Source organism: Poeciliopsis prolifica, unplaced genomic scaffold (assembly GCF_027474105.1).
Source record: "Poeciliopsis prolifica strain line A6 unplaced genomic scaffold, Auburn_PproV2 SCAFFOLD071, whole genome shotgun sequence".
Classification (NCBI taxonomy): domain Eukaryota; kingdom Metazoa; phylum Chordata; class Actinopteri; order Cyprinodontiformes; family Poeciliidae; genus Poeciliopsis; species Poeciliopsis prolifica.
The window spans coordinates 1,647,052-1,719,140 of record NW_026562446.1 but is presented as its reverse complement, the minus strand read 5'-3'; the positions used below and the strand labels follow the sequence as shown (position 1 = coordinate 1,719,140).

At 40.7% G+C, this 72,089-nt stretch overlaps 1 long non-coding RNA gene and 1 pseudogene across 1 annotated transcript; both read left to right on the top strand.

Annotated features, from left to right (window-relative positions):
- Window positions 1-255: 255 nt before the first annotated feature.
- Window positions 256-9,782, top strand: LOC129352038 (uncharacterized). The gene is made up of 5 exons (XR_008604837.1): window positions 256-340; window positions 787-960; window positions 1,100-1,272; window positions 9,432-9,478; window positions 9,620-9,782. It is a non-coding gene; the product is annotated as an uncharacterized LOC129352038 (long non-coding RNA).
- A 17,811-nt stretch (window positions 9,783-27,593) lies between these two features.
- LOC129352007 (very low-density lipoprotein receptor-like) lies at window positions 27,594-68,662 on the top strand (annotated as a pseudogene).
- The last annotated feature ends 3,427 nt before the right edge of the window (window positions 68,663-72,089 follow it).

Genomic DNA, 72,089 nt, shown 5'->3' with positions numbered 1-72,089 from the left:
GTCTGCTGACACAGACAGGAAGTAGCTCACAGACCAATCATGAAACAGTTCAGTACATCAAGGAGAAGATCAATGAGAATGTGTCTGCAGAGAAAAGCATCAATCTGTTCCCTGTCTGAATGAACTGAATGATCGTTCTCTAGTGGAGGAGATCCAACAGTCTCTGAGTTCAGGAAGTCTCTCCACAGATAAACTGTCTCTGCTCAGTGGTCAGCTCTGGGTTTCATCTTAGTGTCATCAGGAAAAGATCTGATGATGTGTTTGACCTGAAGAAATACTCTGCTTCAGAGGAGGTTCTTCTGAGGCTGCTGCCAGTGGTTAAAGCCTCCAACAAAGCTCTGTAAGGACACATTGTCACTGTTTTATTTTTAATAAAAATATGCTCATTATGAGGTAAATATTCATGTTTTAATTTATGTTTTGGTGCATCGTTTCTTCAAAGTGTACCATTGGGGGTTGTGCAAAAAAGAAACTGACTTCCTGCAGCAGCTCAACATAGTGTTACATATTAAAGCATCAAAGCTCTTACACTGCTAAAGTTGAAATTGGATTAATATTGTTAATTGTGAAATTTTATGATGCTCTTTCCAGCCTCTTTGTTACCTGTAGTTCAGTCCTTTAAGGCTGGAGGTTGAAAAACTATAGAATGAAGAAGTTCACAACAAATGCAAAGGTTGTGTAAAATAAGACAGTTTCCTTCTCTGTCCAATAAAAACATTGATGATCTGAAAGAACATAAATTTTCAGGAATTATTTAGTAACATATTTTCCTCCCTGTCTCCTCAGACTGAGTGTCTGTAACCTCTCAGAGAGAAGCTGTGAAGCTCTGTCCTCAGTTCTCAGCTCCCAGTCCTCCAGTCTCAGAGAACTGGACCTGAGTAACAACAACCTGCAGGATTCAGGAGTGAAGCTTCTCTCTGCTGGACTGAAGAGTCCAAACTGCAACCTGGAAACTCTCAGGTAACTCTGGGCTCTTGACGAATTGTTGCATCTTAGGGGCAAAAAGAAACATAATTACAGATCCATCCATCCATCAGTTCAGTCCTTGGTTTCTACCTCATATTCTCATTTTCTCATGTGATGAATTGTGTGTCTGCAGCTTATCAGGCTGTTTGGTCTCAGAGGAAGGCTGTGCTTCTCTGGCCTCAGCTCTGACCTCCAACCCCCCCATCTGAAAGAGTTGGACCTGAGCTACAATCATCCAGGAGACTCAGGAGTGAAGCTGCTGTCGGCTGGACTGAAGGATCCACACTGGAGACTGGAAGCTCTCAGGTATGGAGGAACCTGCTGCAGGAGCAGAGAAGGTCTGATAGAGGAGGAAGAGGGACAAATGTCTTTAGTCAGTCTGCTGGGAAACATTTAGTTTGAAGCTGAATGTTTAATTTGATGATTAAATATTTAGACGCCTCATCTGGAGGCAGAGATCATCACCCAATTTTCTGGAATATTCTCCAGACTAAGAACGGATCACAAGGAAAATTAAAGAGTGGATGGTTTAAATAGTTTAATAGGGACTCTGACTAAATTAATAAAAAGTTCAGTTAGATTTCCATGATGATCCACTGATGGCAGAAGACTTTAAACAATATTTGATGGAGCTTCAGACCAATCAGCCCCAAGAAGCAAAGATGAGAAGAAAAGTAACTCCATGTTGGTCAGATGGATGTTTAAAGTTCTGGGAGAGAAAAATAAAAAACTTTAGATTTTAAACAAAACTCACAACTTTCAGAATTTAATAAAATATAAATTACATAAAAAGTGAAGAAACAATTCATGAGGCAAAGAAAGAAAGTGAGAAATTTTAACAGTTTCATCCATTTAGTAGTTTGATCTCCACCAGGGGGCGACATCTGGAAAATGATCAAAGAATGAAAGGAATCAGGAGAGAATGGAAATCCCTTGTTTTCTAGAGGAAATGAAGAATTGCAGTGAATGATGGTGAAAAAGTAGAATTGTGCTCTGTTGACTGGTAGAAATTAAAAACAATAATAAAACCTTTTAGACAGATCCAAGAAAAGACTAATGTGTTCAGGTTTCCAGTCGTTGGAAAAACTTTTGGGAATGTTCAATAAAGTTTGGGAAAAATTCCCAACGTGTTGGAAAACCAGGAAATATCCATCCGACCAATCAGATTCCAGATCCACAGCTCTGACGTCACATTTAGGATCAATAATGGAATGGTAATAAGAGAAAGAATCAGATTTTATTGATAAAGTAGAGGGATGATATCAGCCCATCAGATGGTTTAGAAGAGGGAGAGGAAGCATCATGGGACTGCAGAGGTCCTTCACCTGATCCTGTTGTTGGACAAGAACTTTGTTCCTGAACTTAAGGACAGTTTTCATGTTTCTGTACGTAAGTAGATTTAATCCTGGGAACTTTTACTCCACTACATTTTACTACATTTTACTACTTTACTTCACTACATTTCTATAAATTGTTGTGTTACAAGTTACATCCAAGTCGCTTTGAGCTTTTTGATTTGTTGGTTAGTTTGAAAGTAATCAATGATTCTGGTGCCTTTGCCTCCCTGATATCATGAACTGATAACTTTCAAAAATTCACATCAAATCTGAAAAACATGTGGAGGCAAGTTAAGCTGCTAAACTCTGAGTTCTGGATGTGATTTTCGGGTAAGATGTGCCTTCACACGTCTCATTCATGTTTTGCTACACTAGTAAACGTATGAACTTTTATCAGTCTATTCCAGGGGTTGGCAATTCCAGGCCTCGAGGGCCTCAAGGTCTCCTGAAACCTTTAGATGTGTTTCTACTTCAACACACCTGAGTGAAATAATGAGGTCATTAGCAGGACTCTGCAGAACTTCTGCATTTAGGAGGTGGTTCAGGTATTTGATGCAGGTGTGTTGGACCAGGGAGAAACCTAAGAGTTGCAGGACACCGTCCCTCGAGGACCGGGAATGCCCACCCCTGGTCTTTACTCTTTCTGAACTTATAGGCCAGGGGTGGGCACTCCTGGTCCTCGAGGGCCGGTGTCCTGCAACTCTTAGTTGTCTCCCTGATCCAACACACCTGAATCCAATAGCTGAATCACCTCCTAAATGCAATCAAGTTCTCCAGAGACCTGCTAATGACCTCATTATTTGACTCAGTGTGTTGAAGTAGAGATACATCTAAAAGTTGAAGGAGACCGGCCCTCGAGGACCTGGAGTGCCCACCCCTGTTATAGGCCCTATTCACATGTGCCACTCAGGCTGCGTTCCAAACTCTGTTATTCTTACATCAATTTGATACATTAGTTCCCCAATGTCGGTCCTCAGGGCCGGCATCCTGCATGTTTTAGTTTTCTCCCTGATTTAACGCGCCTGGATAATTTGATGGCTCGTTAGACGCCTAAGAAGAACATTGACATGCTGAAAAGCTTGATACTACCAGCAGGGAGGGAACTAAAACGTGCAGGATGCCGGCCCTCGAGGACCAACTTTGGGGACGCCTGCATTAGGGGCTTCCGCATTTCCCATACATATGTCCTGGGTCACTTTTTAGCTGTTAAAACGGTTTAATCTGTTGTTTAAGGTCCGTAACCTGGTTTTCTGAGCCGCCTTCAAACGCAACATGAACGCTGAGATGCTCGCGCGGGTCGTTTTACGGGAGTAGGGGGCAGTAAGGTTTATGTGTTTAGGGTCACTCCCGTGTCAGGGAGTGATCTCGCAGAAATGGATGAGGGTTGTGATGGCGGGGAAAATGAAGGAACATGGAATATTCAAAAGCTAAAAACAAACGCAGAAAATCGAGACAATAAACAGAATCGTCTCTTTCTGAGGCAGAAGGAGAAACAGTTGTGATGACAGACTTTAAAATAGTCTAGAAAACGGTCAACGAGGGTGTGTCCTTTGGTACGTGGAATCTAATAAAATTACTATAGAAATTACCTCACTGGTTGGAAAAGTGAAACATGTTAAAGTGATGAGAGATGGATCTTTATTGATCATTTGTAATGATGTTAAACAAAAAGAAAGGGCACTCAATTGGAAACTTCTCATCAAAGAGGTCAAAGGTCACATGTGGGGTACCCCAAGGTTCAGTCCTAGGACCCCTCTTATTCAATATTTATATTTCCCACTAGCTCAGGTTATAACAGGAAATAATATTAGCTACCATAACTATGCGGATGACACACAGCTCTACATTATGATGTCACCAGGTGACCTTTGACCCCATCCAATCACTGAATAAATGCTTATAGCAGATAAATGTGTGGATGTGCCAAAACTTTCTCCAACTGAACAAAAATAAAACTGAAGTCATTATTTTTGGACCTAAAGAGGAACAATCTAGAGCTATAGATCTAGAGTTATAGATCTAGAGCTATAGATCTAGAGTCAATGCACAGCTTCAGTTATTACAACTAAAAACTAGCGATCAGGCCCGAAACCTGGGAGTAGTGATGGACTCGGACTTGAACCTCCAGAGCCACATAAAGACAGTAACAAAATCAGCCTTCTATCACCTGAAGAACATCTCCAGGATTAGAGGACTAATGTCTCAGCCAGATCTAGAGAAACTCATTCATGCGTTTATCTTTAGTCGCATTGATTATTGCAACAGCATCTTCACAGGCCTGTCCAACAAATCAATCAAACAGCTGCAGCTGATCCAGAAGCTGCTGCTCCTGCTCTCACTAGAACCAGGAAGATAGAGACATAACAGCAGTTTTAAAGTCCCTCCACTGGCTCCTGTAGCTCAAAGAATAGATTTTAAAATACTGTTGTTAGTTTATAAATCACTGAACGGTTTAGCACCACAATACATCAAAGATCTGCTGTTGTTGTATCAACCTTCCAGACTCTCAGGTTCTGGTTCTGGTTCTGCTGCTCTGCATCCAGAACCAGAACCAGAGAGGAGAAGCAGCTTTCAGCATCTATGCACCAAAAATCTGGAACAAACTTCCAGAAAATTGTAAAACAGCTGAAACCCTGACTTCCTTTAAATCTTAACTAAAAACAGACCTGTTTAGAGTTTATTTGAAATGTAATATGTATGGATTCGTATTTGTGGATATTTATTTATTTATTTATTTATTTCTTCCTGTTGTGGGCAACGGGGCCCGGCGAATACCCGTGGTTAAACGGACGGCGGAGTCTGGTGGTAACAGGCGCTTAAATTCCGTGACAAAAAGAAGGAAAGGAAAAAAAGAAGAAAAAAAAAACACTTGTATTTTATTCTATGTTGCATGACTTTGTGTTTTGTGTTTATGATGTAAAGCACTTTGAAATGCCTTGTAGCTGAAATGTGCTATACACATAAAATTTAATTGATTGATTGATTGAATATTAAAAAAGTCTTAGGTGAGGATATAAGAGGGAGAATGTTGGATAACAGGAAATGTGCATATGGCGTAATTTCAGGTATGTCTCCTGATCTGCCAGTTGATGACATTAAATCTGTCAGGAGGGAAAGTAGTTGAAGTCAGATGGTTGAAAAGGAACCAGGATGGAGAAAGGAGTGATAGCTTTTCTGTCATGATAAAGTTTGAAGAGAAAACTACCAGACAAAGTATTTGTGGGATATATGAGTTATGATGTTGGACCATTTATTCCTCCGCCTCTACAGTGTTTTAAATGTCAAAATTTGGACATGTTGCAGTGGCATGCAAGGGGAAACAGAAGTGTGGGAGATGTGCTGGGGATCATGAGTATGAGAAATGTGAGGAGGGAGTCCTTTAAAATGTTGTAATTGTGGAGGTGAACATAGTTCAGGTTTCAGGACATCCCCTGTCTACTAGAGCTCCCCCTGTACAAGAGCTGCAGAAGTACAGAAAATTAAAATTACTAATGGGATCCCTTCTGTAGAAGCGGCTGAAAAAGTGCCTGTCCAACCAATGATGCATCCAAAGAAAGTGATGGGGTAGAAGAAGGAAGTTTTAATTGTGGAATGCAATAAGATTAAAGTTGACACTATTCATGAGGAAAGAGGATTTAGTTTTATTCATGGTGGAGGTTATAAATTGCACTGCTCAAACACAAAGGAAAACAGAAAAAATTCAATCATTGTGAAGGCAGCACAAAAGTATCTTAATGTTAAGAATGCTAGCTGGGAGTCAAATAAGGAAAAACTGAATGAGACACAATCTTCTTTATTTTCATCATGCAGTGGTGGCCCTTCTTCTTCATGTTAGTTATATACCATGGAATGCAAGAAGTCTCATTAGTAATGGTCTGGAGTTCAAGAAATACATTTCTGATTTGATCATTAAACCTCATTTGATCTGCATTCAAGAAACTTGGCTTAAGCCCCAATTAGAGTTTGTAATCCCTGGATATTCAACAATTAGACATGATAGAAAGGAAAGACCAGGTGGGGAGTGAAAACTTTTGTGCAAGATGGTAAAAGTTATAAAGTGGAATCAATAGGACAGAAATATGATCATTTTTTTCCAGATCTTAATAACTATCAGATTTCAGTGATTAATTTGTATAATTCTAGCAAGAAGTTGAACATTCAAGATCTTAATGAAGTAAATGATCAGAATAAAGGAACGACTGTATGGTGTGGTGATTTTAATTCACATAATAGTTTATGGGTCTAAATACAGATTCAAATGGGTTAGTTATTGAAGAGTTTCTTGAATCATATTCACTGGTTTGTGTCAATGATGGATGTTCTACTAGATATGATTGTAATAGGAATTTAGAAAGTGTGTTAGATCTAACATTGGTGCAAAGGGAATAGCAGGAATTACATGTTGGGAGTGCTGAGTGATTCTCCTATGGGATCATTTTCCAATTATAATGACGGTTGGTTCTAAAGCAGTTAAAGAACAGGAAGTAATGATCCTAGATGGAGATTAAGTCAGGATAACTGGGATTTATTTCAATATTTTGTTAAAAAACAGTTTGAAAAATTAGATGAAAACTTGTTTTTTGATGTGTAATTATGTAATTCAAAGATTGTCTGTTATTATTAATGCAGCAGAAACTGCCATTTCTAAAACAGGGGGAAGAAGAAATAAAAATCTACTCAATGGTGGAATGAGCAATGTAGTATTGCTATAAAGGGAAGAAATAAAGCTTTTAAATTGATGGCATACTTTTGAAGCTTTAATTCAATATAAGAAAACTCAGGCTATAGTTAGAAAGACAATAAGGTGCTAAGAAGGCTTGTTGGAGGCAATATTGTAATTCTATTGGAAGAGAAACTAAGTTAGCTGAGATATGGAGAGTTATTAAGAAAATGAATGGTGTTAAGAAAAATTTCCTTACCTGAACTAGAATTCAATGGGAAATTGCTGTTAGTAATATAGAAAAGTTAGTTTTAGCAGAAACGTTGATTAAAGTACATAGTTCAGAAAATCTGTCTGAAGATATAAAGAGTTATAAAGAGAAGATTTTAGCTGAAAATCCAGGAGTCACTAATAAGAAAATCATCTCAAATCAAGAGCTGGATTTGCCTTTTACTATGAATGAGCTGAAAAAAGCTAAACAGTCAACACCAGTAAAAGATGGACTTTGTTATATAATGCTTAAACATTTAAATGAAATGTCGCTTACTGTTATTTTAAAATGTTTTAATCTGATTTGGGAGACAGGAATAATTCCTGCTGCATGGAAACAGTCAGTTATAATTCCTGTGTTGAAACCAGGTAAAAATCCTACAGACTCTTCAAACTATAGACCTTTAGCTCTTACATCTCAATCTGGGAAAATAATGGAGAGGATAGTAACAGAAAGGCCATCATATTTTCTGGAAGTAAAAATGTATTCTGTCCATATCAAAGTGGTTTTCGTGCAGGAAGAAATACGATGGATGCGAAACTGTGCCTGGAGTCAGAAGTAAGGAAACAAATAAAGAAATGGTGATAGCTGTGTTCTCTGATATAGAAAAGGCATATGATATGTTATGGAAAGAGGATTATTGATTAAACCAGAAAAACTTGGTTTTAGGGGAAGGTTTATAACTGTTTTAGATTTTCTGTTTGGTAGAGAAATGGAAGTTAGAGTTGCTTTTTCCTCTAGATACACAAACTACCACACAAGGTCGTGTGTGTTGTCCAATTCTCTTTAATATTATGGTAAATGATATTTTTGATGAGATAGATATAAGTATAGGGAAATCTTTATTTGCTGATGATGGGGCTCTCTGGGTGCATCATCTCATATATTTACAGAAAAAGATGCAGGAGGCCATTTTGAAAGTTGGGCCAATAAATGGGGATTTAGGATGTCAGTGTAAAGTCTCAAGTGATGTTTTTATAGAAGAGGGTTAATTTAAAACTCTATAATCAGAAGCTTGATCAAGTGAATAAAGGGAGATTTTTAGGTGTCATCTTTGATGAAAAATTAACCTGGAGACAGTAAATAGAATTAGTTCAAAATAAATGTAAAAAGTGAATAATTTGTTGTGTTTCTGGACAGGAATGTGGAGCTTCAAGAAGTGGCTGTTGGAGTTTATCAGGCTCTCATGAGATCTTCCTTAGATTATGGAGGTGTAGCATATATAGCAGCTGCTGACAGTCAGTGGAGAAAACTTGATAGCGAACAAACACAAGGGTTACGGACATGTTGTGGAGCTTTCAGATCATCTCCTTTAGCTGCTTTGCAAGTTGAAACTGGTGAGCTTCCTTTAAGATGAAGAAGACTGAAGCTGATGAATGTGTATTGGGTAAATCTACAGGGACATAATGACCATCATCCAACTGAGGCTGAGCTGCAGGACTGTTGGGAACATCATGAATCTGATTGTAATAGCTTTGGATGGATTGGGGAATTAAAAGCTCCCAGTTTCAGTCTGAACCAGTTCCAGTTTAGTTTTACGGTTCCACAGTCACCAATTCCACCTCAGTTATTTATCACAGCACAAGTTGATCTGCATGGAGCGCAGCGTCTCCTGCCATGAATGTCCCAGTAACGTTAAACTGGATTAATGTCAATAATCTCATATTTACAGTCATATTCAATAAATTAGAATATGGTTCCCATGAGGCTCGTTTGTCAGGTTTTAAAACAACTTCAGCAGATATTAAACATATTTTTCATTAGACCCACATTTCTGCATTAATAGTTTTTATTGATCTGTAATCTGATCAGAAATGTTTTCATGAGCTGTAAGCAACAAATCATCATCATTAACAAATAAAAGCTTTAAAACAGTTTGTGGGGAATTAATCTGTATGATGTTTAACTTGTGAGCCGAGTTACTGAAATACTTTTCATAAATATTGTAATTTATTGAAAATGACTGAAGTTAAGGATGTTAGAGAGACGCAGGTCATCCTGAAATTCTGATGCATAGAATCACAAATTTAATCTAAACTGTGACAGAGAGAAAACACAATAAAACATGATTTATCTGCAATTTGTTCATTACTGATTGTTCCTGTCTCAGTGGAGGACAATGTGTGTCTGAGAGACATGTAATGTCCATGTTTGCTGCTGAAAGAGACTGATGGTCTGACCCCCCTCCTCCTTTCAGGGTGGAGCCTGCTGGAGGCCGATTCTTGACTCCAGGTCTGAGGAAATGTAAGTGTGTTTTTCATCTGATTCATGACAACAAAGCAGCTCACATTCAACCATCTTCAAACTGTCACATCACTCATTCAGGAGTCAAAGTGTCAATAAATGATCAATAACTGCAGCTGGATTGTGTTTGTTCTCCATCAGATTCCTGTCAACTCACCATCGACACAAACACAGTGAACAGAAAACTCAAACTGTCTGAAGACAACAGGAAGGTGACATTTGTGGAGCAGCTTCAGTCATATCCTGATCATCCAGACAGATTTGATTATCCTCAGCTGCTGTGTAGAACTGGTCTGACTGGTCGCTGTTACTGGGAGGTTGAGTGGAGAGGATGTTGATATATCAGTGAGTTACAGAAGAATCAGGAGGAAAGGAAACAGTAAGACTGTTGGTTTGGATATAATGATCATTCCTGGAGGCTGAGATGCTCTGATGATGATGGTTTCTCTGTCAGACACAATAACATAGAAACTCGTCTCTCTCCTCCTCTGACTCTCACAGAGTAGCAGTGTATGTGGACTGTCCTGCTGGCATTCTGTCCTTCTACAGAGTCTCCTCTGACTCACTGATCCTCCTCCACACCTTCAACACCACATTCACTGAACCTCTGATTCCTGGATTTGGGTTCTGGTTCAGTTCTGGTTCTTCAGTGTTTCTGAGCTGATTTGAGTCTAAAGAGTCTAAAGTTTTTCCTCCTGTCAGAGAAACTCTCTCACTGTTGAACAGATAGTTCAGTCTCTACAATCTATTTCTTGGGAAACTCCAACAAGATTCCTTGGAAATTTTTCTTCTTCCAGTCCTTTAAAGATGGAAGCTGGGATTATTCCAGGATTATTCAGGATTATTCCAGGATCCTCATGTTTTTCTCTTTGTTTCCAGTCAAAGCTTCACACTGAATATCAAGATGTTGTTTCTCTTTTTTTTTCTTTTCATTCATCAGATTTCATTGAAATATTGATCAGTTTTTCTCAATCTGATCAGTTTCTGTTTCTATCGGCTCCTATTTTTCTCAACATGTCAGATTTGAATATTAAATCTTCCTTTTGTAAATTTGCTGCAGTTTTTCTTCGTGTTTTAAATAAAAACATTTTTCTTCTGCATTTGGTTCATTTGCTGCTCATTCTGTTCTTTTCCTGTTTTAATTTAAATATTTGCATTAAAATGATTTTTTCATCAACTCTGCCTTTCAGAAAGTCCTAGTTAAAGTAAAACATTCCCATCCCATGAAGGTCAGAGGTCAATGCTTTGAAGCATAAAGTGGGAAAATCTTAATATTTTCTGTTTCATTCAGAACTTCTACCTGAAACTCAGAACCTGCAGAACATTTTTCTCTTTGGAGAAAAAATCCAAAAGCCAATCAGAACCAGCGTTATAAATAATGTCTCCCTGTCGGATCACTTTGCTGTTATCTTTGAAGGTTCTTTATTCTTTGACCCACTTGGACAAACAGCTGCTGTCACAAAACGTTCTTTCACAGAAAACAGCAGAAACATTTAATCAAATCTACTCTTCCTCCTCACCCTTAAGCTGTAATGATGTAGATCAGTTGTTAGATGATTTTCAGTCTATAGTTTCATATATCATTGATTCTATTGCTCCAATTAAAGTAAAAGTTGTGTCTGGTAGGAAGAAATCTCCATGGAGAAAAGCACAAACAGTTCGGTCTGCAAGACAACAGAGCAGAACAAAAATGGAGCAAAACTCAACTTCACGTTCATAATGACATCTATAAAGAAAGACTACGTAACTATCACTCAACACTAAAACATGCAAGGGAGGCTTTCTTTGCAGATGTCATAAACAAAAACATTAATAATGATCGAACTTTATTTGCAACAGTTGACAGGCTCACAAACCCTCCTGTGACGTTTCCACCTGAACTCCAATCTAATGCTGATGGAACAAGTTTTCCAGCTTCTTTTCAGAGAAAATTAAAAAATCAGAGGATTAATCTGCACATCAACTCTAAAGCCAGAACCATTGCTGGACCCACAAATCAATCAAACAGCTGCAGCTGATCCAGAAGCTGCTGCTCCTGTTCTCACTAGAACCAGAAAGATAGAGACATAACAGCAGTTTTAAAGTCCCTCCACTGGCTCCCTGTAGCTCAAAGAATAGATTTTAAAATCCTGTTGTTAGTTTATAAATCACTGAACGGTTTAGCACCACAATACATCAAAGATCTGCTGTTGTTGTATCAACCTTCCAGACTCTCAGGTTCTGGTTCTGGTTCTGCTCTGCATCCCCAGAACCAGAACCAAGAGAGGAGAAGCAGCTTTCAGCATCTATGCTGAAAGCATAGATGCTGTTTGTTGCATTATTCAACAAACAGCAGAAACCCTGACTTCCTTTAAATCTCAACTAAAAACACACCTGTTTAGAACTTTATTTAAAATGTAATATGTAACAATGTATTGTTTATTATATGTTGCATGACTTTGTGTTCTTGTGTTTATGATGTAAAGCACTTTGAAATGCCTTGCTGCTGAAATGTGCTATACAAATAAAATTTGATTTGATTTGATTAGGCAGCTAGCTAACCAAAACAAGCATTAATCAGCTAGCTAACCAAAACAAGCATTAATCAGCTAGCTAACCAAAACAAGCATTAATCAACTAGCTAACCAAAACAAGCATTAATCAACTAGCTAACCAAAACAAGCATTAACAGCTAGCTAACCAGAACCTGCATTATGCAGCTAGCTAACCAGATCAAGCATTAATCAGCTAGCTAACCAGAACATTTATTACACAGCTGTCTAACAACAACCAGCATTAATCAGCTAGCTAAATGGAACCTGCGTTAATCAGCTAGCAAACCAGAACCAGCGTTAATCAGCTAGCTAACCAGAACGTGCATTATTCAACTAGCTAACCAGAACCTGCATTATGCAGCTAGCTAACCAGAACCAGCATTAATCAGCTAGCTAAAAGGAACCAGCATTAATAATCTAGCTCACCAGCACCAGCATTCATCACCTGGCTAACGAGAATTTGCATTATTCAGCAAGATAACCAGAACCAGCGTTAACCAGCTAGCTAACCAGAAAAAGCTTTAATCATTTAACTAACCAGAACCTGTATTATTCAGCTAGCTAACCAATACCAGCTTTAATCAGCTAGCTAAAGCACCTGCATTCATCACCTAGCTAACCAGAACCAACCATAATCAGCTAGCTAACCAGAACCAGCTTTAATCAGCTAGCTAACAGCACCTGCATTCGTCACCTAGCTAACCAGAACCAACCATAATCAGCTAGTTAACCAGAACCAGCGTTAATCAGCTAGCTAACCAGAACCTGCATTATTCACCTTGCTAACCAGAACCGGCATTATGCAGCTAGCTAACCAGATCAAGCATTCATCATCTAGCTAACCAGAATCGGCGTTAATCAGCTAGCTAACTATAATCTGCATTATTCATCTTGCTAACCATAATCTGCATTATTCAGCTAGCTAACGAGAACCTGCATTAATCAGCTAGCTAAATGGAACCTGCATTAATAAGCTAGCTAACCAGAACCAGCTTTAATCATGTAGCTAACCAATACCTGCATTAATCATCTTGCTAACCATAATCTGCATTATTCAGCTAGCTAACCAGAACCATCGTTAATCACCTAGCTAACCAGAACCAACCATAATCAGCTAGCTAACCAGAACCAGCGTTAATCAGCTAACTAACCAGAACCTGCATTATTCAGCTAGCTAACAGCACCTGCATTCATCACCTAGCTAACCAGAACCTGCATTATGCAGCTAGCTAACCAGATCAAGCATTAATCAGCTAGCTAACCAGAACCAGCGTTCATCACCTAGCTAACCAGAACCCTGCATTCATCACCTAGCTAACCAGAACCTGCATTATTCAACCAGCTAACCAGAACCAGCGTTCATCACCTAGCTAACCAGAACCAGCGTTAATCAGCTAGCTAACAGCACCTGCATTCATCACCTAGCTAACCAGAACCTGCATTATGCAGCTAGCTAACCAGATCAAGCATTAATCAGCTAGCTAACCAGATCAAGCATTCATGATCTAGCTAACCAGAATCGGCGTTAATCAGCTAGCTAACCAGATCAAGCATTCATGATCTAGCTAACCAGAATCGCGTTAATCAGCTAGCTAACCACAACCAGCATTATTCAGCTGGCTAACCAGAACCATCATTAATCAGCTAGCTAACCATAATCGCATTATTCATCTAGCTAACCAGAACCTGCATAAATCAGCTAGCTAACTGGAACCTGCGTTAATAAGCTAGCTAACCAGAATCAGCGTTTATCCGCTAGCTAAACGGAACCAGCATTAATAATGTAGCTCAGCACCTGCATTCATCACCTAGCTAACTAGAATTTGCATTATTCAGCAAGATAACCAGAACCAGCGTTAACCAGCTATCTAACAGAAAAGCTTAATCATTTAACTAACCAGAACCTGTATTATCCAGCTAGCTAACCAGAACCAGCTTTAATCAGCTAGCTAACAGCACCTGCATTCATCACCTAGCTAACCAGAACCAACCATAATCAGCTAGTAACCAGAACCAGCGTTAATCAGCTAGCTAACCAGAACCTGCATTATTCACCTTGCTAACCAGAACCGGCATTATGCAGCTAGCTAACCAGATCAAGCATTCATCATCTAGCTAACCAGAATCGGCGTTAATCAGCTAGCTAACTATAATCTGCATTATTCATCTTGCTAACCATAATCTGCATTATTCAGCTAGCTAACGAGAACCTGCATTAATCAGCTAGCTAAATGGAACCTGCGTTAATAAGCCAGCTAACCAGAACCAGCTTTAATCATGTAGCTAACCAATACCTGCATTAATCATCTTGCTAACCATAATCATTATTCAGCTAGCTAACCAGAACCATCGTTAATCACCTAGCTAACCAGAACCAACCATAATCAGCTAGCTAACCAGAACCAGCGTTAATCAGCTAACTAACCAGAACCTGCATTATTCAGCTAGCTAACAGCACCTGCATTCATCACCTAGCTAACCAGAACCTGCATTATGCAGCTAGCTAACCAGATCAAGCATTAATCAGCTAGCTAACCAGAACCAGCGTTCATCACCTAGCTAACCAGAACCTGCATTCATCACCTAGCTAACCAGAACCTGCATTATTCAACCAGCTAACCAGAACCAGCGTTCATCACCTAGCTAACCAGAACCTGCGTTAATCAGCTAGCTAACAGCACCTGCATTCATCACCTAGCTAACCAGAACCTGCATTATGCAGCTAGCTAACCAGAACCTGCATTCATCACCTAGCTAACCAGAACCTGCATTATTCAACTTGCTAACCAGAACCTGCATTATGCAGCTAGCTAACCAGATCAAGCATTAATCAGCTAGCTAACCAGATCAAGCATTCATGATCTAGCTAACCAGAATCGCGTTAATCAGCTAGCTAACCAGATCAAGCATTCATGATCTAGCTAACCAGAATCGGCGTTAATCAGCTAGCTAACCACAACCAGCATTATTCAGCTGGCTAACCAGAACCATCATTAATCAGCTAGCTAACCATAATCTGCATTATTCATCTAGCTAACCAGAACCTGCATAAATCAGCTAGCTAACTGGAACCTGCGTTAATAAGCTAAACCAGAATCAGCGTTTATCCGCTAGCTAAACGGAACCAGCATAATAATGTAGCTCACCAGCACCTGCATTCATCACCTAGCTAACTAGAATTTGCATTATTCAGCAAGATAACCAGAACCAGCGTTAACCAGCTAGCTAAACAGAAAAAGCTTTAATCATCTAACTAACCAGAACCTGCATTATTCAGCTAGCTAACCAGAACCAGCTTTAATCAGCTAGCTAACAGCACCTGCATTCATCACCTAGCTAACCAGAACCAAGCATAATCAGCTAGCTAAACAGAACCAGCGTTAATCAGCTAACTAACCAGAACCTGCATTATTCAGCTAGCTAACCAGAACCTGCATTATGCAGCTAGCTAACCAGATCAAGCTTTAATCAGCTAGCTAACCAGAACCTGCATTATGCAGCTAGCTAACCAGATCAAGCATTAATCAGTTAGCTAACCAGAACCTGCATTATTCAACTAGCTAACCAGAACCAGCGTTCGTCACCTAGCTACCCAGAACCTGCGTTAATCAGCTAGCTAAAAGCACCTGCATTCATCACCTAGCTAACCAGAACCTGCATTATGCAGCTAGCTAACCAGATCAAGCATTAATCACCTAGCTAAGCAGAACCTGCATTATTCAACTAGCTAACCAGAACCAGGGTTCATCACCTAGCTAACCAGAACCTGCATTCATCACCTAGCTAACCAGAACCTGCATTATGCAGCTAGCTAACCAGATCAAGCATTAATCAGCTAGCTAACCAGAACCTGCATTGTTCAGCTAGCTAACCAGAACCTGCATTATTCAACTAGCTAACCAGAACCAGTGTTCATCACCTAGCTAACCAGAACCTGCATTATCAAGTAGCTAACCAGAACCTGCATTCATCACCTATAACCAGAACCTCATTATTCAACTAGCTAACCAGAACCTGTATTCATCAACTAGCTAACCAGAACCTGCATTATGCAGCTAGCTAACCAGATCAAGCATTAATCAGCTACCTAACCAGAACCTCCAATATGCAGCTAGCTAACCAGATCAAGCATTAATTAGCTAGCTAACCAGAACCAGCGTTAATTAGCTAGCTAACCATAACCAGGAAAAGCATTATGCAGCTACTAACCAGGTCAAGCATTAATCAATTAGCTAACCAGAACCAGTGTTCATCAGCTGCTAACCAGCACCTGCATTATGCAGCTAGCTAACCAGAACAAGGGTTCATCACCTAGCTAACCAGAACCTGCATTCATCACCTAGCTAACCAGAACCTGCATTATGCAGCTAGCTAACCAGATCAAGCATTAATCAGCTAGCTAACCGGAACCTGCATTATGCAGCTAGCTAACCAGATCAAGCATCAATTAGCTAGCTAACCAGAACCTGCATTATTCAACTAGCTAACCAGAACCAGCGTTAATTAGCTAGCTAACCATAACCAGGAAAAGCATTATGCAGCTAGCTAACCAGATCAAGCATTAATCAACTAGCTAACCAGAACCAGTGTTAATCAGCTAGCTAACTAGCACCTGCATTATGCAGCTAGCTAACTAGATCAAGCATTAATCAACTAGCTAACCAGAACCAGTGTTAATCAGCTAGCTAACCAGAACCTGCATTATTCAGCATGCTAACTAGCACCTGCATTCATCATCTGCCTATCCAGAAGATGCATTAATCAGCTAGCTAACTAGAACCTGCTTTACTCAGCTAGCTAACCAGAACAAGCATTAATCAGATAACTAACCAAACCAGCATTATGCAGCTAGCTAATCAGATCAAGCATTAATCAGCTAGCTAACCAGAACCTGCATTATTCAACTAGCTAACCAGAACCAGCGTTAAACATGTAGCTAACCAATACCTGCATTAATCAATTTGCTAACCATAATCTGCATTATTCAGATAGCTAACCAGAACTAGTGTTAATCATCTAGCAAACCAGCACCAGCATTCATCACCTAGCTAACCAGAATTTGCATTATTCAGCAAGATAACCAGAACCATCATTAATCAGCTAGCTTACCAGAAACAGCATTAATTAGCTAGCTAACCAGAACCAGTGTTAATCAGCTAGCTAACCAGAACCTGCATTAATCAGCTAGCTAAATGGAACCTGCGTTAATAAGCTAGCTAACCAGAACCAGCTTTAATCATGTAGCTAACCAATACCTGCATTAATCATCTTGCTAACTATAATCTGCATTATTCAGCTAGCTAACCAGAACCATCGTTAATCAGCTAGCTTACCAGAATCAGCGTTAATCAGCTAGCTAAAAGGAACCAGCATTAATAATCTAGCTCACCAGCACCAGCATTCATCACCTAGCTAACCAGAACCTGCATTATTCAGCTAGCTAACAGCACCTGCATTCATCACCTAGCTAACCAGAACCTGCATTATGCAGCTAGCTAACCAGATCAAGCATTAATCAGCTAGCTAACCAGAACCTGCATTATGCAGCTAGCTAACCAGATCAAGCATTAATCAGCTAGCTAACCAGAACCTGCATTATTTAACTAGCTAACCAGAACCAGCGTTAATTAGCTAGCTAACCAGAACCAGCATTATTCAGCTAGCTAACTAGCACCTGCATTCATCATCTAGCTGTCCATATTCTGCATTATTCTGCTATCTAACCAGTGTTAATCATTAGCTGCTCTCAGGAAGTTTTGATTCATTAACTTTGGATCATTGAATTTTGTTCAACCTGTATTTTTACTTTGAATGAATATTTCCCTGTTTTACTGGACATTATTTGATATAATAATGTTGTGAGATTATTGGCTCATGTATAATTTATGTTACAGAGAACTTTACTGTTCATGTTGCTGAACTGGTTGCAGGTTTTTCTCTTCTTTTGACTCAGTAGCTGCTGTTTTGTGCCTGCAAGTTTGTTGCATGTTTACGTTAATTAGATGAATTTATAAGCAGATCCATTTTAATAGCTCACCAGAACCTGCATTCATCCCCTAGCTAACCAGAACCTGCATTATTCAACTAGCTAACCAGAACCAGGGTTCATCACCTAGCTAACCAGAACCTGCATTCATCACCTAGCTAACCAGAACCTGCATTATGCAGCTAGCTAACCAGATCAAGCATTAATCAGCTAGCTAACCAGAACCTGCATTATGCAGCTAGCTAACCAGATCAAGCATTAATCAGCTAGCTAACCAGAACCTGCATTATTTAACTAGCTAACGAGAACCAGCGTTAATTAGCTAGCTAACTAGAACCAGCATTATTCAGCTAGACAATCAGAACAATAATTAATCAGCTAGCTAACCAGAATCTGCATTATTCAACTAGCTAACCAGAACCTGCATTGTGCAGCTAGCTAACCAGATCAAGCATTAATCAGCTAGCTAACCAGAACCTGCATTATTTAACTAGCTAACGAGAACCAGCGTTAATTAGCTAGCTAACTAGAACCAGCATTATTCAGCTAGACAATCAGAACAATAATTAATCAGCTAGCTAACCAGAATCTGCATTATTCAACTAGCTAACCAGAACCTGCATTATGCAGCTAGCTAACCAGAACCAGCATTAATCAGCTAGCTAACCAGAACCTGCATTCATCGCCTAGCTAACCAGAACCTGCATTATTCAACTAGCTAACCAGAACCAGCATTCATCACCTAGCTAACCAGAACCTGCATTATGCAGCTAGCTAACCAGATCAAGCATTAATCAGCTAGCTAACCAGAACCTGCATTATGCAGCTAGCTAACCAGATCAAGCATTAATCAGCTAGCTAACCAGAACCTGCATTATTTAACTAGCTAACGAGAACCAGCGTTAATTAGCTAGCTAACCAGAACCAGCATTATTCAGCTAGACAATCAGAACAACAATTAATCAGCTAGCTAACCAGAATCTGCATTATTCAACTAGCTAACCAGAACCTGCATTATGCAGCTATCTAACCAGAACAAGCATTAATCAGCTAGCTAACCAGAACCTGCATTCATCGCCTAGCTAACCAGAACCTGCATTATTCAACTAGCTAACCAGAACCTGCATTCATCACCTAGCTAACCAGAACCTGCATTATGCAGCTAGCTAACCAGATCAAGCATTAATCAGCTAGCTAACCAGAACCTGCATTATGCAGCTAGCTAACCAGATCAAGCATTAATCAGCTAGCTAACCAAATCTGCATTATTTAACTAGCTAACCAGAACCAGCGTTAATTAGCTAGCTAACCAGAACCAGCATTATTCAGCTAGATAATCAGAATAATAATTAATCAGCTAGCTAACCAGAATCTGCATTATTCAACTAGCTAACCAGAACCCTTATTACGCAGCTAGCTAACCAGAACCAGCATTAATCAACTAGCTAACCAGAACCAGCATTAATTAGCTAGCTAACCAGATCAAGCATTAATCAACTAACTAACCAGAACCAGCATTACTTAGCTAGTTAACCAGAACCAGCATTAATCAATTAGCTAACCAGAACCAGCATTAATTAGCTAGCTAACCAGATCAAGCATTAATCAACTAGCTAACCAGAACCTGCATTATTCAACTAGCTAACCAGAACCAGCGTTACTTAGCTAGTTAACCAGAACCAGCTTTAATCATCTAGCTAACCAATACCTGCATTTATCATCTAGCTAACCAGAACCAGCATTAATCAGCTAGCTAACCAGAACCTGCATTATGCAGCTAGCTAACCAGATCAAGCATTATTCAACTAGCTAACCAGAATCTGCATTATTTAGCTAGGTAACCAGAACCTTTATTACGCAGCTAGCTAACCAGAACCAGCGTTAATCAGCTAGCTAACCAGAACCAGCATTAATTAGCTAGCTAACCAGATCAAGCATTAATCAACTAGCTAACCAGAACCAACATTACTTAGCTAGTTAACCAGAACCAGCGTTAATCAACTAGCTAACCAGAACCATCATTAATTAGCTAGTTAACCAGAACCAGCTTTAATCATCTAGCTAAACAATACCTGCATTTATCATCTAGCTAACCAGAACCAGCATTAATCAGCTAGCTAACCAGAACCTGCATTATGCAGCTAGCTAACCAGATCAAGCATTAATCAGCTAGCTAACCAGAACCTGCATTATTTAACTAGCTAACCAGAACCAGCGTTAATTAGCTAGCTAACCAGAACCAGCATTATTCAGCTAGATAATCAGAACAATAATTAATCAGCTAGCTAACCAGAATCTGCATAATTTAGCTAGGTAACCAGAACCTTTATTACGCAGCTAGCTAACCAGAACTAGCGTTAATCAGCTAGCTAACCAGATCCAGCATTAATTAGCTAGCTAACCAGATCAAGCATTAATCAGCTAGCTAACCAGAACCAGCATTACTTAGCTAGTTAACCAGAACCAGTGTTAATCAACTAGCTAACCAGAACCAGCGTTAATCAACTAGCTAAGCAGAGCCAGCTTTAATCATCTAGCTAACCAATACCTGCATTCATCATCTAGCTATCCATAATCTGCATTATTCTGCTATCTAACCAGTGTTAATCATTAGCTGCTCTCAGGAAGTTTTGATTCATTAACTTTGGATCATAGATTTTGGTTCAAGCTGCATTTTTACTTTGAATGAATGTTTCCCTGTTTTACTGGACATTATTTGATATAATAATGTTGTGAGATTATTGGCTCATGTATAATTTATGCTACAGAGAACTTTACTGTTCATGTTGTTGAACTGGTTGCAGGTTTTTCTCTTCTTTTGACTCAGTAGCTGCTGTTTTGTGCCTGCAAGTTTGTTGCATGTTTATGTTAATGAGGTGAATTTATAAGCAGATCCATTTTAATTTCGCCACATCACATAGTATCATTTCTAACTAAGATGAAAAATAATCAGCGGATCCAGGCGATCAGCAAAGATGGGCCTCATGGTGATCGGTATCGGAATCGGCAGCAATAAACCGGATCTTTTCCTCCCTACCAAAGACCTTTCTAAAAAGTCCGTATTGACTTTTGGCTGGTATCACAGCCAGTCGGTTCTGCTGCTGTTAATATTGATACGCACCCTGCTCCTTTCTCTGACCGTGAAATAATCCCGTTAAGCCTTTGGCTCTGGACGCCCGGCATTCCTAGAGCCGTCTGTTGGAAGAGGAACAACAGTCTTCTCTCATATGAGGATGTTACTGAAAGCATCAGATCCCTGATTAAATCCCGCTGGGAGGAAAAGCCTGGAGACAAAACTCCTTTAGTCCTTTTTGGGAACTGTTCAAATATGACAGAGGAAAATCCAGCAGATCCTTCAGCAGGAACCTTGCAGAAAAGAGAAGGCAAGAGGAAGAAAGTCTTTGCTCTCAGACAGCTTCTTTATCCAGGATCAGCCATGATGACCTTCATGAGGATGACCTTTCTCTCCTTAGTGAAGGTCAAACTAAACTGGATGAAATATAGAAACAGAAGCTGGAGGCGCGTTTGTCAGGTCTGGAGCCAGATGGTTGGAGGAAGGGGAGCAGTGTTCTTCCTACTGTTTTGGTTCAGAACAATCTAAACTTCATGAGACTTTAGACTCACTTAAAGTTCATGACAAGATTGTATCAGACCATAAAACTCTTGGTTCATTTGGTTCCAGTTCCTACAACAACCTCTACTCCTCTGAAGACTCCCATGAAAAAGCTTCTTTTCTGATTGACTCCATGAAACATTGTGAAGTTGATCTGAGAACAACATGTGTGATGCTAACCTCACGCTACAGGAAGTAGAAGAGGATATTTGAAGCCTTAAAACAACCAATCAGCAGGTAGTGATGGGCTGTCAAGTAGCTTTATGAGAAATGTGTCAAAGATGTGAGTCCCTTTATTCTCAGGCTCTTTCAGAAAGTATTGATGGTGGAGAATTGCCTCCTACTTTAACACAAGGCCTTATTACTCTGATCCCAAAGGCTGGCAAAGACAAGTTACCCATTGACAACTGGAGACCTATTTGCTGACTGAACAATGACTGGAAAGTTTGGATTTGGCCAGAAGAATGAAACAAACCCTCAGTTCTATTATTGATGAATCTCAATCAGGCTTCATGTCCCACAGACACAAACAACCTGAGGCTTGTGCTGGATCTACTGGACCCTTCAGAACCAATCAATGATAACAGCTTGATTTGCTTGTTGGACTTTTATAAGGCTTCTGACTCTCTAGAGGACGGCTTTACGTATGGGAGCTTAGAAACATTTGCTTTCAGGCCATATTTCATATCCAGCCTCTTTACAAGAAGGTAACTGCTGTGTTAAACTGGTTCCTGTCCCAGATTCCCAGTATCCAGAGGAGAGAGACTGGGCCGCCCAGTTTCTCCTATTTATTCCTGATGGCAGCCCAACTTCTTGCAACATTTATTCTGGGAAACAAAATGCGCCGCATCCCAGTTGCTGATGGAGAAATGTGTATCAGTCCAGTTGCTGATGACACGACTCTGTTTCTGAGAGATGCCGACCAAATTCCTGTTATCCGTCTCATCCAAACTTTCTCTGATGCTTCAGGCCTCAAACTCCATTTAAACTCATGTGAATCGCTTCCCATGTCATCCTGTCGCCAATCCATCTTTACAACATTCCTGCTGCTGAAACACAAGTTTCTTATCTCGCTGTAATTATCACAAAAGATGGCAAAGAAAGACGCCAGCTTGACCTTTGACCCTACAGCCCATGAAAGCAACAAGAAATGAAAGCAGTGGCTTCAAAGAGATTCATGTTTAAGAGGAAGAAAACTGTGATCTAAAGCTGCAGGAAGATCCAGACTAACTTGTGCTGCACTAGCATTAAATGTCCATGTCAGTAAAACTATTGATCAAATGCTCCACAGAAGACCCAAAGATGGTGTCCAATCTTTGGACATGCCAAAGACAGTTAGACTCTCTGCTAGATGAGGCTGCATCACATAACAAAAGGTTCAGGCTGTGGCTGCAGCAGGGGATGAATGGAGCCTCTGGACATCTTTGCTGTATTAAAGCTTCAGCAGCCTTGTTTATTGCCCTCATATTAGAGCCATTATGGTAACTTTGCCCTCTACAATCAGCCAAATCCAAGCCCAAACTCTCCAGTACCCCTGTTAGTGTGAGGCCTTTCCCAGTTGTGTCCTTCACAGCAGTGAAACCCACAAAAGACTCTGCAATAGAGACTTTTTTCTTCCCATCTGTATCAATATATGGAATGATGACTGAGGCCTGCTCTTGCTTTGAAATATTCCAGTTCCACTGCAAAGTCCTTGGAGGCTTTGGTCTGGGCAGATATTTAGCCCAAACACTCTGATATTGAATCCAGCAGTTCATTCTGAGCAGCATGTCAGATATCCAGGGGTTTGTTTGGAGTTTGCAGCCTTTCTAACATGTTCTGCCAGTGTGACATCAGATCGTGCTCTGAGCTCCAGGATTCACAGAAAAGCTCCAGTTTTAAGATTTCCTAGCTGACAATTTTCCCCCTTAGTGGCGAGTTTCTCTCTGCAAGGAAGAGGATGCAGTCAATAACTGGAGCCAACACATTTCTCCAGTTGCTTTTCCAGCTGCTGGTTCTCTGCAGTTCACTATCAATAGTCTTACCGAGGCGTAAGCCACATTTCTTTCCACATCAGAGAAGCGTTTATGTGACAACTACTGGTTTCATGGGGCTTCGGTGTTTTTGAAAGACATGGCCAGTTATTATTCCCTCCACAAGCCACGTGGCAGGAACTTTAGCTTCTCCAAAGAGCTTTCATGCAAACAATAGACTTTGTTAGTATTTCTGGAATACAGTAACCAATCTCCTTCAACTTTCTCTCCATTAGACAGTAAACCAAACCAGTAAGCTTTGGGAAAACACCTGTTACTCTCCTCTGGTCTTGGATTTGGGCCATCAGAACCATTTTCAGCCATGATGCCTAAATGTTCCCGTTTTGTGTGGTAAAGGCCATTAGATGGATCTTGTGAATAAAGCCTCGTCTCAACCCTCTCTGCAGCTCTGCTCCTCTCTCTCCATCATCTGCATAGAAACATTTCAAGATCAACATTTTTCTCCTCTTTCCTTTCTAAATGGGTTACATGTATTTGTAAAAATGATTGTTGGAGAAAAATTGATAAAATAAATGCTGCATCCTGTAAGATATTAAAATGTATTTACCTAAACAGATATTATTGTCCTCAGCTTTATTTGAGCACAAAAACATGCACTAGCAGTGACATTGTAGGAACACGACTGATGATGATGATCAGCCCTTATCAATATGTTTTATTATTTTCTTCATACATTCTGCTGCAGGTGAATCTGTGGCTGTTATTTTGAAGATGCTATTGAATTGGTTGCATCTGTGTCTCTGCTGAAGGTGCAGGAACATGATGAGGTGCAGCTTGTGAAGATGTGTGTAATGGGGCTGGGTGTATGTTTGGCATATGTGCAGGAATGGGCTGGCAGATCTAGTGCTAATTTTAAAAAAAACTAATTCTCTGTCCTGTTTGACTGCTGTTCTCATTGTGAAATGAGGATGATGGTAAAGGGACAGGGACATTGTTTGACAAGGACAACATGGTAAACAATGGTACAAGTGGTACCATTGTTTATGGTACTATTGGGGGAACTGTTGGGACTGGACTGCTCCACTGTTGTGTCCCAAAGTAGCATCCACAGACAAGTTATTAATTGGACAAATGTTTTATTTTGTCCCAAGTTTGATACAAGTACAAGTTAATAGTAGCATAGTATAAAGTAGATGATGAGGAAGCTGACTCTTCAACATTTTCCTTGGATATCCCTTTTCTCACCATCAGCATAATAAGCAGAAGATTCCTCAGTTCAACTCACCCACATTGTGCTCAGTTAAATTTGTTGAATTGAGTTTAGTAATCTCTGCAGGATCATGTGAAGCATCTGTTGGAAGAAATAGAGAAATGATTTGTAAATACAAGGGATTCCTCAATAAAGGAGAAGATTAATTCAACGTCTCTGACACACCTGAGTTGCCAACCGTTTTATTTTCCCATTTGTCAGGATTTCTAACCACACAGTATTTTTGCCATGAAATCTAATTTGTGCAAATAAATTCACATTTTTCAAATTCTGCAACTATTTACTACTTTTTATGTAAATAGACAGACAGACAAGGACACAATCAACTAAATCAGTGAACAAACTGCTGAGAAGCTGAGAAAGACTATTGGCTTTGTGAAGAAATTAGAAAACATGTTTCTGTTGCTGGTTTCAGAGTTAGCTGAAATTGTCCACACACAATTAGCTACTGGAAATATCTTTGTGATTTTGCCCCTTAATTTGTTCACACAGTTTGTCCAATCGTATCCCTTCTAAACTTTAATCAGTGCTTTCAATGCTTTTGATGCATTCTTGTCATTCTGTGATATAAAATCAACAAGCTACAGAAACGCATTATTCTGAGGCCTTTAGGAATCTACAATTGTGCATCATATGCATTCAGAAGCTCAGTTCTGTTTTTACTCAGTCAAGTTATGAAAAGTGAAAGAAGCACATCTTTCTCTCTGAACATTTTCATGCATGTTCTGTGTTTGTGGCTGAACTAAAAACAACCCCAACCTGTCGCATAAGCAAGTGCAAATTATTGATGGGCAGATTTGCATTTGCATGAATTTAGTGCCATCTGCTTTCTGCTCTGATTTGGATTATTTTGCTTTACCAAATCACAGATTAGTCGTCATTGACGGCTCAAACATGAATGAAGACAATCTTCCTTAATCTGAACAAACATTTTATGTCGACCACTAAACCTTTTAAATGACCATGGCAACATCACTGACCAGTTAGATTCATATTGTCTCCCACCTGCCAACAACTTTTGAGTATCTTTTGACAAAAGTGAAAAACAGGTTAGCAATGTTTTAAAGACAGACTTTTATCAACTTTGTGACTTCATGTGCTGCTATTTTCAGTTTGACTTTGTAAATTAAAACCAGACACAATCAGTTTATATTTCAAAGACTCCATGCCTGATGGTCGGTACATGTCATGCTCTTTCTTGCATGTTATTCTTGCATGATTTCTTAGTCTTGTGCTGAGTGTGGAATACATGTGGATATGAACAAGAATGTGCCAGAGCTAAAGTCCACTCTATAAAACTTTGGCAGAGTGAGCCATCCCACAAAGGGCTTTTATTTCTGCTTCAGTGGCTCTGAAGGATTTTGTCAAAGAGGGATATTTGAGAGACAAAAAGACACGGCCAGAAATAAAACACCTGCTGCTACGTTTGAAAAAGGTGCAAGGACTGAGATCTGTGGACAACTTCAGGAGCCTTTGAAACAAGAAACTACCTTTCACAAGCACCAAGTAAATCAATTTGTTCATTGGTTCTATCAGCTCACAATTGCCGTCCGAAAAGGCAGTTATCAAAGAGAACATCACATGTCAAGTCTTTTGTGTTTTGAGACCCATGAGAAAGCAGAAAAAAAGAACAGATCAATGTGGGGAATTATTGACTTTGACTGCCGGTCCTATTGGACCTTGGTGTTTTGTTCAGCTAAATTGTCCAGGTGGAGGGCGATGGTGAACCTGACAGCCTTGTGCCACCATGTTTTAAACCAAACTGAAGTAGTGTGCCTTACAAAAGATTACTTATCCTTGAACTGTTTTAATAATTTGTCTCATTACAGCAGCAAATGGATGCTACATTATCTACAACACAAGACAATGTATAATTTCAAAGTGGAAGAAGATAGTTCTATGGTTTTTCATGTTTTCTTAAGAAAAAGATAAATTTAAATATGCTGTAGTTTGATTCCTCCAAATAAAATGATTTTTAGATGTCAGAAAGCAGTCGACTGATGTACTCAGATGTTTGTTAGAAAACAAACCTCAGACAACATCCCTAGACACGCAGTCAAAACTACTCATTTACTTAAACCATGTCCTGATTTAGAATGAGAGACAAAATCCAAACCTCAATTCAACATCTCTTAAAAGATTTGTAAATCGATACTCACAGACAGTCTCCATTCACACTGGATGAGTTTGTTTTTTTCTGTTTTGTCAAGAAGAATGGCAACAATGTTGCCTATCAGATGTGCAAAGGTGGTAAAAACAAAACCTGAAAGACTTGCAGCTTTACCTGATGCAGGAGACACGTTGACTTAAACAAAAGCATCTTACTTTCTTTTGTAAAGTATTTAAAACCATCAATCGCTTTCATTGACTTCACAAAGGTTCTGGACCTTGTGGTGGTCTGTTCCTTAACATCTCAATGAAATACAATGAATCTTGTGGTATTTTATTTGATTCAGTGTTGTATAGTAACAAAGTAAAAATACTTCACTACTTTACTTTAGCATATTTTGGAGTACATCATACTTTCCTCGAGTATGAACATTTTTGATAACTTTCCCTTTTTCTTGCTGTTCTCTATGTTTTCAGTGTGTTTTCTGGTTTGGTCACATGATCTGCAGACTGACAGTGACATGGTTTGATTTAACTTGCGGACCCACATGCAGTAACCACACACTGGATAGAAAGGTAAGTGATTTATTTACAACAGGACAAATAAAATTCAGTCCTCTGGACTTCGATATGCGGCGAGGGTCGCTCGACCAGGTTGGCCTGAAACGAGAGCTGAATTATAATGGGTTCAGAATGTGAGTTCGGAGGAGGAATCAGGAGCTGGCTTACATTGGTGCGGATTTTCCAGAGCTTAGGGGTGAGGCGTCAGGATCCGGCGTGAGGGTGTGCAACGGTGCCGGAGGGAGTGCGAGGAGTTAGCTCGGGTGGTTGGAACAGGATGGAGTCAGTGGAAACGGCGGAGCAGGAGGCAGGCAATCTCAGGAGCTTCTTGAAACGAGAACACAAAAAGTCCTGGAAACGAACAGGATACGGAGAGTAAGTAACTTCGAGTTACACAACAAGGTTCAAGAAACAAGTTTTCAACAGGTGAGGCCAGAGTGACTACCGGTAGCGTTAACCATCTAGGGATGACTGGAGGATTCTGCCGCTCCTTTATTCCAGCACGCTGAGAGGCAAATCAGCGTCACCTGCGCTGGCTCCACAGGCTCCTCACGAAGATCCTCGCTGAAAGAAGATGTTAACACTCCCACTCACACTCTCACGCACACGCTCTCACAACCGGAATCCTGACAGACAGACTTTTAATAAAACTTTCAATGGCGGCTAAAGCAGCAGGTCAATAGTGGTGGAACCAAACCAGCTCTGTCTCAACTGTTTGCTGAAAGAACATGGAAGATGGTGAGGAATGTTTTAATAGAGCCTCCATCCTCATGTTTCATCAGTTTGAACCTCTGGGCTGATTAAGGCCTTATTGATCCTCTGGTCACTAAGACATCGATTAGGCCTCATTTAGTCTGCAGACTTCCTGGCTCATCCATTCGCTCTCACCGTGTTTCGAGGTTCGTTTGGCCTTCAGCTTTCGTTCATTTAGACTTACTGAAGAAATGCTGCTGCTTTTTAATAAAGTTTATTTGTTTAGCACATTTCAGCAAATTCAAAATGTTTCATAAACATAACAGTCAAATACAAAGTTTTAAGCAATAAAATGTTTACAGAATTATTTCTAATTGTACAAAAAGGATTTAGTCAAATAAAAATCTGTAAAAAAAAATATTACCATTGATCAGAATAATTGATTACTGAAATGATCAGTTGCAGCTCTGTATGAAAGTCGGCCATGTTTGGTTCTGTTGGCAGGATCGGGTTTTTCTGGACGGACGGTGAAAACAAAGCCATCTTCGGCGCCAACAAGTTCTGGTTCTGATGTCGTCACGCTCGCCAGCAACCTGAACGACCCTCAGGACGTCATCGTCTACCATGAGCTGATCCAGCTGGCTGGTGAGGGGTCAAAGGTCACCCAGTTTAACCCAGAACTGGTGTGGAACAAGTTCTCCAGCTTGATTTGGGCTTCAGTTACTCAGTGATTCATTTGTTTTGTTTTTCTGCAGGTACCAACTGGTGCACAGAGAAAAGTGAAAATGGCGGCTGCAGCTTCTTGTGTCTTCCTGCTCCACAGATCAACAAACATTCCCCAAGTACAGCTGCGTGTGTCCTGCAGGCCAGGAGCTGGCAGCAGACGGCCAGCGCTGCAGACCCGGTGAGCTCTGCACAGAAATGCAAACACTGATTCTGCAGCTGCAGCTTTTCAACATCGACCTCTTTCCACTGCTGAAGTCTTTTTTGTTTTCAATATAAAGAACCACTCGCCTGTTTTTAAGGCTTCTAGAGGAGAAAAGGAAGCGGCGTCTTGAAATTTAAGTTGTGGGTAAATGTCTGCAGTGGTCCATTTGAAGCGGGCTCCAGGATTGTTTGCAACAATTAGCGGTTGCAGGAGTGAAGGCAGAGCAGCGGCGCTGGCCTTTCCCTCCTGCTGGACGACCGGTTGCTTAGAGACTCGCTTTGTTTTTCCCTGCGGCTTCGCTCCTTTCACAGATTAGCCTTTTCAAACCCAACAGAAACCTGACAGCTGAATCCGCAGCACTAATTGGACTCTGGTTCCAGCCGGGACTCGCGGATCGCTGACCGACTTCATGACGGCGCTCAGAACAACTGCAGGAAACGCTGAGAATCTGTGGAGGATTAAGAGTTTTAACTGGGTATAAAACATGCTGAGGTTGTCTGTTCAAAAAACCCAACAGAACAGGGGGAATCCATATCTTCAGACATCGAACCTTAAAACTAAATTTTATCACTCAGCTCGACTGCATCCTTGATCTTCTGAGTTTGCTTCCATTTTTCCTCTAGTTTCTGGTTTTCCACATTTCATTGAAGTATTTACCCTAAACTTTGGTCAATTTTAGTTCTTTATATTGGGAAGCTTATTTAAATCCCATTTGGAGGTTTAGCAGGACTGAAGCTCTATGCTGAACCTCTGTTGGTTGCAGTGAAAATGGGTGCCTGTCCCTTTAAGACTAATTTCTGCCCGTCCAGCCCATTTTCCAGCTGGGCCGACCGGGAACTGTAGAGCTTTGTGAGGCTGCTGCTCCGGCGACTCTAATCCAGTTAGAAACACAAAGTGAACAGAAGCTCAACTCACAGCGACAAACGACTGTTTTTATTGTTCACGCCGTTACAGATCAGTGGAGGTTTTTCCTTCAGTGGGAGCTGAAATCATAGACGTTTCAGTTTCTCATTGCTTACAATGAGAAACTTGAAGTCCCATAATGCTTTGAGTGGGCAGGTTTGTTTACATTTCATGAAGAAAGCTTTTATTTCCTCTTCACAGAATGACTGATCAGAACCGAGAAACTCAAAGCTCATCAGAAATGTCAGCAGCTTCTTGATATTTGTGATAATTCACAGGAATATGATTATTACTGACTGTTTTCAGAGCCTAATAATATGCTATATGTGGGATGATGTACAAAATGAACCCTGCAATTTGTTCTACATTAGGAATCCAGATTTGGCTGCAGAACTCAAATAGAAGTTTATGCACACAGTGTGACGACGCCTCTGATCCTTGTGCAATAAGACCAAAGGCTCCAGTATAGTCAATAAATTACTATAAATAACCTTCATCACAAAAAGTGACATCAGATTTTAGTTTTATTTATTTTGTCTTTGGCAAAAGACCACAAGCCATTTCTCCCGTTAGCACTAAACTAGCTAGCATTTGTTTCACTGTATTTACCCAGAATGCCCTACGCTGTAGTTCACTTCCTGCTTTAGGAACAATCTGTGGTTCGTTCATATGCATTCAAACTGCACCAGCCTTCACTTCAACCAAACAGGCCGATGTTTGTAGTGGACCAGAGTTCAGTTCCACATTCACACCTCCCCACATGAACTGGCCTTTCCAGGCAAAAGGACCAGACTTCCCAGTGTGAGTCGTTATTACAGGATGGTGAAACCATTCATGCAGATTGCAGCGACTCTCCCATCCTCTTGATTTGCATCAGATAAACCAGTTTACTCTCCAGAGATCTGGTCTACATTCAAAGAGAACTCAGAAATGGGACGACCTTGAATGCTTAAGGTTGTTTGCTCTTCTAGTGACAACTCTTCCTGAGGACGGTAGTGAAGCTGTAACGCAGCCTAAAGGTAAAACCTAACTCGCATCATGGGCATGCTCTCATAATCAGTAGCTTTTTTCTCCTGCAAAGATTTCTGAATTTAACCTTCTCTTCTGCTTAACTGAAACTTCTGCTGCTTTGGTCCTGATCTGAATCTAAGAGCTGAATTAACCTGTAATTCCTCAAATCTTCTTCCACAGCTGAGATTATAAATTTCAGTTGGATCATTTCAAAACTGGAACTCTTGGAAGAACTTAAATTCCCTGTTTTATTTTTACTGAAGTTTTTGATCTAATCAGAAACATGACCCTGTGCTTGTTGCTAAATGCTGAACAATGTGACATTCGGTCATCACTCTCTGCTGCTGGAAGAGTTAAAGCTCTGACAAATTAATCTAGTACAGGAGCGCCATCTAGTGAAAATGGGGGAAGTACACATGCAATATTTGGCTCAAACAAAACCTACATTCTTGCCCTCAATGTAGTTTACAAACCTCAAAACCTGGAAGATTTTAGTTTGCTATTGGAACCTTTTTTTACCCCCTATTCTGCATTTGTAAAGATTAATGCAGGGATTCGCTGAAGCTCGTTTGATTGAGAGCTTTAGATTTACACCAAGCTGATGTTGGCAAATATTTTTGCTTCAGAAAATGAGCCTTTATAAACCCTCCAAATGAAACATCCCAGCAGGTTTTACTGCTGTTTGCACTGTACAATGGCTGCTGGAAAAGACAACTGTAATCTAGAAACCATTTGCTGCTTGTTTCTGCAGGAGCTCCACTTCTACTTTTCAAAGCTATACAATTGTACAGTGGTGAATCTGTTTAGATTTATTTTGGAATTGGTGACAATAAGTCTTAAAACGGCTCACTGAACTAAGCAGACTTGAACATTATCTAAGATTGAGTTTGCAGGGTTTGTGTAGACCATGACCCTATCCTAAACTCTTTAAGGTTATGGAAGTTACTGATTTTGTCGTCTCTTCCAGAAGCCAATGTGAGCACATCTATCCAGGTGGACTCCACAGCCAGGCTCTGCTGCTGCCTGGGCCATCCTACCTGTCTGTAAGTGCCTCTGCCTCCTCCTAAGGTCAACATGAGGTCAATCTGTTTCCCAGCCTGTGTCTCTGCTGCAGTGCTGGCCATGGCCGGAGCGGGCGCCTACCTGATGTAGGAACTGGCAGCTGAAGAACCAGAGAGCATGAACTTTGACAACCCAGTCTACTTGAAAACCACAGAAGAAGACCTCAACATCGACATCACCCGCCACGGCGCCAACGTGGGCCACACCTACCCAGCGGTGAGTTTAATTTTTTAAAATCTGAGATATTGGAAATCTTCAAGTCAATATTTTGTGATGTGGTTGAAAATGCTGCCATTCCTCTCAGTTAAATAAAATCCATCTTTTCCTTCCTCTGTTTCTGTTCACAGATTTCCATAGTGAGCACAGAGATGATTTATCCTGATCGTTCTCAGGATTTTGGTTTTTTTATTTCTTCTCCTTGCGGAAACCTCCTCCGTGTTACGATGCCAACGGTTCGCCGTAACGGCGGACCTTACAGTTCAACCACATGCCTTCAGAAGTGCATTAAGTCCTGATCTGTGGTGAAGAGGAAATGTTATTTATTATGTGAATACTTCCATGAGTTTTCCACATTCACTCCACAGTGTTGAGGAATTTTTTATTCTTGCTTTTCCGACGTCGTCTTTGCCGTCTGTTCAGAGAACAGTTTGTCTTTGAGGGTCTTCATGTCCAGCCTGGACTGAACCTCTGAAGAACCAGGCGTCTTCATCAACCCGTTTCCTGGTTCCGATTCAAACCGGGTCAAAGTTCTCAGGTCTCAACGGGGAACAAGTCTGGAGACTAAAAGTATTTAATTATGAAACAGATTGTTAATATTTCTGATCATGCTTTGCTGACTGACATTAAGGTTTCTTCTGTTAATTGCATTATTATTATTGCTGCTGCTGAGATCACCATGGTTGCAGCGTTTGTAAACAGTGTAAATATATTTCCTCCCTCAGAGACGTGACTGTAAATCAGGACCTCTTCAATGCACTTTGATCAATGTTCTCTGTAAATAAGATTGTAAACACTGACTTGAATCTTTTTGCTATGGCTGGTTCCTCACCAGAGTTCAGATGTATTTAAGGAGAGCAGAGGAGGAAAAACATGAATTTGGTAAAAATGACTATTTTGTATGTTTGTGCTGTTGCTGTGAACTTTTTATAGCCTTGTACAGTGAAGGAGAATGAAATGATGTGTATCTGAAGGAACTGATTCACAAAGAAATTTTGAATTAAAACATCAGTGTTAAAAATCCCTTTGAATCTTTTTCTGTTTTTTGATTGAAATGGGTCAAATATACAAGTTGCATCATAAGGTCTTTCTGGTTTACTTCCTTACCAGATCTACTTATGATTCTGAAAATATTATGTCAAATTTACATTTCCAGGTCTAAAGTAAAAACTAAACATTTTCATGTTGGAAGGAAAATTCTTGTCCCATCCGTCCCCCAGTGGAGTTGATGTCTGATCTGCAAAGCAATTTATACCATTTCTAATGGTACAGATTGAAAAGCATTTCTGCATTTGTTCTCTTGGCCATTTGCATCATCCTGCAATGAAATTCATACATTTAAGGTTTCCACATAATTCAGGTTCCTTACTGGGGACAGCTACATTAAATTATCACTTTGCAGTTCTAAACATATCTACAGTTTAATGGCAGATCTGTGAGGACTAAAGGATTCCAAGCATGCAGGTGATATCTGTCAGCACTGCTTAAGATGTGGACAAAAAGCCACATTCCTTGTTCCTGCAGGTGGATGTAGTTTAAGGAAATGGGAAGGAGTTGCTGGTCAGCAGTAACCCAGTTTACCTCCTCACCCCACATCCAGGATCTCCCACTCTAACATTGCTTTGGTGCAGAGAAACCATGAATTTTCATATGAGCCTAACTCAATTTATCCCACAGTCTGTTACCTTCAGTTTCTGCTAAAATGAGCTAAACTGACTGAACTGTTCAGTCACATATTGATGACCCAGTGGAGCTTAATGTGAGACAGAATCAGGCAAGTTTAATAAATGACTGGATGAAGAAACACTCCTTCATAGTAACATCAGGATTATCATAGATTTTATTTATTCTCATCAAAGTCCAGCAAATAAAGTTCACTGAGAGCAATATAAGCAGCTAATATTTAACATGTTTATTATTCCAGCCTCAGTTTTCTGATCTTCATGTGACTCCACTGAATCCAACTTGATGTCGTTCACTTCACAAGTGATGAAGATCCATTTTTCTTTCACTTCCTGCTGATTTCTTTCCAAAGCTCCATTTTGTTCCAGGAGGATCTTCAATGTTTTCTTTAGATGATGAAGGAATTCAGACTGACTCCACCCGGCTGGTGCTCCAGGTGAGCAGAAACAAACAAACCCTAAAGTCATTCATGTCCTGATAAATGAAACCTTAGAACTGGTTCTGATTCTGATCACGTTTTACAGTTGTGGTCATCCAGCAATGAAAAAAAAACATGGAGACCACTGAGAACCTCATTGACAACCTGGTTATTCACCAAATGATTTCTGAACTTCTGAGTAAAATCAGTATTCTAAATTAACTTGTTTTCTTTAGAATATTGTGGTTTAAAAACGCTTCAACTTTTTTATTATTTTCACCATTTCTCATTTTCTGCAAATACATTTTTGCTTGGAATGTCAAACATGTTGTCAACTTCATAGAAAAAGAGAACATTGTTCATTTTACTCAAATATATGCCTATAAAAAAAATAAAATCAGAAACTGATCATTTTAAGTGGTCTCTTAATTTTTGGATTACAGCTCTGTAATCCAAAAGAGAGCTTTTGGATATTAACGTCATGACATTAATATCATGACGTGTAAAAACACGTCATGATATTAATATCATAATGTGTAAAAGCACGTCGTGAACTTAATAACCAAACAATACCAGGTAAGAGTTTCACCACCAGGGGGAGACAAGCCCCCATTAATGAAGAGATCAGTTGGTTCCAAGTTAAAAAAGGTTCTGGTTCAATTGGTGTTGAACAGAACCTGGATCAGCAGAATAACAGCAGATCCAGATTTATGAGAAGTGATCCTGTCTTAAATCGTCAACAGAATAACTTTCCTCTGACTCCCAGTCAGTCTGACCAGTCAGACCAGTCTGGGCTCATTTCTCCTCATAAGACTTTCAGTTTAAACTAACCTGTTTATTTGTGGCACCAGTCTGGATCTACTGTGGTTCTGTTGGGTCTCAGCTTGTTGTTCAGATTTTCTTCATCAACTCTTTGGAACATTTGAACAAACTGTAAGTTTGCTTTGTTTCCTACTTGAACTTTGATTTTTGGAGAAAATGTTCACTTCTGATTTCAACTCAAAACTAAAATCTCTGCCGTTTGAAGTTCTCTGCTGAACATCTGATTTTCTTTATTTTCTTCTCTGAACAAACTGATTCTTGGTTTTATTTCTGGAATCAAACTCTGGTCTCCAGCATTAAAGTCAGAAAAAACAATTTCTCAGTCACATTATGAAATAGTTAATCTTTGAAGGAGCAGAAAACACTTCCTGTTGTTCAGGTTGAATCAGTGAATGTAAATGTTGCTCCATGTCTCCATCTAGTGGACTGATAGTAGAAGTGCAGCAGCTGATGGCAGCTTCCTCTGCCTCTCTGCTGTCTGACTGCATTCACCTGACACTGATATGAAGCAGAGAAGAAGAGCCAATCAGAGGAGGAGCAGCTGATCTTTTTCCAGCACTAATGATGTAAAGGATGATCAGAGTTGATGTGCAGATGAATGATGTGTGTTTCCTCTGCAGGTGAAGCTAGAAAGTGTGTGTGAGCTGATGTGGATTCAGCAGCATGGATCAGTGTGAGGACAGAGAGGAGGGAGTCCCTCCCTCTAAAACCACTCTGTGTGGGGAAGATGAGAGCCAGAGCAAAGGTCAGAGGTGAGGTCACCATCTCTACTGTCCACAGCCCTTTTCACACAGCGTTCACTATATCAGGCCAGAACAGACGTGGTGATGAAGCTGCTGCTGCTCCTCTTTGCTGATTAAGTTTTAATCATCATGTTTCTGTCAGGATCCATCAGAGACTCAAACCAGAACCAGAACCAGAACCCAGCTGTGTGTCCTTTAAGAGTTACAGGTCAAACGATCTTATTATTAACTTTAAATCTCCTGGATCTCCACCATCAGAGAGGTGAGATGTTTCTAACTGCTGTAACTGTGGAAATTGAACCAGTAAGAACTCAGATGTTTCCAGTTATATTTTCCAGAGGTTTGATCCATTATCTACAGAAATCAGCTGCTCTGTTCTCATGAAAACACCTTCATATCTTTATCTCTGGATGTTGATGATGATGTTCTGTTGCTTCCTGGCTCCATGTCAGACTAACAGTGGATCACATTTCCACTGGGAAATACCTGGTAAAGCCATTCTGGTCCATCAGGACTTGGTTCCTGTGTGCATTGTGAGAGCGTTCAGCATGGAAGGAAAGCTTCATGATGTGGTTGGTGAGATCTGCTGGAACTCAACCAAACTGAGCTGATGTGAACCATCAGAGGTTCTGCTGGTTCTTAATGGGATCAGCAGGAACATTAAATCTTTACAACTATTTAGATCACCTGGTTCACTGCTCACATCCAGATATCGTTACATGGTCCTTTATCTTCTGATTGTCTCTGTGAGGACAGATACAATGTGAGCTCACTGGATTCCAGGGATCTACAGGATCCATTTTAAAATCCTCAGTATAACATCCAGTAGAGGACCCCACATGGACACACTCACATATATCAGACCTCCATGTCCACATCATCTCAGATCTAATCATCAGAACCTGATGGATGTCCCACACTGTCCTGAAGACCTGTGTGGACAGAGCCTTCACTTCCACTGTCCCCTAGCTCTGGGAAACTGTCTCCACCAGCATCAGATCTGCTGACAGTTTGGACTGTTTGACATCCAAGTTCACCATTAACTTTGAAATTATCTGCTGTGTTACTGGCCTACATCCCTGTAGTTCATCTCTTCTTTCTCTTTCTAAATTCTTCATATTGTGTCTATATGATGTTCTGTTTTTTATGCTTTGAAATGATTTAAAATCTTAAAGCATAAAAAAAGAAACTGATTTTCTCTGTAAATACTGTTGAATAAATATTTCCTGATTTCCTAATTGTTCCTGGTTCCTCCACAGAGTGGACCAGAGCTCAGAGGTTCACAGTGGTTCATCTGTCCAGAAGCATCTATTGGACTCTGTATTTATGGTCTGTTCATGAACAGCATTTAATTCTCCATGGGTTCTGTTCACAGTCATCTCCATGCTGGACTTGTAAAGTAGAGGACTGTGAGTCCATCTAGGTGTTTGGCTCCAAGATTTATTTCAGCCTGATTTCCTTTGTATATTATTCTGTTCCAGCTGCTTGAGGACAACATGATCACTTTTGTGAAGAACGAGTTGAAGAAGATCCAGAAATTACTGAGTCCAGAGAAGCCAACATTCTCAGAGAGTCAGAGAGATGATGAGGTGTTGGGAGGTGAGGATGAGGAGCAGAGGAAGAGCAGCAGAGAGGCAGTGATGAAGATCACACTGATCTTCTTGAGGATGATGAAGCAGGAGGAGCTGGCTGACCGTCTGCAGAGCAGTAAGAGGATTTCTTCAAAAATTTAATTGATAGATAAATTACACATTTGCTGAAGTGACGTAATCAAATTCAAAAGATGATTTTCTTTCATATATGATTTTTGTTATTTTGTTAATTTAGGGCATTTGCTGCAGTTTGTCAACATCAACTTAAATCTGGTCTGAAGAAGAAGTTCCAGTCTGTGTTTGAGGGGATTGCTAAAGCAGGAAGTCCAACCCTTCTGAACCAGATCTACACAGAGCTCTACATCACAGAGGGAGGGACTGGAGAGGTCAATGATGAACATGAGGTCAGACAGATTGAAACAGCATCCAGGAAACCACACAGACCAGAAACAACAATCAGACAAGAAGACATCTTTAAAGTCCCACCTGGAAGAGATCAACCAATCAGAACAGTGATGACAAAGGGAGTGGCTGGCATTGGGAAAACAGTCCTAACACAGAAGTTCACTCTGGACTGGGCTGAAGACAAGCCCACCAGAACATCCAGTTCATATTTCCATTCACCTTCAGAGAGCTGAATGTGCTGAAAGAGAAAAAGTTCAGCTTGGTGGAACTTGTTCATCATTTCTTTAGTGAAACCAAAGAAATCTGCAGCTTTGAACACTTCCAGGTTCTGTTCATCTTTGATGGCTTGGATGAGAGTCGACTTCCACTGGACTTCCACAACAAGGAGATCCTGACTGATGCTACAGAGTCCACCTCAGTGGATGTTCTGCTGACAAACCTCATCAGGGGAAACTGCTTCCCTCTGCTCTCCTCTGGATAACCACACGACCTGCAGCAGCCAATCAGATCCCTCTCAGTGTGTTGGCATGGTGACAGAGGTCAGAGGGTTCAATGACCCTCAGAAGGAGGAGTACTTCAGGAAGAGATTCAGAGATAAGAAACAGGCCAGCAGGATCATCTCCCACATGAAGACATCACGAAGCCTCCACATCATGTGCCACATCCCAGTCTTCTGCTGGATCACTGCTACAGTTCTGGAGGATGTGTTGGAGACCAGAGAGGGAGGAGAGCTGCCCAGAACCCTGACTGAGATGTACATCCACTTCCTGGTGGTTCAGACCAAAGTGAAGAAGGTCAAGTATGATGGAGGAGCTGAAACAGATCCACACTGGAGTCCAGAGAGCAGGAAGATGATTGAGTCTCTGGGAAAACTGGCTTTTGATCAGCTGCAGAAAGGAAACCTGATCTTCTATGAATCAGACCTGACAGAGTGTGGCATCGATATCAGAGCAGCCTCAGTGTACTCAGGAGTGTTCACACAGATCTTTAAAGAGGAGAGAGGTCTGTACCAGGACAAGGTGTTCTGCTTCATCCATCTGAGTGTTCAGGAGTTTCTGGCTGCTCTTCATGTTCATCTGACCTTCATCAACTCTGGAGTCAACCTGATGAAAGAAAGACAAACATCTAAGAAAACTTCATTATTTAATAAACCTAAACTAAAGTCTCTCCATCAGAGTGCTGTTGACCAGACCTTACAGAGTCCAAATGGACACCTGGACTTGTTCCTCCGTTCCTCCTGGGACTTTCACTACAGACCAATCAGAAACTCCTAAAAGGTCTGCTGACACAGACAGGAAGTAGATCACAGACCAATCAGGAAACAGTTCAATACATCAAGGAGAAGATCAGTGAGAATGTGTCTGCAGAGAAAAGCATCAATCTGTTCCACTGTCTGAATGAACTGAATGATCGTTCTCTAGTGGAGGAGATCCAACAGTCTCTGAGTTCAGGAAGTCTCTCCACAGATAAACTGTCTCCTGCTCAGTGGTCAGCTCTGGGTTTCATCTTAGTGTCATCAGGAAAAGATCTGGATGTGTTTGACCTGAAGAAATACTCTGCTTCAGAGGAGGTTCTTCTGAGGCTGCTGCCAGTGGTTAAAGCCTCCAACAAAGCTCTGTAAGGACACACATTGTTACTTTCAGTTTCTATATTGGTGCATTGTCTCTTCAAAGTGTCCCATTGGTGGGTTGTGTAATAAAGAAACAGACTTCCTTTAGCATCAGTATGAACTATAGAATGAAACAGTTCATAACAAATGCAAATGTCATGTAAAATAAAATTGTTTGTTCAAATCAACAAAAAACATTGTTGATTGAAAGAACATCATTTTTGTAGAATTATTTAATAATATATTTTCCTCCCTGTCTCCTCAGACTGAGTGGCTGTAACCTCTCAGAGAGAAGCTGTGAAGCTCTGTCCTCAGTTCTCAGCTCCCAGTCCTCCAGTCTCAGAGAACTGGACCTGAGTAACAACAACCTGCAGGATTCAGGAGTGAAGCTTCTCTCTGCTGGACTGAAGAGTCCAAACTGCAACCTGGAAACTCTCAGGTAACTCTGGACTCTTGACAAATTGATGCATCTTAGGTGCAAAAAGAAACATAATTACAGATCACAGCAGTTGGTTGGCTTTCTTATTTATTCCACATGTTACCAATGCTGTTTTATTAAATGTACAGCATTTATATTCCTCTATTGTAAATGTGTCCTTACTCTACAGTCTCCTATTATGTTTTATTTTTAGCTTTTCTTCAATGTTTGATTCTTTCATTTACCTTCAACTTGTTGCTGGTAAACCTGAACTCCCTGCTGTGGATCAATGAAGGATGTTTCTGTTCTGATCCGTACTATAAGTGATAAATGTTGATTTTATAATGTAGATAAAAAAAATAGAGCATTATTACTATTTCATCTAATTGACAGGTTGAGCACAATTTATTAAGTTTTTCTCACATTAAAATGACCAGTTCAGTCCTTGGTTTCTACCTCAATGTTCTCATTTTCTCATCATGTGATGAATTGTGTGTCTGCAGCTTATCAGGCTGTTTGGTCTCAGAGGAAGGCTGTGCTTCTCTGGCCTCAGCTCTGACCTCCAACCCCTCCCATCTGAAAGAGTTGGACCTGAGCTACAATCATCCAGGAGACTCAGGAGTGAAGCTGCTGTCGGCTGGACTGAAGGATCCACACTGGAGACTGGAAGCTCTCAGGTATGGAGGAACCTGCTGCAGGAGCAGAGAAGGTCTGATAGAGGAGGAAGAGGGAGAAATGTCTTTAGTCAGTCTGCTGGGAAACATTTAGTTTGAAGCTGAATAATTAGTTTGTTGCTCAAAGGACAGTTTTTGTCAGTTTCTGCTCAGTTTTCCATCTCTGTATCCAACAGTTAAACATGTAAAGATGAAACTGTAGATTTGCTCTGCTTTGATTCAAGCTGCTGTTTTCCCTCAAACCAGCTCTGATGCTGATCCTCAAACTGAGCCTGATGCTGATCTTCAGCCCAGCCTTGATTCTCAGGCTTCATTGGACTCTTTCTGTTAAAACTGACATGGATTCATTTAGTTATAGAGGAATTTTAATATTTCTCTTGCTAGCCTCCTTGTTGCCTGTTGTTAATTTTTTCAAGACAGGAGGACCATCTGCAAAATGATTCAGTTCACAATAAGAGTCAACATAAAAATATGTGAAGTAAATATACTTTCAGTCTTTCCAAGAAGGACATTCTTGACTTAAAATAAAGATGTAAATATTTATGAATTGTTTAATTCCAAATTTTCCTCCCTGTCTCCTCAGACTGAGTGGCTGTAACCTCTCAGAGAGAAGCTGTGAAGCTCTGTCCTCAGTTCTCAGCTCCCAGTCCTCCAGTCTCAGAGAACTGGACCTGAGTAACAACAAGCTGCAGGATTCAGGAGTGAAGCTTCTCTCTGCTGGACTGAAGAGTCCAAACTGCAACCTGGAAACTCTCAGGTAACTCTGGGCTCTTGACGAATTGATGCATCTTAGGTGCAAAAAGAAACATAATTACAGATCCCAGCAGTTGGTTGGCTTTCTTATTTATTCCACATGTTACCAATGCTGTTTTATTAAATGTACAGCATTTATATTCCTCTATTGTAAATGTGTCCTTACTCTACAGTCTCCTATTATGTTTTATTTTTAGCTTTTCTTCAATGTTTGATTCTTTCATTTACCTTCAACTTGTTGCTGGTAAACCTGAACTCCCTGCTGTGGATCAATGAAGGATGTTTCTGTTCTGATCCATACTATAAGTGATAAATGTTGATTTTTATAATGTAGATAAAAAAAATAGAGCATTATTACTATTTCATCTAATTGACAGGTTGAGCACAATTTATTAAGTTTTTCTCACATTAAATGATCAGTTCAGTCCTTGGTTTCTACCTCAATGTTGTCATTTTCTCATCATGTGATGAATTGTGTGTCTGCAGCTTATCAGGCTGTTTGGTCTCAGAGGAAGGCTGTGCTTCTCTGGCCTCAGCTCTGACCTCCAACCCCTCCCATCTGAAAGAGTTGGACCTGAGCTACAATCATCCAGGAGACTCAGGAGTGAAGCTGCTGTCGGCTGGACTGAAGGATCCACACTGGACTGGAAGCTCTCAGGTATGGAGGAACCTGCTGCAGGAGCAGAGAAGGTCTGATAGAGGAGGAAGAGGGACAAATGTCTTTAGTCAGTCTGCTGGGAAACATTTAGTTTGAAGCAAAATAGTTAGCTTGTTGCTCAGAGGAACAGTTTATGTCTGTTTCTGCTCAGTTTTCCATCTCTGTATCCAACAGTTAAACATGTAAAGATGAACTGTAGATTTGCTCTGCTTTGATTCAAGCTGCTGTTTTCCCTCAAACCAGCTCTGATGCTGATCCTCAAACTGAGCCTGATGCTGATCTTCAGCCCAGCCTTGATTCTCAGGCTTCATTGGACTCTTTCTGTTAAAACTGACATGGATTCATTTAGTTCATAGAGGAATTTAATATTTCTCTTGCCAGCCTCCTTGTTGTCTGTTGTTAAATTTGTCAAGACAGGAGGACCATCTGCAAAATGATCCAGTTCACAATGAAAGTCAACATAAAAATATGTGAAGTAAATATACTTTCAGTCTTTCCGAGAAGGACATTCTTGACTTAAAATAAATATGTAAATATTTGTAGAATTATTTAATACTATATTTTCCTCCCTGTCTCCTCAGACTGAGTTACTGTAACCTCTCAGAGAGAAGCTGTGAAGCTCTGTCCTCAGTTCTCAGCTCCCAGTCCTCCAGTCTCAGAGAACTGGACCTGAGTAACAACAACCTGCAGGATTCAGGAGTGAAGCTTCTCTCTGCTGGACTGAAGAGTCCAAACTGCAACCTGGAAACTCTCAGGTAACTCTGGACTCTTGACAAATTGATGCATCTTAGGTGCAAAAAGAAGCATAATTATAGATCCATCCATCCATCCATCAGTTCAGATCTTGGTTTCTACCTCCATGTTTCTCATTTTCTCATCATGTGATGAATTGTGTGTCTGCAGCTTATCAGGCTGTTTGGTCTCAGAGGAAGGCTGTGCTTCTGGCCTCAGCTCTGACCTCCAACCCCTCCCATCTGAAAGAGTTGGACCTGAGCTACAATCATCCAGGAGACTCAGGAGTGAAGCTGCTGTCGGCTGGACTGAAGGATCCACACTGGAGACTGGAAGCTCTCAGGTATGGAGGAACCTGCTGCAGGAGCAGAGAAGGTCTGATAGAGGAGGAAGAGGGACAAATGTCTTCAGTCAGTCTGCTGGAAACATTTAGTTTGAAGCTGAATGCTTAATTTGATTATTAAATATTTAGACGCCTCATCTGGAGGCAGAGATCATCACCCAGTTTTCTGGAATATTCTCCAGACTAAGAACGGATCAAGAAAAATTAAAGAGTGGGATGGTTTAATAGTTTAATAGGGACTCTGACTAAATTAATAACAGAAGTTCAGTTAGATTTCTATGATGATCTACTGATGGCAGAAAGACTTTAAAACAATATTTGATGGAGCTCCAGACCAATCAGCCCCAAGAAGCAAAGATGAGAGGAAAAGTAACTCCATGTTTGGTCAGATGGATGTTTAAAGTTCTGGGAGAGAAAAATAAAAACTTTAGATTTTAAACAAAACTCACAACTTTCAGGATTTAATAAAATATAAATTACATAAAAAGTGAAGAAAATGGCTTCCGGATTGGAAGACCACCGCAATGGTCGCATAGCAAGAGCGCTCCTGGTTGAACCGTAGCAAATAGAGAAATTTCCCCCATGAAACCTGGGTAAATATGCAATATAATAATTAAGAGGGATAAGATCGTACCACTATTTTGAGAAATAAACGCTGACTAAAGAAAAGAGACACAGCAGCAAATAGCAGCTAACATGTTGAAGCTAACAAGCCATGAGGAGCAATGCCTAAAAATGGTCGACACTGAACTGATCTTGCGAGAACTGAAAGGGTTTCGCCAAGAAAATAAAGAACAACTGGAGATGATAAAAGAAGAAATTGCGAAGGTGAATACCAGAATGGAGGAGGTGGAGGGAGGAATTGAGAAAGCAGAAGAAAGGCTCCTAAACACGGAGGAGGTCATAACGGCTATGCTAAAGCTACACGCTAAGCTGGAGGACAAGCTGACGGATTTGGAGAGTCGATCCAGACGGGAGAACATAAGGATGTATGGGGTTCCTGAGGGATCCGAGAAGGAATCTACAATGTTCTCATTTGTCAAAAACCTACTCCGTCAAGATCTTGAGCTGAACGAGGACATCCCTGAACTCCACATCGAAAGAGCCCATCGGTCAGTGGGCCGCAGCCGCCAGATGACGCGCCGCCATGCTCCATCATAATCAGGTTCCTAAGCTTTAGAACTAAAGAGATGATTCTCCGCAAAGCCTGGCAGAAGAAGGGCTTTACAAGAAAATCACATCAACCTGGATAACGACTATCCACCTCTCATACTGACGAGACGAAGGGAAAATGCAGAAATCCGCAAAGTATTGAAGGAAAATAACATCCACTTCCAGACCCTCTTCCCCGCGAGGCTACGTGTTAGATTCGAGGACGGATCCAAAACCTACGATACGGTGGAGGAGGCATCAGAGGAACCTGCTGAGACGAGGGTTCACTGTTTCAACTATCAAACCTCCGGAGACACTCATGGAGCAGATGCAGAGATTGTCCTGGATGAGAGTGGACCGATGAACGATGAAGGGAGCATCTAAAGCCGGCCGGGGATCCAACTACAGGGAGAAGCTGCGAGCCTTCAGGAAAACCGGGGCCCCTCTGGGATCTAGTGGCCCCTCTGGGATCTAGTGGCCCCTCTGGGAGGGATCTAGTGGCCCCTCTGGGAGGGATCTAGTGGCCCCTCTGGGATCTAGTGGCCCCTCTGGGATCTAATGGCCCCTCTGGGATCTAGTGGCCCCTCTGGGATCTAGCGGATCTTCCCCAGACCGAAGACGGCGGGAGGAAATGTGAAATATCTTCAACCAAATCTGTAACTAGTGATGGAAACAAACTATAAAGTAACTCGGTTCGACCGGGACCTTTTTTCCTTTGGAGTTGGACATTTTGTCGCCTTTTCTTTTTTCCAACATGCAACTGTTGCAGGTAAGGGCCTCTCCCTCTGGACTGAGGAGGGGGACTTTTTCCTTCGACCCCCTGGTGGGGACTCAACAGGGTCAGGTTAATAGACCCCTACCTAGGAAGCTGTATGGACAAATTGTGTTCAGTTTTATGTGCGAGACAGGCATGTTGTGCGTCGCTGCTCCTCTTTGCCTTGTTTATTGATCTCATGAGTCAGCTGATCAGGAGAAGGCTGGATATAAAGGGGGTTACAATGACGGAGCAGAAACTATCCTTGTTTCACAGATGATTTATTGATAAGTATAGCACAGTACTGACTGTCCCCAAACTGATGAAGTTACTTGAAGAGTTTAGTTGGATCTCTGGCTACAAAATCAATATAAGTAAAACCCAAGTATTAACATTTCATTATGATCCACCGTCTTCTATTAAAACAAAGTACAACTGGAATTGGGGGGCAGAGTCTATCAAGTATTTGGGAGTCTCACTGTCAAGGGACTTCTCAAAACTATATGATGTAAATTATGGGCCACTAAATTTGAAAATAAAATCAGATTTACATAGATGGAATGTTATTCCCTTTTTAAGTTTAAGCTCCTGGATAGAATCCATCAGGATGAATATCCTCCTGCAGTTGCTGTATTTATTTCAATGTCTACCTGTCAGAATCCCATCTAAACAATTTTTAGAATGGCATCGATTAATAGCGAGGTATTTATGGCAGGGTAAAAAGGCCAGAATTAAGTTAAGCACTCTGCAGTTAAAAAAAGGGAGGAATGGGCCTTCCCTGCCTACACGAATATTATCATGCAGCCCAACTGAGACCTTTAGTCTGTTTGTGCTCACCTGCATACACTGCAGCATGGAAGGACATAGAAGGCACCATGATAAAAGGAATCCTAATAACAGCCCTACTTAGTGATTATAAATTACAGGAAGAACAGCAGATCCCAGAAGACTCCATAAGAGGCAGCTTCCTGAAGTCCTGGCAGGAATTGGTTCAAATCTGCAGAATCGGAGACATATCTAAAATTATGAGATGGTGTGCCTATGACTGGGATTTTGCACCAAACAGAACTGATAACAGATTCAAACTATGGACCTCAAAAGGATTAACTGCATACTATATTCATTTTCCCACAAAGGGATATTTCAGAGTTTTGAAACCTTACAGAAGGATCACGGGTTGGGAAAAGATGATTTCTTTAGACTTTAGCTGAAAATCCAGGAGTCTCTAATAAGAAAATCATCTCAAATCAAGAGCTGGATTTGCCTTTTATTATGTATGAGCTGAAAAAAGCTCTTTAATGCTAAACAGTCAACACCAGGAAAAGATGGACTTTGTTATATAATGCTTAAACATTTTAATTATATATCGCTTACTGTTATTTTAAAATGTTTTAATCTGATTTGGGAGACAGGAATAATTCCTGCTGCATGGAAACAGTCAGTTATAATTCCTGTGTTGAAACCAGGTAAAAATCCTACAGACTCTTCAAACTATAGACCTTTAGCTCTTACATCTCAATCTGGACAAATAATGGAGATGATAGTAACAGAAAGACCATCATATTTTCTTGAAAGTAAAAATGTATTCTGTCCATATCAAAGTGGTTTTAGTGCAGGAAGAAATACGATGGATGTGAAACTGCCTGGAGTCAGAAGTAAGGAAACAAATAAAGAAATGGTGATAGCTGTGTTCTCTGATATAGAAAGACATATGATATGTTATGGAAAGACGGATTATTGATTAAACCAGAAAAACTTGGTTTTAGGGGAAGGTTTATAACTGTTTTAGATTTTCTGTTTGGTAGAGAAATGGAAGTTAGAGTTGCTTTTTCCTCTAGATACACAAACTACCACACAAGGTCGTGTGTGTTGTCCAATTCTTTAATATTATGGTAAATGATATTTTTGATGGGATAGAAGTATAAGGAAATCTTTATTTGCTGATGATGGGGCTCTCTGGGTGCATCATCTCATATATTTACAGAAAAAGATGCAGGAGGCCATTTTGAAAGTTGGGCCAATAAATGGGGATTTAGGATGTCAGGTGTAAAGTTTCAAGTGATGTTTTTATAGAAGAGGGTTAATTTAAAACTCTATAATCAGAAGCTTGATCAAGTGAATAAAGTGAGATTTTTAGGTGTCATCTTTGATGAAAAATTAACCTGGAGACAGTAAATAGAATTAGTTCCAAATAAATGTAAAAAGTGAATAATTTGTTGTTTCTGGACAGGAATGTGGAGCTTCAAGAAGTGGCTGTTGGGAGTTTATCAGGCTCTCATGAGATCTTCCTTAGATTATGGAGGTGTAGCATATATAGCAGCTGCTGACAGTCAGTGGAGAAAACTTGATAGCGAACAAACACAAGGGTTACGGACATGTTGTGGAGCTTTCAGATCATCTCCTTTAGCTGCTTTGCAAGTTGAAACTGGTGAGCTTCCTTTAAGATGAAGAAGACTGAAGCTGATGAATGTGTATTGGGTAAATCTACAGGACATAATGACCATCATCCAACTGAGGCTGAGCTGCAGGACTGTTGGGAACATCATAAATCTGATTGTAATAGCTTTGGATGGATTGAGGACTTAAAAGCTCCCAGTTTCAGTCTGAACCAGTTCCAGTTTAGTTTTACGGTTCCACAGTCACCAATTCCACCTCAGTTATTTATCACAGCACAAGTTGATCTGCATGGAGCGCAGCGTCTCCTGCCATGAATGTCCCAGTAACGTTAAACTGGATTAATGTCAATAATCTCATATTTACAGTCATATTCAATAAATTAGAATATGGTTCCCATGAGGCTCGTTTGTCAGGTTTTAAAACAACTTCATCAGATATTAAACATATTTTTCATTAGACCCACATTTCTGCATTAATAGTTTTTATTGATCTGTAATCTGATCAGAAATGTTTTCATGAGCTGTAAGCAACAAATCATCATCATTAACAAATAAAAGCTTTAAAACAGTTTGTGGGAATTAATCTGTATGATGTGTTTAACTTGTGAGCCGAGTTACTGAAATACTTTTCATAAATATTGTAATTTATTGAAAATGACTGAAGTTAAGGATGTTAGAGAGACGCAGGTCATCCTGAAATTCTGATGCATAGAATCACAAATTTAATCTAAACTGTTACAGAGAGAAAACACAATAAAACATGATTTATCTGCAGCTTGTTCATTACTGATTGTTCCTGTCTCAGTGGAGGACAATGTGTGTCTGAGAGACATGTAATGTCCATGTTTGCTGCTGAAAGAGACTGATGGTCTGACCCCCCTCCTCCTTTCAGGGTGGAGCCTGCTGGAGGACGATTCTTGACTCCAGGTCTGAGGAAATGTAAGTGTGTTTTTCATCTGATTCATGACAACAAAGCAGCTCACATTCAACCATCTTCAAACTGTCACATCACTCATTCAGGTCAAAGTGTCAATAAATGATCAATAACTGCAGCTGGATCGTGTTTGTTCTCCATCAGATTCCTGTCAACTCATCATCGACACAAACAGTGAACAGAAAACTCAAACTGTCTGAAGACAACAGGAAGGTGACATTTGTGGAGGAGCTTCAGTCATATCCTGATCATCCAGACAGATTTGATTCTGGCCTCAGCTGCTGTGTGAAACTGGTCTGACTGGTCGCTGTTACTGGGAGGTTGAGTGGAGAGGAAATGTTTATATATCAGTGAGTTACAGAAGAATCAAGAGGAAAGGAGACAGAAGAGACTCTTGGTTTGGAAGGAATGATCATTCCTGGAGTCTGAGATGCTCTGATATTGATGGTTATTCTGTTTGGCACAATAACATAGAAACTCGTCTCTCCTCCTCCTCTGTCTCTAACAGAGTAGCAGTGTATGTGGACTGTCCTGCTGGCATTCTGTCCTTCTACAGAGTCTCCTCTGACTCACTGATCCTCCTCCACACCTTCAACACCACATTCACTGAACCTCTGATTCCTGGATTTGGGGTCTGGAGATCCAGTTCTGGTTCTTCAGTGTTTCTGAGCTGATTTGAGTCTAAAGAGTCTAAAGTTTTTCCTCCTGTCAGAGAAACTCTCTCACTGTTGAACAGATAGTTCAGTCTCTACAATCTATTTCTTGGTGAAACGATTCTGATTGAGTCCTTGGAAACTTTTTCTTCTTCCAGTCCTTCAAAGATGGAAATTGGGATTATTCCAGGATATTCCAGGATTATTCCAGGATTCTCATGTTTTTTTCTTTGTTTCCAGTCAAAGCTTCACTCTGAATATTAAGATGTTGTTTCTCCTTTTTTTTCCTTTCATTCATCAGATTTCATTGAAATATTGATCAGTTTTTCTCAATCTGATCAGTTTCTGTCTCTATTGGCTCCTATTTTTCTCAACATGTCAGATTTAAATATTAAATCTTCCTTTTGTAAATTTGCTGCAGTTTTTCTTCGTGTTTTAAATAAAAACATTTTTCTTCTGCATTTGGTTCATTTGCCTCTTATTCTGTTCTTTTCCTGTTCAAATTTAAATATTTGCATTAAAAATTTTTTTCATCAACTCTGCCTTTCAGAAAGTCCTAGTTAAAGTAAAACATTCCCATCCCATGAAGGTCAGAGGTCAATGCTTTGAAGCATAAAGAGGGAAAATCTTAATATTTTCTGTTTCATTCAGAACTTCTACCTGAAACTCAGAACCTGCAGAACATTTTTCTCTTTGGAGAAAAAATCCAAAAGCCAATCAGAACCAGCGTTATAAATAATGTCTCCCTGTCGGATCACTTTGCTGTTATCTTTGAAGGTTCTTTATTCTTTGACCCACTTGGACAAACAGCTGCTGTCACAAAACGTTCTTTCACAGAAAACACAGCAGAAACATTTAATCAAATCTACTCTTCCTCCTCACCCTTAAGCTGTAATGATGTAGATCAGTTGGTAGATGATTTTCAGTCTATAGTTTCATATATCATTGATTCTATTGCTCCAATTAAAGTAAAGGTTGTGTCTGGTAGGAAGAAATCTCCATGGAGAAAGCACAAACAGTTCGGTCTGCAAGACAACAGAGCAGAACAAAAATGGAGCAAAACTCAACTTCACGTTCATAATGACATCTATAAAGAAAGACTACGTAACTATCACTCAACACTAAAACATGCAAGGGAGGCTTTCTTTGCAGATGTCATAAACAAAAACATTAATAATGCTCAAACTTTATTTGCAACAGTTGACAGGCTCACAAACCCTCCTGTGACGTTTCCACCTGAACTCCAATCTAATGCTGATGGAACAAGTTTTCAGCTTCTTTTCAGAGAAAATTAAAAAATCAGAGGATTAATCTGCACATCAACTCTAAAGCCAGAACCATTGCTGGACCCACAAATCAATCAAACAGCTGCAGCTGATCCAGAAGCTGCTGCTCCTGTTCTCACTAGAACCAGGAAGATAGAGACATAACAGCAGTTTTAAAGTCCCTCCACTGGCTCCCTGTAGCTCAAAGAATAGATTTTAAAATCCTGTTGTTAGTTTATAAATCACTGAACGGTTTAGCACCACAATACATCAAAGATCTGCTGTTGTTGTATCAACCTTCCAGACTCTCAGGTTCTGGTTCTGGTTCTGCTCTGCATCCCCAGAACCAGAACCAAGAGAGGAGAAGCAGCTTTTAGCATCTATGCTGAAAGCATAGATGCTGTTTGTTGCATTATTCAACAAACAGCAGAAACCCTGACTTCCTTTAAATCTCAACTAAAAACACACCTGTTTAGAACTTTATTTAAAATCTAATATGTAACAATGTATTGTTTATTATATGTTGCATGACTCTGTGTTTATGATGTAAAGCACTTTGAAATGCCTTGCTGCTGAAATGTGCTATACAAATAAAATTTGATTTGATTTGATTAGGCAGCTAGCTAACCAAAACAAGCATTAATCAGCTAGCTAACCAAACAAGCATTAATCAACTAGCTAACCAAAACAAGCATTAATCAGCTAGCTAACCAAAACAAGCATTAATCAACTAGCTAACCAAAACAAGCATTAATCAACTAGCTAACCAGAACCTGCATTATGCAGCTAGCTAACCAGAACCTGCATTATGCAGCTAGCTAACCAGATCAAGCATTAATCAGCTAGCTAACCAGAACATTTATTACACAGCTGTCTAACAACAACCAGCATTAATCAGCTAGCTAAATGGAACCTGCGTTAATCAGCTAGCAAACCAGAACCTGCATTATGCAGCTAGCAAACCAGAACAAGCATTAATCAGCTAGCTAAAAGGAACCAGCATTAATAATCTAGCTCACCAGCACCAGCATTCATCACCTAGCTAACTAGAATTTGCATTATTCAGCAAGATAACCAGAACCAGCGTTAACCAGCTAGCTAACCAGAAAAAGCTTTAATCATTTAACTAACCAGAACCTGCATTATTCAGCTAGCTAACCAGAACCAGCTTTAATCAGCTAGCTAACAGCACCTGCATTCATAACCTAGCTAACCAGAACCAACCATAATCAGCTAGCTAACCAGAACCAGCGTTAATCAGCTAGCTAACCAGAATCTGCATTATTCACCTTGCGAACCAGAACCGGCATTATGCAGCTAGCTAAGCAGATCAAGCATTCATCATCTAGCTAACCAGAATCGGCGTTAATCAGCTAGCTAACTATAATCTGCATTATTCATCTTGCTAACCATAATCTGCATTATTCAGCTAGCTAACCAGAACCTGCATTAATCAGCTAGCTAAATGGAACCTGTGTTAATAAGCTAGCTAACCAGAACCAGCTTTAATCATGTAGCTAACCAATACCTGCATTAATCATCTTGCTAACCATAATCTGCATTATTCAGCTAGCTAACCAGAACCATCGTTAATCAGCTAGCTTACCAGAATCAGCGTTAATCAGCTAGCTAAAAGGAACCAGCATTAATAATCTAGCTCACCAGCACCAGCATTCATCACCTAGCTAACCAGAACCAACCATAATCAGCTAACTAACCAGAACCTGCATTATTCAGCTAGCTAACAGCACCTGCATTCATCACCTAGCTAACCAGAACCTGCATTATGCAGCTAGCTAACCAGATCAAGCATTAATCAGCTAGCTAACCAGAACCAGCATTCATCACCTAGCTAACCAGAACCTGCATTCATCACCTAGCTAACCAGAACCTGCATTATTCAACTAGCTAACCAGAACCAGCGTTCATCACCTAGCTAACCAGAACCTGCATTATGCAGCTAGCTAACCAGATCAAGCATTAATCAGCTAGCTAACCAGAACCTGCATTGTTCAGCTACCTAACCAGAACCTGCATTATTCAACTAGCTAACCAGAACCAGTGTTCATCACCTAGCTAACCAGAACCTGCATTATTCAAGTAGCTAACCAGAACCTGCATTCATCACCTAGCTAACCAGAACCTGCATTATTCAACTAGCTAACCAGAACCTGCATTCATCAACTAGCTTACCAGAACCTGCATTATTCAACTAGCTAACCAGAACCAGGGTTCATCACCTAAATAACCAGAACCTGCATTCATCTCCTAGCTAACCAGAACCTGCATTATGCAGCTAGCTAACCAGATCAAGCATTAATCAGCTAGCTAACCAGAACCTGCATTATGCAGCTAGCTAACCAGATCAAGCATTAATTAGCTAGCTAACCAGAACCTGCATTATTCAACTAGCTAACCAGAACCAGCGTTAATTAGCTAGCTAACCATAACCAGGAAAAGCATTATGCAGATGGCTAACCAGATCAAGCATTAATCAACTAGCTAACCAGAACCAGTGTTAATCAGCTAGCTAACCAGCACCTGCATTATGCAGCTAGCTAACTAGATCAAGCATTAATAATCTAGTTCACCAGAATTTGCATTATTCAGCAAGATAACCAGAACCAGCGTTAACCAGCTAGCTAACTAGAAAAAGCTTTAATAATCTAGCTAACCATAACTAACCATAATGAGCTAGCTAACCAGAACCAGCGTTAATCAGCTAACTAACCAGAACCTGCACTATTCAGCTAGCTAACCAGAACCAGCTTTAATCAGCTAGCTAACAGCACCTGCATTCATCACCTAGCAAACAAGAACCTACATTATGTAGCTAGCTAACCAGAACCAGCGTTCATCACCTACCTAACCAGAACCAGCGTTCATCACCTAGCTAACCAGAACCTGCGTTAATCAGCTTGCTAACAGCACCTGCATTCATCACCTAGCTAACCAGAACCTGCATTATGCAGCTAGCTAACCAGATCAAGCATTAATCAGCTAGCTAACCAGAACCTGCATTATATGACTAGCTAACCAGAACCAGCGTTCATCACCTAGCTAACCAGAACCTGCATTCATCACCTAGCTAACCAGAACCTGCATTATGCAGCTAGCTAACCAGATCAAGCATTAATCAGCTAGCTAACCAGAACCTGCATTATGCAGCTAGCTAACCAGATCAAGCATTAATCAGCTAGCTAACCAGAACCTGCTTTATTCAACTAGCTAACCAGAACCAGGGTTAATCAGCTAACTAACCAGAACATGCATTGTTCAGCTAGCTAACCAGAACGTGCATTATTCAACTAGCTAACCAGAACCAGTGTTCATCACCTAGCTAACCAGAACCTGCATTCATCACCTAGCTAACCAGAACCTGCATTATGCAGCTAGCTAACCAGATCAAGCATTAATCAGCTAGCTAACCAGAACCTGCATTATGCAGCTAGCTAACCAGATCAAGCATTAATCAGCTAGCTAACCAGAACCTGCATTATTCAACTAGCTAACCAGAACCAGCGTTAATTAGCTAGCTAACCATAACCAGCGTTAATTAGCTAGATAATCAGAACAATAATTAATCAGCTAGCTAACCAGAATCTGCATTATTCAACTAGCTAACCAGAACCAGCATTAATCAGCTAGCTAACCAGGAAAAGCATTAATCAGCTAGCTAACAAGAAACAGCATTATGCAGCTAGCTAACCACATCAAACATTAATCAGCTAGCTAACCAGAACCTTTATTACGCAGCTAGCTAACCAGAACCAGCGTTAATCAGCTAGCAAACCAGAACCTGCATTAATCAGCCAGCTAACAATAACCTTTATTACGCAGCTAGCTAACCAGAACCAGCGTTAATCAGCTAGCTAACCAGCACCTGCATTATGCAGCTAGCTAACCAGATTAAGCATTAATCAACTAGCTAACCAGAACCAGTGTTAATCAGCTAGCTAACCAGCACCTGCATTATGCAGCTAGCTAACTAGATCAAGCTTTAATCAACTAGCTAACCAGAACCTGCATTAATCAGCATGCTAACTAGCACCTGCATTCATCATCTGCCTATCCAGAAGATGCATTAATCAGCTAGCTAACTAGAACCTGCGTTACCCAGCTAGCTAACCAGAACCAGCATTAATCAGATAACTAACCAGAACCTGCATTATGCAGCTAGCTAACCAGATCAAGCATTAATCAGCTAGCTAACCAGAACCTGCATTATTCAACTAGCTAACCAGAACCAGCGTTAATCATGTAGCTAACCAATACCTGCATTAATCACCTTGCTAACCATAATCTGCATTAATCAACTAGCTAACCAGAACCTGCATTATTCAACTAGCTAACCAGAACCAGCGTTACTTAGCTAGTTAACCAGAACCAGCTTTAATCATCTAGCTAACCAATACCTGCATTTATCATCTAGCAGACCAGAACCAGCGTTAATCAGCTAGCTAACCAGAACCTGCATTATGCAGCTAGCTAACCAGATCAAGCATTAATCAACTAGCTAACCAGAATCTGCATTATTTAGCTAGGTAACCCGAACCTTTATTACGCAGCTAGCTAACCAGAACCAGCGTTAATCAGCTAGCTAACCAGAACCAGCATTAATTAGCTAGCTAACCAGATCAAGCATTAATCAACTAGCTAACCAGAACCAGCATTACTTAGCTAGTTAACCAGAACCAGCGTTAATCAACTAGCTAACCAGAGCCAGCTTTAATCATCTAGCTAACCAATACCTGCATTTATCATCTAGCTATCCATAATCTGCATTATTCTGCTATCTAACCAGTGTTAATCATTAGCTTTTCTCAGGAAGTTTTGATTCATTAACTTTGGATCATAGATTTTGGTTCAAGCTGCATTTTTACTTTGAATGAATGTTTCCCTGTTTTACTGGACATTATTTGATCTAATAATGTTGGGAGATTATTGGCTCATGTATAATTTATGCTACAGAGAACTTTACTGTTCATGTTGTTGAACTGGTTGCAGGTTTTTCTCTTCTTTTGACTCAGTAGCTGCTGTTTTGTGCCTGCAAGTTTGTTGCATGTTTACGTTAATGAGGTGAATTTATAAGCAGATCCATTTTAATTTCGCCACATCACATAGTATCATTTCTAACTAAGATGAAAAATAATCAGCGGATCCAGGCGATCAGCAAAGATGGGCCTCATGGTGATCGGTATCGAAATCGGCAGCAATAAACCGGATCTTTTCCTCCCTACCAAAGACTTTTCTAAAAAGTCCGTATTGACTTTTGGCTGGTATCAAAGCCAGTCGGTTCTGCTGCTGTTAATATTGATACGCACCCTGCTCCTTTCTCTGACCGTGAAATAATCCCGTTAAGCCTTTGGCTCTGGACGCCCGGCATTCCTAGAGCCGTCTGTTGGAAGAGGAACAACAGTCTTCTCTCATATGAGGATGTTACTGAAAGCATCAGGTCCCTGATTAAATCCCGCTGGGAGGAAAAGCCTGGAGACAAAACTCCTTTAGTCCTTTTTGGGAACTGTTCAAATATGACAGAGGAAAATCCAGCAGATCCTTCAGCAGGAACCTTGCAGACAAGAGAAGGCAAGAGGAAGAAAGTCTTTGCTCTCAGACAGCTTCTTTATCCAGGATCAGCCATGATGACCTTCATGAGGATGACCTTTCTCTCCTTAGTGAAGGTCAAACTAAACTGGATGAAATATAGAAACAGAAGCTGGAGGCGCGTTTGTCAGGCCTGGAGCCAGATGGTTGGAGGAAGGGGAGCAGTGTTCTTCCTACTGTTTTGGTTTAGAACAATCTAAACTTCATGAGACTTTAGACTCACTTAAAGTTCATGACAAGATTGTATCAGACCATAAAACTCTTGGTTCATTTGGTTCCAGTTCCTACAACAACCTCTACTCCTCTGAAGACTCCCATGAAAAAGCTTCTTTTCTGATTGACTCCATGAAACATTGTGAAGTTGATCTGAGAACAACATGTGTGATGCTAACCTCACGCTACAGGAAGTAGAAGAGGATATTTGAAGCCTCAAAACAACCAATCAGCAGGTAGTGATGGGCTGTCAAGTAGCTTGATGAGAAATGTGTCAAAGATGTGAGTCCCTTTATTCTCAGGCTCTTTCAGAAAGTATTGATGGTGGAGAATTGCCTCCTACTTTAACACAAGGCCTTATTACTCTGATCCCAAAGGCTGGCAAAGACAAGTTACCCATTGACAACTGGAGACCTATTTGCTGACTGAACAATGACTGGAAAGTTTGGATTTGGCCAGAAGAATGAAACAAACCCTCAGTTCTATTATTGATGAATCTCAATCAGGCTTCATGTCCCACAGACACAAACAACCTGAGGCTTGTGCTGGATCTACTGGACCCTTCAGAACCAATCAATGATAACAGCTTGATTTGCTTGTTGGACTTTTATAAGGCTTCTGACTCTAGAGGACGGCTTTACGTATGGGAGCTTAGAAACATTTGCTTTCAGGCCATATTTCATATCCAGCCTCTTTACAAGAAGGTAACTGCTGTGTTAACTGGTTCCTGTCCCAGATTCCCAGTATCCAGAGGAGAGAGACTGGCCGCCCAGTTTCCCCTATTTATTCCTGATGGCAGCCCAACTTCTTGCAACATTTATTCTGGGAAACAAAATGCGCAGCATCCCAGTTGCTGATGGAGAAACGTGTATCAGTCCAGTTGCTGATGACACGACTCTGTTTCTGAGAGATGCCGACCAAATTCCTGTTATCCGTCTCATCCAAACTTTCTCTGATGCTTCAGGCCTCAAACTCCATTTAAACTCATGTGAATCGCTTCCCATGTCATCCTGTCGCCAATCCATCTTTACAACATTCCTGCTGCTGAAACACAAGTTTCTCATCTTGCTGTAATTATCACAAAAGATGGCAAAGAAAGACGCCAGCTTGACCTTTGACCCTACAGCCGATGAAAGCAACAAGAAATGAAAGCAGTGGCTTCAAAGAGATTCATGTTTAAGAGGAAGAAAACTGTGATCTAAAGCTGCAGGAAGATCCAGACTAACTTGTGCTGCACTAGCATTAAATGTCCATATCAGTAAAACTATTGATAAAATGCTCCACAGAAGACCCAAAGATGGTGTCCAATCTTTGGACAGTGCCAAAGACAGTTTGACTCTCTGCTAGATGAGGCTGCATCACATAACAAAAGGTTCAGGCTGTGGCTGCAGCAGGGGATGAATGGAGCCCTGGACATCTTTGCTGTATTAAAGCTTCAGCAGCCTTGTTTATTGCCCTCATATTAGAGCCATTATGGTAACTTTGCCCTCTACAATCAGCCAAATCCAAGCCCAAACTCTCCAGTACCCTGTTAGTGTGAGGCCTTTCCCAGTTGTGTCCTTCACAGCAGTGAAACCCACAAAGACTCTGCAATAGTGACTTTTTTCTTCCCATCTGTATCAATATATGGAATGATGACTGAGGCCTGCTCTTGCTTTGAAATATTCCAGTTCCACTGCAAAGTCCTTGGAGGCTTTGGTCTGGGCAGATATTTAGCCCAAACACTCTGATATTGAATCCAGCAGTTCATTCTGAGCAGCATGTCAGATATCCAGGGGTTTGTTTGGAGTTTGCAGCCTTTTCTAACATGTTCTGCCAGTGTGACATCAGATCGTGCTCTGAGCTCCAGGATTCACAGAAAAGCTCCAGTTTTAGGATTTCCTAGCTGACAATTTCCCCCCTTAGTGGCGAGTTTCTCTCTGCAAGGAAGAGGATGCAGTCAATAACTGGAGCCAACACATTTCTCCAGTTGCTTTTCCAGCTGCTGGTTCTCTGCAGTTCACTATCAATAGTCTTACCGAGGCGTAAGCCACATTTCTTTCCACATCAGAGAAGCGTTTATGTGACAACTACTGGTTTCATGGGGCTTCGGTGTTTTTTGAAAGACATGGCCAGTTATTATTCCCTCCACAAGCCACGTGGCAGGAACTTTAGCTTCTCCAAAGAGTTTTCATGCAAAACAATAGACTTTGTTAGTATTTCTGGAATACAGTAACCAATCTCCTTCACTTTCTCTCCATTAGACAGTAAACCAAACCAGTAAGCTTTGGGAAAACACCTGTTACTCTCCTCTGGTCTTGGATTTGGGCCATCAGAACCATTTTCAGCCATGATGCCTAAATGTTCCCGTTTTGTGTGGTAAAGGCCATTAGATGGATCTTGTGAATAAAGCCTCGTCTCAACCCTCTCTGCAGCTCTGCTCCTCTCTCTCCATCATCTGCATAGAAACATTTCAAGATCAACATTTTTCTTCTCTTTCCTTTCTAAATGGTTACATGTATTTGTAAAAATGATTGTTGGAGAATAATTGATAAAAAATAAATGTAAGATATTAAAATGTATTTACCTAAACAGATATTATTGTCCTCAGCTTTATTTGAGCACAAAAACATGCACTAGCAGTGACATTGTAGGAACACGACTGATGATGATGATCAGCCCTTATCAATATGTTTTATTATTTTCTTCATACATTCTGCTGCAGGTGAATCTGTGGCTGTTATTTTGAAGATGCTATTGAATTGGTTGCATCTGTGTCTCTGCTGAAGGTGCAGGAACATGATGAGGTGCAGCTTGTGAAGATGTGTGTAATGGGGCTGGATGTATGTTTGGCATATGTGCAGGAATGTGGCTGGCAGATCTAGTGCTAATTTAAAAAAAAAACTAATTCTCTGTCCTGTTTGACGGCTGTTCTCATTGTGAAATGAGGAATGATGGTAAAGGGACAGGGACATTGTTTGACAAGGACAACATGGTAAACAATGGTACAAGTGGTACCAGTGTTTATGGTACTATTGGGGGAACTGTTGGGACTGGACTGCTCCACTGTTGTGTCCCAAAGTAGCATCCACAGACAAGTTATTAATTGGACACATGTTTTATTTTGTCTCCAAGTTTGATACAAGTACAAGTTAATAGTAGCATAGTATAAAGTCAATGATGAGGAAGCTGACTCTTCAACATTTTCCTTGGATATCCCTTTTCTCGCCATCAGCATAATAAGCAGAAGATTCCTCAGTTCAACTCACCCACATTGTGCTCAGTTAAATTTGTTGAATTGAGTTTAGTAATCTCTGCAGGATCATGTGAAGCATCTGTTGGAAGAAATAGAGAAATTATTTGTAACAATACAAGGGATACCTCAATAAAGGAGAAGATTAATTCAACGTCTCTGACACTCCTGAGTTGCCAACCGTTTTATTTTCCCATTTGTCAGGATTTCTAACCACACAGTATTTTTGCCATGAAATCTAATTTGTGCAAATAAATTCACATTTTTCAAATTCTGCAACTATTTTACTATTTTACTACTTTTTATGTAAATAGACAGACAGACAAGGACACAATCAACTAAATCAGTGAACAAACTGCTGAGAAGCTGAGAAAGACTATTGGCTTTGTGAAGAAATTAGAAAACATGTTTCTGTTGCTGGTTTCAGAGTTAGCTGAAATTGTCCACACACAATTAGCTACTGGAAATATCTTTGTGATTTTGCCCCTTAATTTGTTCACACAGTTTGTCCAATCGTATCCCTTCTAAACTTTAATCAGTGCTTTCAATGCTTTTGATGCATTAATGTCATTCTGTGATATAAAATCAACAAGCTACAGAAACGCATTATTCTGTGGCCTTTAGGAATCTACAATTGTGCATCATATGCATTCAGAAGCTCAGTTCTGTTTTTACTCAGTCAAGTTATGAAAAGTGAAAGAAGCACATCTTTCTCTCTGAACATTTTCCTGCATGTTCTGTGTTTGTGGCTGAACTAAAAACAACCCCAACCTGTCGCATAAGCAAGTGCAAATTATTGATGGGCAGATTTGCATTTGCATGAATTTATTGCCATCTGCTTTCTGCTCTGATTTGGATTATTTTGCTTTACCAAATCACAGATTAGTCGTCATTGACTGCTCAGACATGAATGGAGACAATCTTCCTTAATCTGAACAAACATTTTATGTCGACCTCTAAACCTTTTAAACGGCCGTGGCAACATCACTGACCAGTTAGATTCATATTGTCTCCCACCTGCCAACAACTTTTGAGTATCTTTTGACAAAAAGTGAAAAACAGGTTAGTAATGTTTTAAAGACAGACTTTTATCAACTTTGTGACTTCATGTGCTGCTATTTTCAGTTGACTTTGTGAATTAAAACCAGACCCAATCAGTTTATATTTCAAAGACTCCATGCCTGATGGTCGGTACATGTCATGCTCTTTCTTGCATGTTATTCTTGCATGATTTCTTAGTCTTGTGCTGAGTGTGGAATACATGTGGATATGAACAAGAATATGCCAGAGCTAAAGTCCACTCTATAAAACTTTGGCAGAGTGAGCCATCCCACAAAGGGCTTTTATTTCTGCTTCAGTGGCTCTGAAGGATTTTGTCAAAGAGGGATATTTGAAAGACAAAAAGACACGGCCAGAAATAAAACACCTGCTGCTACGTTTGAAAAAGGTGCAAGGACTGAGATCTGTGGACAACTTCAGGAGCCTTTGAAACAAGAAACTACCTTTCACAAGCACCAAGTAAATCAATTTGTTCATTGGTTCTATCAGCTCACAATTGCCGTCCGAAAAGGCAGTTATCAAAGAGAACATCACATGTCAAGTCTTTTGTGTTTTGAGACCACGAGAAAGCAGAAAAAAAGAACAGATCAATGTGGGGAATTATTGACTTTGACTGCCGGTCCTATTGGACCTTGGTGTTTTGTTCAGCTAAATTGTCCAGGTGGAGGGCGATGGTGAACCTGACAGCCTTGTGCCACCATGTTTTAAACCAAACTGAAGTAGTGGGCCTTACAAAAGATTACTTATCCTTGAACTGTTTTCAATAATTTGTCTCATTACAGCAGCAAATGGATGTTACATTATCTACAACACAAGACAATGTATAATTTCAAAGTGGAAGAAGATAGTTCTATGGTTTTTCAAGTTTTCTTAAGAAAAAGATCAATTTAAATATGCTGTAGTTTGATTCCTCCAAATAAAATGATTTTTAGATGTCAGAAAGCAGTCGACTGATGTACTCAGATGTTTGTTAGAGAACAAACCTCAGACAACATCCCTAGACACGCAGTCAAAACTACTCATTTACTTAAACCATGTCCTGATTTAGAATGAGAGACAAAATCCAAACCTCAATTCAACATCTCTTAAAAGATTTGTAAATCGATCCTCACAGACAGTCTCCATTCACACTGGATGAGTTTGTTTTTTTTATTTTGTCAAGAAGAATGGCAACAATGTTGCCTATCAGATGTGCAAAGGTGGTAAAAACAAAACCTGAAAGACTTGCAGCTTTACCTGATGCAGGAGACACGTTGACTCACACAAAAGCATTTTACTTCTTTTGTAAAGTATTTAAAACCATCAATCGCTTTCATTGACTTCACAAAATCTGGACCTTGTGGTGGTCTGTTCCTTAACATCTCAATGAAATACAATGAATCTTGTGGTGCATTTATTTGATTCAGTGTTGTATAGTAACAAAGTAAAAATACTTCACTACTTTACTTTAGCATATTTTGGAGTACATCATACTTTCCTCGAGTATGAACATTTTTGATAACTTTCCCTTTTTCTTGCTGTTCTCTATGTTTTCAGTGTGTTTTCTGGTTTGGTCACATGATCTGCAGACTGACAGTGACATGGTTTGATTTAACTTGCGGACCCACATGCAGTAACCACACACTGGATAGAAAGGTAAGTGATTTATTTACAACAGGACAAATAAAATTCAGTCCTCTGGACTTCGATATGCGGCGAGGGTCGCTCGACCAGGTTGGCCTGAAACGAGAGCTGAATTATAATGGGTTCAGAATGTGAGTTCGGAGGAGGAATCAGGAGCTGGCTTACATTGGTGCGGATCTTCCAGAGCTTAGGGGTGAGGCGTCAGGATCCGGCGTGAGGGTGTGCAACGGTGCCGGAGGGAGTGCGAGGAGTTAGCTCGGGTGGTTGGAACAGGATGGAGTCAGTGGAAACGGCGGAGCAGGCAGGCAATCTCAGGAGCTTCTTGAAACGAGAACACAAAAAGTCCTGGAAACGAACAGGATACGGAGAGTAAGTAACTTCGAGTCACACAACAAGGTTCAAGAAACAAGTTTTCAACAGGTGAGGCCAGAGTGACTACCGGTAGCGTTAACCATCTAGGGATGACTGGAGGATTCTGCCGCTCCTATATTCCAGCACGCTGATGAGGCAAATCAGCGTCACCTGCGCTGGCTCCACAGGCTCCTCACGAAGATCCTCGCTGAAAGAAGATGTAACACTCCCACTCACACTCTCACGCACACGCTCTCACAACCGGAATCCTGACAGACAGACTTTTAATAAAACTTTCAATGGCGGCTAAAGCAGCAGGTCAATAGTGGTGGAACCAAAACCAGCTCTGTCTCAACTGTTTGCTGAAAGAACATGGAAGATGGTGAGGAATGTTTTAATAGAGCCTCCATCCTCATGTTTCATCAGTTTGAACCTCTGGGCTGATTAAGGCCTTATTGATCCTCTGGTCACTAAGAACATCGATTAGGCCTCATTTAGTCTGCAGACTTCCTGGCTCATCCATTCGCTCTCACCGTGTTCGAGGTTCGTTTGGCCTTCAGCTTTCGTTCATTTAGACTTACTGAAGAAATGCTGCTGCTTTTTAATAAAGTTTATTTGTTTAGCACATTTCAGCAAATTCAAAATGTTTCATAAAACATAACAGTAAAATACAAAGTTTTAAGCAATAAAATGTTTACAGAATTATTTCTAATTGTACAAAAAGGCTTTAGTCAAATAAAAATCTGTAAAAAAAAATATTACCATTGATCAGAATAATTGATTACTGAAATGATCAGTATGTAAAAGTCGGCCATGTTTGGTTCTGTTGGCAGGATCGGGTTTTCTGGACGGACGGTGAAAACAAAGCCATCTTCGGCGCCAACAAGTTCTCTGGTATCTTCAACCTCAGCCTGCAGATCTTCTCTGCGGATCTTCAACCTCAGCCTGCAGCTAAGGGAAGTGCCCACCCTCTGGAAGACATCCTGCATCGTCCCAGTGCCCAAGAAGAACAGGCCCAGCGAGCTGAATGACTTTCGGCCCGTGGCACTCACTTCACACCTGATGAAGACGTTGGAGCGGCTCTTCCTCGGCCTCCTCAGACCTCAGGTGGAACATGCTCAGGACCTCCTGCAATTCGCCTACCAGGCAGATGTTGGTGTGGAGGATGCCATCCTCTACCTGCTGCACCGGGCCCACTCCCACCTGGATAAGGGCAGTGGCACAGTGAGGATCCTTTTCTTGGACTTCTCCAGTGCCTTTAATACAATCCAGCCCCTTCTGCTCCAGGACAAACTAAACAGCATGGAGTGGACCAGCACCTGGTCACCTGGATCCATAGTTTACCTCACCAACAGGCCGCAGTATGTCAGGCTAAAGGACACCGTGTCTGACACTGTGGTCAGCAGCACAGGAGCCCCTCAGGGCACAGTGCTGGCCCCTCTTCTCTTCACCCTGTACTCCTCTGACTTCCACTACAACTCGGAGCTGTGTCACATACAGAAGTATGCTGATGACACAGCCATAGTCGGATGTATCAGGGACGACGGAGAGGAGGAATATCGCTGTCTGGTGAGGGACTTTGCTCTCTGGTGCCACACAAACCACCTGGAACTCAACACCTCTAAGACGAAGGAGCTGGTTATAGACTTTGGGAGGTCCAGACCAATGCCGAGACCAGTCGTACTGGAGGGAACGGAGGTTGAGGTCGTGGGCTCCTACAAGTACCTCGGGCTGTGGCTGGACAGTAAACTGGATTGGTCAAAACACACCAGCCACCTGTACGGGAAGGTGCAGAGCAGGATGTACTTCCTGAGGAGACTGCGGTCCTTCAACATCTGCAGCAAACTGCTGTGGATGTTCTACCAGTCAGTGATCGCCAGTGTCCTCTTCTACACCGTGGTGTGCTGGGGAGGCAGCACATCCAAGAAGGACACGTCCAGACTGGACAAACTGATCAGGCGTGCCGGCTCTGTGGTCGGCATGAAGCTGGACTCTCTGGTGACGGTGGCAGAGGCGAGGACACTGAACAAACTGCTGGACATCATGGACGATAGCAGCCACCCTCTACACGCCGTCATCAGCAGCCAGAGGAGCCTGTTCAGTGACAGACTGCTGCTTCCCAAGTGCCGGACCAATAGATTCAAGAACTCCTTTGTCCCCCACGCCTTCAGACTGTACAACTCCTCACTGGGGGTCGGAGGTGACACAGGACAGAGGGAGAAGGAGTAGTTTTTCTACAATGTGAACTCCATATTTATCAGGCCAAACCATACAGTGCAATACCATATCACTGGTCAATCTATCGACCAAATTGCTATAATTTCCTTTTGTTGTATTTATATTCTTTTGTATTTAATTTGTATTTTTTTGTATTTTGTGTATGCTTACTGTGTTGCCACATTTTGCCTGTGAGCTGCTGGTAACTATATTTCCTGAGGGAGTCTTCCCAAGGGATCAATAAGTCAAGTCTAAGTCTAAGTCTAAGTCTGGTTCTGATGTCCGTCACGCTCGCCAGCAACCTGAACGACCCTCAGGACGTCATCGTCTACCATGAGCTGATCCAGCTGGCTGGTGAGGGGTCAAAGGTCACCCAGTTTAACCCAGAACTGGTGTGGAACAGTTCTCCAGCTTGATTTGGGCTTCAGTTACTCAGTGATTCATTTGTTTGTTTTTCTGCAGGTACCAACTGGTGCACAGAGAAAAGTGAAATGGCGGCTGCAGCTTCTTGTGTCTTCCTGCTCCACAGATCAACAAACATTCCCCCAAGTACAGCTGCGTGTGTCCTGCAGGCAGGAGCTGGCAGCAGACGGCCAGCGCTGCAGACCCGGTGAGCTCTGCACAGAAATGCAACACTGATTCTGCTGCTGCAGCTTTTCAACATCGACCTCTTTCCACTGCGGAAGTCTTTTTTGTTTTCAATATGGTAAGAACCACTCGCCTGTTTTTAAGGCTTCTAGAGGAGAAAAGGAAGCGGCGTCTTGAATTTAAGTTGTGGGTAAATGTCTGCAGTGGTCCAGTTTGCAGCGGCTCCAGGATTGTTTGCAACAATTAGCGGTTGCAGGAGTGAAGGCAGAGCAGCGGCGCTGGCCTTTCCTCCTGCTGGACGACCGGTTGCTTAGAGACTCGCTTTGTTTTTCCTGCGGCTTCGCATCCTTTCACAGATTAGCCTTTTCAAAACCCAACAGAAACCTGACAGCTGAATCCGCAGCACTAATTGGACTCTGGTTCCAGCCGGACTCGCGGATCGCTGGACCGTCTTCATGACGGCGCTCAGAACAAACTGCAGGAAACGCTGGAATCTGTGGAGGATTAAGAGTTTTAACTGGGAGTATAAAACATGCTGAGGTTGTCGGTTCAAAAAACCCAACAGAACAGGGGGAATCAATATCTTTCAGACATCGAACCTTAAAAACTAAATTTTATCACTCAGCTCGACTGCATCCTTGATCTTCTGAGTTTGCTTCCATTTTCCCCTTTAGTTTCTGGTTTTTCCACATTTCGTTGAAGTATTTACCCTAAACTTGGTCAATTTTAGTTCTTTATATTGGGAGCTTACCTAAATCCTATTTGGAGGCTGAACCTCTGTTGGTTGCAGTGAAATGGGTGCCTGTCCCTTTAAGACTATTCCTGCCCGTCCAGCCATTTTCCAGCTGGGCCGACCGGGAACTGTAGAGCTTTGTGAGGCTGCTGCTCCGGCCGACTCTAATCCAGTTAGAAACACAAAGTGAACAGAAGCTCAACTCACAGCGACAAACGACTGTTTTATTGTTCACGCCGTTACAGATCAGTGGAGGTTTTTCCTTCAGTGGGAGCTGAAATCATAGATGTTTCAGTTTCTCATTGCTTACAATGAGAAACTTGAAGTCCATAATGCTTTGAGTGGGCAGGTTTGTTTACATTTCATGAAGAAAAGTTTTTTATTTTCCTCTTCACAGAATGACTGATCAGAACCGAGAAACTCAAAGCTCCTCAGAAATGTCAGCAGCTTCTTGATATTGTGATAATTCACAGGAATATGATCATTACTGACTGTTTTCAGAGCCTAATAATATGCTATATTTGGGATGATGTAACAAATGACCTGCAATTTGTTCTACATTAGGAATCCAGATTTGGCTGCAGAACTCAAATAGAAGTTTGCACACAGTGTGACGACGCCTCTGATCCTTGTGCAATAAGACCAAAGGATCCAGTATAGTCAATAAATTACTATAAATAACCTTCATCACAAAAAGTGACATCAGATTTTAGTTTTATTTTGTCTTTGGCAAAAGACCACAAGCCATTTCTCCTGTTAGCACTAAACTAGCTAGCATTTGTTTCACTGTATTTACCCAGATGCCCTACGCTGTAGTTCACTTCCTGCTTTAGGAACAATCTGTGGTTCGTTCATATGCATTCAAACTGCACCAGCCTTCACTTCAACCAAACAGGCCGATGTTTGTAGGTGGACCAGAGTTCAGTTCCACATTCACACCTCCCCACATGAACTGGCCTTTCCAGGCAAAAGGACCAGACTTCCCAGTGTGAGTCGTTTATTACAGGATGGTGAAACCATTCATGCAGATTGCAGCGACTCTCCCATCCTCTTGATTTGCATCAGATAACCAGTTTACTCTCCAGAGATCTGGTCTACATTCAAAGAGAACTCAGAAATGGGACGACCTTGAATGCTTAAGGTTTGTTGTTGCTCTTCTAGTGACAGACTCTTCCTGTGAGGACGGTAGTGAAGCTGTAACGCAGCCCGAGGTAAAACCTAACGCTGTCATCTCAGCATGCTGGGCGCTCAAATCAAGTAGCTTCCAGTTTTTCTCCTCCTGGCAAAGATTTTTCTGATTAACCTTCTCTTCTGCTTTAACTGAAACTTCTGCTGCTTTGGTCCTGATCTGAATCTAAGAGCTGAAATTAACCTGTAATTCCTCAAATCTTCTAATCCAGCTGAGATTATAAATGTTCAGTTGGATCATTTCAACCTGGAAACTCTTGGAAGAACTTAAATTCCCTGTTTTTTTTTACTGAAGTAATTTTGATCTTAATCAGAAACATGAGGAATCCCTGTGACTTGTTGCTAAATGCTGAACAATCCATGTGACATTCGGTCATCACCTCTCTGCTGCTGGAAGAGTTTAAAGCTCTAACAAATTAATCTAGTACAGGAGCGCCATCTAGTGGTAGAAAATGGGAAATACACATGCAATATTTGGCTCAAACAAAACCTACATTCTTGCCTGACTGTAGTTTACAAACCTCAAAACCTGCTGGAAGATTTTTAGTTTTGCTATTGAACCTTTTTTACCCCCTATTCTGCATTTGTAAATTAATGCAGGAATTCGCTGAAGCTCGTTTTGATTGAGAGCTTTAGATTTACACCAAGCTGATATTTGGCAAATATTTTCTGCTTCAGAAAATGAGCCTTTATAAAAACCCTCCAAATGAAACATCCCAGCAGGTTTTACTGCTGTTTGCACTGTACAATGGCTGCTGGAAAAGACAACCGTAATCTAGAAACCACTTGCTGCTCGTTTCTGCAGGAGGCTCCACTTCAACTTTTCAAAGCTATACAATTGTACAGTGGTGAATCTGTTTAGATTTTATTTTGGAATTGGTGACAAGTCTTAAAACGGCTCAATGAACTAAGAAAACTTGAACATTATCTAAGATGAGTTTTGCAGGTTTTGTGTAGACCATGACCCTATCCTAAACTCTTTAAGGTTTATGGAAGTTACTGATTTTGTCGTCTCTTCCAGAAGCCAATGTGAGCACATCTATCCAGTGGACTCCACAGCCAGAGGCTCTGCTGCTGCCTGGGCCATCCTACCTGTCTGTAAGTGCCTCTGCCTCCTCCTCTAAGGTCAAACATGAGGTCAAATCTGTTTCCCAGCAGCCTGTGTCTCTGCTGCAGTGCTGCTGGCCATGGCCAGAGCGGGCCCTACCTGATGTGGAGGAACTGGCAGCTGAAGAACCAGAAGAGCATGAACTTTGACAACCCAGTCTACCTGAAAACCACAGAAGAAGACCTCAACATCGACATCACCCGCCACGGCGCCAACGTGGGCCACACCTACCCAGCGGTGAGTTTAATTTTTTAAAATCTGATATTTGGAAATCTTCAAGTCAATATTTTGTGATGTGGTTGAAAATGCTGCCATTTCCTCTCAGTTAAATAAAATCCCATCTTTTCCTTCCTGTGTTTCTGTTGACAGATTTCCATAGTGAGCACAGACGATGATTTATCCTGATCGTTCTCAGGATTTTGGTTTTTTATTTCTTCTCCTTGCGGAAACCTCCTCCGTGTTACGATGCCAACGGTTCGCCGTAACGGCGGACCTTACAGTTCAACCACATGCCTTCAGAAGTGCATTAAGTCCTGATCTGTGGTGAAGAGGAAATGTTATTTATTATGTGAATACTTCCATGAGTTTTCCACATTCACTCCACAGTGTTGAGGAATTTTTATTCTTGCTTTTCCGACGTCGTCTTTGCCGTCTGTTCAGAGAACAGTTTGTCTTTGAGGGTCTTTCATGTCCAGCCTGGACTGAACCTCTGAAGAACCAGGCGTCTTCATCAACCCGTTTCCTGGTTCTGATTCAAACCGGGTCAAAGTTCTCAGGTCTCAACGGGAACAAGTCTGGAGACTAAAAGTATTTAATTATGAAACAGATTGTTAATATTTCTGATCATGCTTTGCTGACTGACATTAAGGTTTCTTCTGTTAATTGCATTATTATAATTATTGCTGCTGCTGAGATCACCATGGTTGCAGCGTTTGTAAACAGTGTAAATATATTTCCTCCCAGAGACGTGACTGTAAATCAGGACTCTCTTCAATGCACTTTGATCAATGTTCTCTGTAAATAAGATTGTAAACACTGACTTGAATCTTTTTGCTATGGCTGGTTCCTCACCAGAGTTCAGATGTATTTAAGGAGAGCAGAGGAGGAAAAACATGAATTTGGTAAAAATGACTATTTTGTATGTTTGTGCTGTTGCTGTGAACTTTTTATAGCCTTGTACAGTGAAGGAGAATGAAATGATGTGTATCTGAAGGAACTGATTCACAAAGAAATTTTGAATTAAAACATCAGTGTTAAAAAATCCCTTTGAATTTTTTTCTGTTTTTGAGTGAAATGGGTCAAATATACAAGTTGCATCATGAGGGCTTTCTGGTTTACTTCCTTACCAGATCTACTTATGATTCTGAAAATATTATGTCAAATTTACATTTCCAGGTCTAAAGTAAAAACTAAATTTTTTATGTTTGGAAGGAAAATTCTTGTCCCATCCATCCCCCTGTTGGAGTTGATGTCTGATCTGCAAAGCAATTTATACCATTTCTAATGGTACAGATTGAAAAGCATTTTCTGCATTTGTTCTCTTGGCCATTTGCATCATCCTGCAAAGAAATTCATACATTTAAGGTTTCCACATAATTCAGGTTCCTTACTGGGGACAGCTACATTAATTATCACTTTGCAGTTCTAAATATCTACAGTTTAATGGCAGATCTGTGAGGGCTAAAGGATTCCAAGCATGCAGGGTGATATCTGTCAGCACTGCTTCAGATGTGGACATAAAGCCACATTCCTTGTTCCTGCAGGTGGATGTAGTTTAAGGAAATGGGAAGGATTTGCTGGTCAGCAATAACCCAGTTTACCTCCCTCACCCCACATCAAGGATCTCCCACTCTAACATTGCTTTGGTGCAGATAAACCATGAATGTTCATATGAGCCCAACTCAATTTATCCCACAGTCTGTTACCTTCAGTCTCTGCTAAAATGAGCTAAACTGACTGAACTGTTCAGTCACATATTGATGTGCCAGTGGAGCTTATGTGAGACAGAATCAGGCAAGTTTAATAAATGACTGGATGAAGAAACACTCCTTCAGAGTAACATCAGGATTATCATAGCTTTTATTTATTCTCATCAAAGTCCAGCAAATAAAGTTCACTGAGAGCAATATAAGCAGCTAATATTTAACATGACGTTTTATTATTCCAGCCTTAGTTTTCTGATCTTCATGTGACTCCACTGAATCCAACTCTCATGTTGTTCACTTCACAAGTGATGAAGATCCATTTTTCTTTCACTTCCTGCTGATTTCTTTCCAAAGCTCCATTTGTTCCAGGAGGATCTTCAATGTTCTCTTTAGATGAAAGAACTCAGACTGACTCCACCCGGCTGGAGCTCCAGGTGAGCAGAAACAAACAAACCCTAAAGTCATTCATGTCCTGATAAATGAAACCTTAGAACTGGTTCTGGTTCTGATCACTTTTTACTATTGCGGTCATCCAGCTCTGAAAAATAAAAAAAAATGGAGACCACTGAGAACCTCATTGACATCCTGGTTATTCACCAAATGATTTCTGAACTTCTGAGTTAAATATCAGTATTTTTTCTAAATTAACTTGTTTTCTTTAGATTATTTGTGGTTTAAAAGCGCTTCAACTTTTTTATTATTTTCACCATTTCTCATTTTCTGCAAATGCATTTTTGCTTGGAATGTCAGACATGTTGTCAATACTTCATAGAAAAAGAGAACATTGTTCATTTTACTCAAATATATGCCTATAAAAAATAAATCAGAAACTGATCATTTTAAGTGGTCTCTTAATTTTTGGATAAACAGCTCTGTAATCCAAAAGAGAGCTTTTGGATATTAACATTATGACATTAATATCATAATGTGTAAAAACACGTCATGATATTAATAACCAGACAATACGCAGGTAATAGTTTTACCACCAGGGAGACAAATCCCCATTAATGAAGAGTTCAGTTGGTTCCAAGTTAAAAAAGGTTCTGGTTCAATTGGTGTTGAACAGAACCTGGATCAGCAGAATAACAGCAGATCCATATTTATGAGAAGTGATCCTGTCTTAACACGTCTACAGAATAACTTTCCTCTGACTCCCAGTCAGTCAGACCAGTCTGACCAGTCTACGATCTTTTCTCCTCTAACACTTTCAGTTTAAACTAACCTGTTTATTTGTGGCACCAGTCTGGATCTACCGTGGTTCTGTTGGGTCTCAGCTTGTTGTTCAGATTTTCTTCATCAACTCTTTGGATCATTTGAACAAACTGTAAGTTTTCTTTGTTTCCTACTTGAACTTGATTTTTGGAGAAAATGTTCACTTCTGATTTCAGCTAAAAAACAAAATCTCTGCTATTTGAAGTTCTCTGCTGGACATCTGGTTTTCTTTATTTTCTTCTCTGAACAAATTGATTCTTGGTTTTATTTCCTGGAATCAAACTCTGGTCTCCAGCATTAAAGTCAGAAAAACAATTTCTGAGTCAGATTATGAAATAGTTAATCTTTGAAGGAGCAGAAAACACTTCCTGTTGTTCAGGTTGAATCAGTGAATGTAAATGTTGCTCCATGTCTCCATCTAGTGGACTGATGTAGAAGTGCAGCAGCTGATGGCAGCTTCCTCTGCCTCTCTGCTGTCTGACTGCATTCACCTGACACTGATATGAAGCAGAGAGAAGAGCCAATCAGAGGAGCAGCTGATCTTTTTCCAGCACTAATGATGTAAAGGATGATCAGAGTTGATGTGCAGATGAATGATGTGTGTTTCCTCTGCAGGTGAAGCTAGAAAGTGTGTGTGAGCTGATGTGGATTCAGCAGCATGGATCAGTGTGAGGACAGAGAGGAGGGAGTCCCTC